Source organism: Ambystoma mexicanum, chromosome 6q (assembly GCF_040938575.1).
Source record: "Ambystoma mexicanum isolate Mex_15411 chromosome 6q, UKY_AmexF1_1, whole genome shotgun sequence".
NCBI classification, from domain to species: domain Eukaryota; kingdom Metazoa; phylum Chordata; class Amphibia; order Caudata; family Ambystomatidae; genus Ambystoma; species Ambystoma mexicanum.
In genome coordinates, this window is record NC_090937.1 from 1,100,722,189 (window position 1) to 1,100,794,277 (window position 72,089).

Here is a 72,089-nt window from a genome sequence, read left to right on the forward strand (position 1 = left end):
GAAAAGTGCTTTTACTCGTATTGGGCATTTTAAGTATCTGATCACTGCTTTAAGTGGGTTGAAAAAGTTAGGGGTGGCCTAAAGCATTACCTACGAAATGTTACGTCATGGCCCAATTATAATCAGGCAGTATTGTGTTAAGCTTCGTGATATCAGCAGCTATGTGCAGGGTTTGCAACACTTATCTATGCACATTCAGTGTCCTTTATGTTCTGATGAAAAAGTGTGTTCATTATTAGTGAGGCTTTTCAAGTAAGTGAGGAGACATCAACATACTTCCTCTAGATTGAGTGATTTGCCCAGGATCACATAACATGGTGACGTGGGGCAGACGGAATTCGAGCCCATCTTCACTGGTTTATCAATATGCCATTATTTGGCAGTAAACGATTCCAGGCAGACCACGTTGACCCACTCCTCCCTCTCATCCTTCCAGTCCTGAATGAACAAGCCCTATTATGCACTGACTCCACTGTCCTGGTCGACCATTCAACCATATTATGCTCAAAGCCCTTGACCTCATTGCCCCTTCCAAACTGAGAAAATCTAAACCACAAGCTCACCTCAATTCCTGGTTTACACCTCATCTAAGAATTCTTCGTAAAGAAAAACAAATCACTGAATCACGCTGGAAGAGTAAACCTACCGAAGTTAATAAATCTAGCATCACTCTAGCCACATTAAACTATAAGGAAGCTATATTCCAGGCGAAAAAAGACACGTACAACAAACAAATTCAGCAAGCTAAATCCAATACTAAAGAACTCTTTAGAATCTTGAAAGAACTAGAACCCCCTGTCACTGCACCCGACACTTCCATCAAAGATAGCACCTGGTGCACTAATATCCGAAACGCTCTCCTTGGTAAGATAGCCACTCTCCTAGGCAAAATTACTGATAAACAGACTAGTCTTCAATCCAACGTGCAGCCCAACTCTCTCCCAACTTTAAACAACTCTATCCTGGATTCATTGACTGTTTAGCTTCTCACATCTATCCATCATTGAAGTGGAAAATATTATCAATAGCCTTAAACCTTCTAACTGCCAAGGGGTCTGCCCTGCGCCTATAATCAAGGAAGTGTCCTAGGGGCTAGCTCCTTTCATCGCTACTCTCATTAACTCCTCCTTCAGCTCAGGAACGCTACCGGACAATCTGAAGGATGCTTGGGTTATCCTGCTTCTAAAAAAAACAACCCTAGATGCCAATATACCCACAAATTATAGGCCCATCACTACGGTGCCGTTTCTACTAAAAATACTTGACCGAGCCGCATACCTACAGATCCAAGACTATCTTGAATCCAATAAACTCCTGGGTCTAAGGCAATCTGGGTTCTGCCCCGAGCACGGAACTGAAACTGCCCTTATCGACCTCAAAGCGCATCTCGAAGATCTAAGAGACAAGGGTAAACTTGCTCTACTACTTCTTCTTGATCTCTCTGCGGCTTTTGATCTCGTCAATCATCAAATTCTGTGTCGGCACCTTAAACTAGCCGCCATTTCTCTGATAAAGCCACAGCCTGGATTAGTTCATTCTTAGACAACAGATCGATGCGTGTCTTCTCTCCACTTGCAGCAGCATCGCCGGCACCAGTCACCTGTGAGGTACCACAAGGTTCCTGTGTCTCCCCCACGTTGTACAACGTGTTCACAAAACCTCTATTCGATATTTTGGACTATCTGGGTGTCACATATACTAATTATGCTGACGACACCCAGATACTCATCTCAATCTCTGGAGACTACGTCGCCAACTCTTTCTGTGAACGCCATCTACCTAGTCATCCAAGCCTGGATGGCGCAACATGGACTCTGTCTAAATGACGAGAAGACAGAGCTCCTCATTCTTGGCTCTCCTCAGAAACTATCCAAACTGCCCCCTGAGTTCAACTCCTTCATCATTGATGGTAACACCATCAAGGCCTCTAAGGACAATAAAATGTTAGGGATTTACCTCAACTCTACTTTATCCTTGGCCAGACAAACAAATGCCGTTTCCTTGCAGCGGCATACCCTGCAAGCTTATCACAGCAAGCCGCCCTTTCCTATCACCAGCCAACTGTGTCACTGTTGCCAGGACTCTTGTGCTGTCAAAAATTGACTACTGTAATGCCCTCTAAGTTACATTTGTTAGTGCCCAGATAAACAAGTTACAAATCATCCAAAACAATGCTATTAGAGCCGCTCTCAACATCCCTAGGATCCAACACATCTCAGACACCAGACGCAACCTACGCTGGCTCTCCGTCCCTCAACGAATTACACTGAAAACACTTGCTCTCACTCATAAATGCTTATCAAACCAAGCACCTTTCTACTTGGCCAACAGATTCATCCTCCACAACACTAACAGACCTAGCAGAACTGCTCAGACTAACTACCTCTCTATACCACGCTTCAACCTTCAAATATCTGGAGGAGCCAGTTTCCCAGTAATGGCGGCGAAACTCTGGAACTCGCTTCCTAACGTGCTAAAATCTGAACCGTCCTTCCACAGTTTCAAAAACATGGCTAAAGCCTGGCTCACCGCCCAAGACCATCACCTATTTCCCAACTAACTCCCATGCGCTAGTTACCGGCCCTCTTCTCTTGTACATGGCTAGGTCCTCTTGCTCACCGTAATGGCATCATGTATATATGTATATATGTTTATAAATGTTACTGTAATTTTAAACTGTAATTTTATTGCTATATCTGCCTTAACATGTTGTAACTAAATACGTGTACCTAGCAGCTCACAACTTTAACCATTTCACTATTTTTTACTAGATTCATTTGTTTATAAATTGGGACCAGGCTAGCGCCGACCGGCTGTACAAGAGATGGAATGCAGGCAATCACTTTCTTTTTATTTTTCCGCTTTTAAAATTGAGTCTCAAGAAGCCTCAGGGGCAACGGGCTGGCCTTGGGAAGACCATTTCATACCACATGGGTTCAGTCTCCGTCACTGAGAAGCTGAAAGAGTCCAGCATTAGGTTTGAAATAAACACAACCAACCAATAAATAAATAAGTACATCTTTGCATATACTTTTCTGGCTAGTCCCGTTAAAGCTCTCGGAACCTGTTTTTCTTGCATTCTTGGTGGAGTGTATCGAGGTAGCTAGGATGCCTACCACCTCCGATGTTTGTACCTGCAATTGGATGGGGAAATAAATCAGTGCATTATATACTGATGGCATACAACTAGACACTGGCAGAGTCAGACCCAGGGAGCTCAGAAAGGCATAAGAAAGGGATTTGCCGAGGCCAAATCGTCCTCAAAAGGCATCGTTTTGATACTACGCCCTCCGCCGTGCCCCCATACAAACAAACAGAGAGAGGAGGGAAAATGGGCAGATTCTTAGAGGAAAAGGCAAGCCCTGAATGCGAGCACCATCCCGTTTAAAAGGAGTTGGCAGGCAGGAATGTAAGTGGAAGATGGAGGAAACAATGAATGTGGATAGGTAAACAGCCAAGGAGAACTGCAATTAGTGTAACCAGTCCACAAGAAGAGGAGTACATATGTTCAAATGGTCCGAAGACCCACAGTGGATATGAAATAGGGCTTTGTGGTGGTGGTCGGTCAAAAAACCGAAAACAAAATATCGAATCACAAAAATCTCGAATCCAAAATCTCGAAAAAAAAAAATCTCGAATTATTTATTTATTTATATGTATTTGTGGGTTCAGGTAAGTATAAAAAAAGGGTAAAATAAAAAAAATAAAAAAAAAAAGGGGGGTTGGGGGGAACCCCCCCATTTCGAAATAAAAACGTATTAAAAAAAAAATTCGAGATTTTTGTTTTCGATATTTTGGATTCGAGATTTTTGTTTTCGATATTTTGTAATTCGGTTTTTTACTATAAACCCTTTGTGGTACACCAGGGATTCTCATGATGAATCGTCCCAAAGGAGCAGACATTAGTCGAGAAGCATGGTGGGATAATTTCTTGAGCGGCCAAAGGAAAGCCTTGGTGAAGATATCCCTCCACAGTAGCTAACTTTGACTTGTTGCCATTTTTGCACAAAATAAAATGAACTTGACAGTCCTGGTGTTGGGTTTTCTGTTTTTCCACAGAAAAGAGAAAGTTCCACCATACATGGTCATAAGAAAGGATCCCATTGATATGCCCGAGCCTAGTATGGCTGGGGTTGTGCTTTTCTCTCTTGATGATTTCCATTTCAGAGAGGCGGGAAAGCATATCCTGAGGGATTATAGACAAGCATGTTCCAGGCTAGGTGGACTGGGTAATGTTACGAATTCACTCAGCCATCAGAACCTCCACAAACAGCTGTGTGGCACTCTTTATCCTAATAAATGCTGTCAACCATGGCACAGAAGAAACCAGTACAAATACAATGGAGCACCTGCAATTGAATGGTGACACTTCACTGAATAACAGGTGTTTTCGAGTACTGTTTTTAACACGAATAAAAGATACGCTGTGTCATGGAGTAGTATGTTAATTTGTTTACTAGGGTTAGTTGGTTAGTCTTTTGCTGTCTTTAAGACTTCACTTCTGGGTAAATTAGTGGATTGTTTGGTACACGGAATACTGCTTAACAGAACGGATGGAACTTCGGCAGCGCATCAGCATCCCTCTATTAGGGCCGACTCTTTCTTTTTACATCTAGAGGGCTAGTTGTAGCTTTTTGCTGACATTAACCAGACTTGTCTCTCATTTCTTTGTATTATTGGGCTGTCGCACCATAAGGAGACACTTATGGCAGGACCTCGGTGGGGTTAGCGCAAGTATGAATGTGCCAGACTTGTACATCTATGAGGTGTAAAGGTAGGGGTTTAGAAAGGTGTTTCCAATGTTTTCCTGCAAAACCAAACCAGAGATATGTTCATACTGATATCAAGTACATGGGAGGAGTCTTTCTTTTGCATATGTCGATTGATGTATTCTCAGTTTCAAGATTAAAAAATAGTTTTTGTCAGAGTGTGGTCGATACAGTGGGACAGTATGTGTGATCGATCCAGGTATGTCTCTCTGCGTTCAACAGAACTGCCACCTAGTGGTGAATGTGTGTGTTTGCATCTGATTTCCAAAGACATCCTTAGATTTGTATGTAGACCCACATACACCCATCTGCTCTTTGAAGTGTGTACACTCTATTAGTACCCGTCGAGGGTCACTGAGCTTTTTACAAGCAAGCTCATTGGTCCTCGCCCAGGCCTAACCTCGCAGAGAAGGCTTTGAAGCCTCTGTTTCAAATGGATTGCGTCCTCCCACGTAGTCCTCATCTTTGACACTTGTTGTCCTGCTTCGGGGAAAAATAATTCGGCAGAGTGCACTGTGCGTCAATGGCGTTGAGTCGCTGTCCCTCGAAGGCCTCCGTCGAGGATGATGTCATCAAAGGCATATATAGCACGCACAGCGCCCGTTGGCCGCAGTTTGGTTTTTCCACGACGGCGATAGCTTCGACGAAATTTCGGCTAGCCTCACATCTTGTGAGATCTTTGTTAATCATTTTAGAAAATTCTGTCTTCATCGCCACCGTCGACTCCGAAGTCCAGTTTTAAAAAGTGTCAGGAGTTCGGATCGAAAAAATGTCCCTGACTGATCTGCACTGTATCTGTTTGTGGTGCCTCAGAGCAGACCATGACACTTCTGCCTGCTCAAAGTGCCTGTCTATGACTGGAAAAGCCTTAAGGGAACGGAAGGAGAAGCTGAAGGTAGGCAAATCCCCTAAAAAAATCCTCTACCCGATCCGTGAAACCTTCGACTGATGAGTTGAGAGGCGACTCTCCTCGGAGGAAGGAGGCCAATTGGTCCAGGTTGAGGAGTGGCTCACACCACTCTTCTTCGTCCTCAAACTCGCCGAAGAGAAGGCACTGTAGGTCGGCTCTGTCGTCGGATGCTTCCCCTGAAAGAGTTGCTTGCCCGACCAAAAAATCCAATGCTTAGATTTTGGAAAAACAAAAACCAAAAACTTAGCCTTGCTCCTACCGGGCCATCAAAAGAAGCTGGAAAGGAAAGGTCTTGTCCTAAGTCATGCGCGCCCTCTAGTCCGGGAAAAAGGCCTGATCCACATCATGAGCCTTCTAGGCCTCGATCCGATGTTTCATCGACAGATTGCTCGAGACATGAGCACAAGTCTAGGTCGTTGATGCCATCGACACCTTCGGCAGCGTCTTCGCCCGCCAAACCTTTGACGTCGACATCGACGTCGAAGACTTCAATGCCAGCTTCTCCATCTTTACCAGCTCTGCCGTCGACGCTGGGCGCTCCTCATAAACCATTGGCACCGATAAAGAAAACCTCAATGACCACTATGACGTCGAAGCCAATTATGCCAGAATCTATAATTGCAGACAAAACTATGTTCCACTGCCTAAGAAATACTTTTTTTAAGTCTTGCTTCAATTTTTGAAGAAGGGGAGCGGTCTGATGAAGAGGCCCCATTTGGCCTGCAATATGGTACGCCCAATGTACCAGAGAGTTTCATTTCGGAAGAGTCCAGAATGAAGGACCTTTGTGAAAATGTGCAGACTGCAAGTGGGGTAGATACCTTACCTGAACTTGAGTTTGGGAAACCAGAGGCTGAGGAGCATGCAGATGCATCCTACAGGCAGCTCATGTCAAAGGTGGTGGATTACATGGGTTGGAGTAGGCATCCATTACCATATGAACAGGACGACCTTACTGACATTCTTGAATAAGGTCCACAATCAAATCCCATCTTACCCTTCCATATAGCCTTGCACAAAAGGGTGGCCAGGAACTGGGAGACTCCCGAGACTAATCCGGCAGCTGATAAAAACTTAACTAGAAGTACCGCCCTTCCAGTAGTGAGCCCCACTACCTGTCAAAACACCCCACTCTGGAGAGCCTGGTGGTGCAGGCAGCTACTGCAACATCAAAACAAGCAGCGTACCCTACCATCCCTCCTGATAGGGACTACAAACGCGTAGATGGATTGGCAAGGAGGGTATTCTCTACAGGGAGCACAGCACTAAAATCTGCCAACTCCACATGTGCCCACGCAAAGTTTACGTTCACTCTATGGGACTGCATTTCCATGACGGCAGAGCACATTCACAAAGGGGATCAAAGAGACGGCTTCTTAGCTATTGTTAGAGATGGCAAAGAGGCCAAGTGCAAGTCTCTTCAATAAGGTTTGAATTTTGCAGATAGCATCAGCAGAACCATGGCTACCAGCCCCATTATGCGCAGATTTGCGTGGTTGAGAAAGTCGGGTTTTGCACCTGATGTGCCATCTAGAATTCTCGACTTGCCTTTTGACGGGTCTCATCTTTTTGGCAACAAGGCTGACGACAGCCTTGAGAATTTGCAGACCTCAAAGGCGGCAGCCAAATCTTTAGGCGCCGCTATTAGTTAAGCTCAGCCTTTTTGTCCTAGTGGGCAATCTTGGAGGGGTAGATCTTTTTGCTGCTACTCCTCAGTTGGAAGCGCAAGAGGAATGGCCAGTCAAAGGGGCCAGAGAAAATGCCCTTGTGGTGGACTAGGTAGAGGTGCAAAGCCAGCTCACACAGCAGCCTCCTTACCATCAGCCACTGCATCAGCCGCCTCAAAACCACTCTGAGGTCTTAAGTCACAGTTCACCAGTGGGGGGCAGCCTGTCTCAGCATCTAGAAGAATGGCGGGACATTACTTTGGATGTTTGGGCTCTAGAAACCGTAGCCGGTTATTGCCTTCCTTTCATAAGGAGACCTCAGAACAATCCACCGGGGAACCACTCTTTGCAGATTCCGGATCCGCTCCTTGTGCAGGAAATGTTAACCCTACTAGAGAAAGCCTCTATAGAAACAGTGCCTGTAGCGCAGAGGAACAAGGTATGGTACTCCCCTTATTTTCTAATACCCACGAAGGAAGGAGGACTGAGATCCATCTTGGATTTAAGATACTTGAACAAGTTCCTCAGGATGTACAGGTTCAAGATGGTCTCACTTTCTCAGATCCTTCAGGCCCTCCAACTGCAGGATTGGTTGGCGTCATTGGACCTTCAGGATGCTTATTTCCATGTGCCAATCCATCTCTAGCACAGAAAATACCTGAGGTTTGCAGTTGGCAGTTCTCATTATCAATTTCTGGTTCTGCCATTCGGGCTAGCCTGTGCCCCGAGGGTTTTCACCAAACTGATGGCAGTGGTGGCAGCGAGTCTCAGGAGAGGGGGGGTTCAGATCTACCCCAGCCTGGATGATTGGCTGATCAGGGCTAGTTCTCCCGAACAAGCCCGGGTTCATCTCAACATCACCCCACTCTCTTCACAGACTGGACTTCTCCCTCAATTTCAAGAAGTCCCATATGACACTGTAAAGACTGGAGGGGCGTGTCTGTACTCCTGCTCTCTATACGGCAGAGTAGAGGCACAGAGGACCCCAGCCAAGATTCTCTATTACGGTAGCAATGGATGAGCAATCAAGGCCTAGCTTCTCAGGAGTTGATGCAGGCTAGTTCTTAAGTACAGTGTAGTCCCCAAGCACCCACAAAGGAATGTCCGCACACTATTAGTTTAAACACAGTCTTTATATAATTTAGGTTCGAGGTTATATACACAATCACAATGACTCACTTTGTGCTCAGTTACTCTACAATGGCAAATATATACAGTTCTAAGTGGCACCACAATTATTATCAGATTTCATTAAAGTGCATCAACTGTACTCTGGTCAAATGTCACACAAATCACTTAATAAAGGTAACTAACAATAGACTAAGGAGGAAAACAATTGGTTAGAACAATTGGCAGAATACTGGCCCCTACCATTAGACACAGTTCTGTGTGGAGATCCCCCCCACCTGGGCAACCTGTAAACAAGATATAACACAAGCCCAATCCAGATATTGTTCTTACGAGTCGTATTCCTTCTAAAGTGTTCTACAACCCCAATGTACCTGGAATGGTAGGTTTCGACGACGGGTCCTCGACGGATCCTTCTTGAGCAGATCCCTTTAAGGCAGGAGCCACGGATCATCGAGATCCCTCGAAGAAAGGGTGAACAACGGCATGGAGGCAGCAGCTTCGGTCATGGCGGTGCTCGTTGGCGACCGGTCTAAGACATCCTGTATGGATGAGGCATGCGGGGCACCACAAAGTCAATAGTTCAGGACGCAAAGAGTTTGTGAAGAACTGTGGGCCAGCAAGGGCGTCGAGTCGTCCGGCATCTCTACGGTCGTTGGGTGGTGGGGGGCGCGTCAACATCCTGGCCTTCTCCGGCAGGATAAGGCGGGCGGCGATGCGGACGAGCGCGCCCGGGAATCAAATGTCTTAATCAATGGAGCGTGGTGGCTCCGGTCGTCGATGGCACAGCATCAAACAGTCCCTTATTCTGGGCAACTAACTTCGACGGGCCTCCAGCAGTTATAGCAAACCTGCAAACCCTGGTCGACGACGGTGGACGGCTGTCCGGTGCTTCTCTTAGTTTCTCGTAGGCGGTCCTCGTCTCCGGCTGACAGTCTTTCGTAGGCTGACTTCCAGGGCGCTTTAGCGAAGGTTAGCAGTGCACGATAGTCCCTCGTAGCTCGGGAAGAGGGCACCTAACGAGGTCCTCTCTGGATCAGTTCTTGAAGAAACAGCAGCTTTCAGATCGACGAAATAGAGCAGCAGCAATACTTCTCTACCAGCAGGGCCTCAAGGTTAAGCTTCAGTTTCATTGTCAGTTTCAACTCCAGCTTCTGAACGAATTCTAGCAGTGAGAGGCCCCCAGATATACTAGTTGATCTCCCATTCATTCTGCTGGGTCACACTTAGGCAACCAATCACTCATAAGGACATTCAGGCAGTCAGCCAGCCAATCAGGCACACAGTGCATTCAGGCCATTCTTCTCCATCCAGACACTCACAACACAGAATGTTGATTCGGACAAGTACTACGCCATTCAACACTACACACTGCATTCATTCCAGTTTCGGGCAGGGCTGTCTCGAGTCATTGTGTCAAACACCAGATACTAGACATCCACAACATAGAATGCGTATTTGTCACACACTCCATTCACCCAGGTCCCACCCACAGGCTTATCCACAACATGCGGTCGTTGGGAAGGCTCCAGCCAGTCTGGTCGGCACTTCCCCACACTACCATATATGGAACTTCCACCCAATAGCCAGTTAGGGGGAAGGGACAGAGTTGGGGCTTCCCGGGACTTCGGGAAGCTCAAGATAACAGGCGATTGAAGGTAAGAGGCCACGGGGGACATCTTGCTTCCATCAGGAATCTACCGATTCCAATGGCAGGGCCTGGGCATCCCAAAATGGAGAATGCTCAGGGCACCTGTCAATTCAGCACGGAGCTGCCACCAGCCTGTACCCTGCTCTGTGGGCCACACACAGGTGCCAAAAAACATACACTAGGGGCACAGGGTTGGACCCCCACACATGAACTCCTGCATGGCAAAACGCGACAGAACACACGATAAAAAGCAGTAAAGGACAAGGATTTTTTGAGGTTGCTCGGCCTCATGGTATCCTGCATTTTTCTGGTGCCAGAGGCCCGCCTGAGAATGAGATCCCTTCAATGGGCTGTAAGAATTCAATGGTCTCAGTTCTCAGGAAAGATGTCTGACCTGCTTCAGATTCCAACCAGTCTCTCACAGGATCCTCTCTGGTGGGCCTGCAAGGACAATGTTCTGAAAGAAGAACCTTTTTGGCAACCATGGCCGGAGATAACAGTAGTGACAGACGCCTCAGTCACAGGGTGGGTAGCCCCTGCAAACTATCTGACACTCAGCGGTTGTTGGTCTCCATCAGAGTTCAAACTACATATCAATCTTTTGGAGATGAGGGCAATTAGACTAGCGCTGAAGGCCTTCTGCCCTCTGTACGGGGAAAGAATGTCCTGATAATGATGAACACAGTGGACATGTACTACCTCAACAAGAGAGGAGATGTAGGGTCTCTACCACTGTGCAGAGAGGCAATGCAGTTCCGGTACTGGGCAATTCAAGAAGAAATCTTTCTATCAGTTCACCTAGCCAGAGAAGAGAACATGGCACCGGAGGCTCTGAGCACAGTGTCCCATGAGTGGGAACGAGCTCAGAAAGTTTTCAAGAGATCTTCACCCTTTGGGGAACCCCTCAAGTAGATTTGTTTGTGACCGAGGTCAACCATAAGTGCGAACGGTATTGCTCCAGGGAATTTTCCGCAAGAGGAGCTCTAGGAGACGCGTTCGTAGTGGATTGGAAGTTTCACTCATGTACATGTTTCCTCCAGTCCCCGTCATTCCTCATGCGATCAGGAGGTTGAGAAGGTTTGGGAAACACATGATCCTAATTGCCCCGGATTGAGCCAGGAGGACGTGATACCCGGACCTTCTGGAAATGTCAATCTTTCCTCAGATGCGTCTTCCACAAAGAGAGGACCTTCTCTCGCGAGAGGAGAGTTGGGTTCTCCATCCAGAGGTGAAGTCACTCAACCTTCACGCTTGGTTTCTGAAAGGTTGAGATATAAGTATTGGGACCTCCCGGATGACGTAATTGAGGTTTTGCTTTTGAACAGAAGGCCAGCAACAAAGTCTTTGTACCATTCTGTTTGAATAAATTCTGCAACTGGTGTAGGGAAAATAATATAGATCTTTTTCCATGTAAAACACTGGGTGTTTTATCCTTTCTTCAATGTTTAGCTAATCTGGGGCTCCAGATTGGTACTGTTAAAGGCTACTTGGCGGCGATATCCATCTTTAAGTGCTTGTCAGAGGAATGTTCCCATTTCAAAATTCCACTGGTGACACAATTTCTGAAGGGGCTCACCAATGTGTTCCCCCATCTCCTTTCCAGGTTCCAGCTTGGGACCTTAATCTTGTAGAGGAGGAGCCAAGTACCTCTACCGGGAGTCCCACCCCCATTTTGCCTATACATTGGCAGCCACAAATTGCAACATGCGCAACGTCTCTGATGGTACCTATACCGCAAAGAGTCCTTGAAACAAGGTATTCATTGCGAAAACCCTATATGATGTACCCGTGAAGAAATTACAGTCTTGTGAAGAAATTTCTGGGAGAAGTGTGAAGATGAGTGAAAAAGAATACTAGTGGTGTCACAAAAAGGAGCAATTATGCACCCAGAAGAGATGCCAATGAATAGAGTACCCAGACCTTATAGAATCTAATGGCGAAGTAAAAGATTGAGCAACATTTCATGAGCAAAATGAAAATTCCACATGCGGAGAAGCACTGAAGAAAATGCAAAGCTGTTTTCCAATTGTACAGATGCAGTAACGCAAGTAGACTAAGTAATCATAAGGCTAGCTATACGTAGTTAATAGACTGCAGGCAGTGCCGCCAATAAATGTGTATAGAATCTGGATGTTCCACAACGCATTTTTAGCAAACTAGGACCCCATGAATAGAAGGGCTGAAAGTGTGGCGCAGTAGAATAAAACAGCTGACGACGAAGGAAGATTCGAGAAGGCTTTTCTGACCCAGTGTCAAGAGTTGGGGCCGCCAAGAACCTGGTTATCTATTTGAGGCGATAAAATGAATGTGAGAAGCAAGATGGGCTCCTGTTGAGGTGCAATGGAAAAACACTAGAAGAGTCAGGTTTTATTCATGTAATAGTGCTAAATACAACAAAGGAGCTCAAAATGTGGTTTCCTGTCATATGGTCAGTTGAAAATAGACTTTGGGCAAGCTACACCGAGACCAGAAGATGAGGCCATGCTCACACCCCCTTTTATTCTCAGGCACAGTGATCCTTTGCAAGGCTGAGTTCAACGGACTAATTGAATGGCAGACAGTAGGAGCGATGATGGATTTTGGGCTAATTGGGTGGGGAGGCATGACCAAGCCAACCCATCACCATCTGGGTACCAGCTTGCGTGCTGCTAGCGAGTGGAATATTCTAGAAGGGTACAAGCGTGCCAACCAATTGTAGAGGGCCATGTAGCAAAGAGCCCTATAGTTTGAAAGCCAATGAAACGTTGTGTATTTTCATGGCACGGAAGATGACTTGCACTAGGGCCGGGCATAGCTGTCCACCGGACCTTAGAGATCCAATCACAGTCCAGTCCCCCATAGAAAGTATATGTAGATGTTCCCCTTAAGCCTATCACATCCCCTAGTAGGTTTTCGTATTTTGCCACATAGTATGACATCAATAATGACACATTTTAACGGTATAAATGTAATTCTTTATGAAATGCTTTGAGAACTCTTGAGCTAGAATGCTTGCGCGGCATCCATTGATGCCCGTTGTACTCCCTGTTTTAAACAATCGGAATTCTTCTTTTTTTAAACAGTTTTTATTAACTTTTTTTGCATACAGAACTGGTGAAAAGTGACCAAACAGGGGGCCATGTGCCCCAACTCCCGCACCCCACGTCCCCTTTCTTCTTCCAATCCTTACATAGGAATTACATGTTTGTTCAAGTAACTCTGAAGTCCGGATGTATCAAGCACTTTCTTTCATCCACCAGGGTGAGCAACAAGACGCCAACATAGACATTCAGATAGTGAATTGGTCACCTAGGTATTCCCATGGCATTTAGTTATCAAGTCGTACAGACAGATGTTTACTAGATTACAGAACGGGGAAAGCAACTGTTGCATATTGCAGGAACTATTCTTGTGGGTTGAGGTCTACCAAGGTCTCGGCTCTCTCAGCTAAGTATATCCGGAATGGTGCCCAGTAGTCCTTGAGTTTGCAGCTGTGAGGGAGCATTAGGTTATACTGTGTCTCCCTCATCTCGCACCTTGACATGGTATTGAGACAATTTTGAAAACTGGGGGCTCTAGTCGCTCCCCATGATCGAGCTTTGAGCGATCTTGCTACTATGGAAGCTATTCCCATGTGGCGTTTCTCAGAGTGCCCAACTCAACCATGGCAAGCAGCAAGGTCTCTGGGGATTGCGATACCCGGGTGCCTAGCATTGCAGATGCCGCCTCGACTATTTTAGACCATAGCGTCTGCACCGGAAGGCACAGCCAAGCTACATGATAGAAGTGCGCTGGGAACTGACCACATCTTTTACAGTTCGGGGGCCTGTCCGGGTAAAGCTTATTCAGGCGAAACGGGGAATAATATATTTGATGTAGATATTTGAAGTGTATCAGGCGAAACCTGTTGGTTATGGTTTTGGTTTGTGTGCATATTGTGTCCCACTGGTCATCTGTCAGTGTGTTCCCCAGGTTGTCTTCCCATTTACCCCTGAAGAGGTTTGCACGAGAGGGTCTAAGTGACCGGGCCATTCCATATAAAGTAGATATCAGTTTTGTGGTGGACAGTGGAGTGGTGACGTATGTCATTATAGGAGACGTGAAAGGTGCATCTGGAAAGTCTGGCCAACTAGCCCGTAGCACCTTGCGCAACCCGTTACAGGAACAGCGTGATGGGGGTCCATTCTCCCCTACACTTGAGTTCGTCCCATGAGCTAAATCTGCCTTCGGGTGCCACATCTTCCATTGTAGTGATATGTAGGTTTGTGAAGTGGTGTTTGAAAATGGCCTCATGTGTAAGTGGGATACCTCGAACATGATATATGGTCATAGAGCGGAGTACCACTGTGCAAGGCCGGCCCATTTTGCCAGGCGGTCCCATGCCTTGAGTATCTTCCAATGGTTGCTCTTCTGTCTTAATGTGATGCTCTAGCATGCCCCATAGCAGTCCCATCAGATCATTTGGTCGTCTGGTTGCTTTCTCGTATGTGGTAAGTTGCCTTTAGGGGACCACCACCAGACAGCGTATTGACCCTGAGCTATCAGGTAATACAGGAGGAGGTCAGGAACATCTAGGCCGCCCTGTGAGCATGGATGACACATTGTGTTGAACGAGACCCGGGGCTGCCCCCAGCCCAAATCAACTTATTCATCATGCTCTTAAGTCGAACCCAGAAGCTTGCGGGAGGCCATATCGGCACATTGTTGAAGATGTATAGTAATTTAGGTAGGACTACCATCTTGGAAAGTGAGATCCTGGCCACCTGGGAGATGGGGAGACGTACTCATGTGTCTTTATGTTCCAGACTCTCCAGGGCTGCCACATAGTTCTCGTCATATAATTTGGTGGGGGACGTGGAAACTCAACCCAAATAGCGGATTCCCTGTGGGCACCACGCAAAGGCATTGCCAATGTCCTGTGTGGTCGCGCACTGGGTAAGTGGGAGAACTTCTGACTTGGACCAATTGATCCGCAGGCCCGATAGTGTCCCTAATTCAGTGATCTCGTCTACGACAGGGTTCAAGTTGGTGTGCAGGTGTTTAACGTATATGAACATGTCGTCTGCGTATAAAGAGACAATGGAGGTATGGGAACAAATTCTTACCCCTCTATGGGCGTGAAATTAACGTAGAGCGCATGCCACTGGTTCGATTGCTAGGGCAAACAATATGGGGGAGAAGGGGCAGCTCTGTCTGTCTAGTACCGCGAGTCGGGAGAATCGCCCCTGATTGTATACGGTTGGTATACACTAGGGCTCTTGGAGCCGTGTACAGTAAGCGTATCCATTGTAGAAAGGTGGTTCCCAGGTTAGCCCGGTGGAAGACCTCAAACAAGAATGGCCACTTCACAGTCCAATGCTTTTTCAGCGTCCAGAGCCGCTACTGCTATGGGGACATAAGGGTTCATGTTATGCATCAGAGCAAACAGTCTCCATAAGTTGTTTTGTTTGGAGCAGTCTGGTATGAACCCTGCCTGTTCTGGAAGGACTAGGCTGGGCATAAATGGAAGGAGTGTATCTGCCAAAACCTTAGCTAGGATCTTATTATCGGTGTAATCGGTGGAGAGGGGCCTATACGATGAGCACTTGCTGGGGTCTTTATCGGGCTTGAGCAGTATTGTCACTAGGGCCGTTCTAGTGCATTCCAGGGGGGTGCCTGCCGAGCTTGTCGCCTCAAACATACTGCGCAGATGGGGAATGAGCAAAATGGGAAAGGCCTTATACAGTTCAGCTGTAATACCATCCATTCTGGGGGCTTTACCATTGGGGAGGGAGCGGATTACTTCGTCTGAGGGGGGAATCGGTTAACATCGTTCCGTGCTCTGGGTCAAGTCACTCCAAGGCTATTTATCTAGGTATTGTTTGATGCTATCGTGGCTGGCTGTGCACTGAGTGGTGTATAGTTTCCAGTAAAATTCCTGGAATGTCTCATTTATTCTCTGGTTGTCCCTGGTGAGTTCCCCTTTGGCCGTCTCTATTTCAACTATAAGGTCAAGGTGCGTTCCTGCCTGATTGCCCAAGCTAGGCTCTTACTAGGGCAGTCACCCTCTCTATACCTAGCGATAACTATTGGGTCGCCCAGGAAGCGTTCCTCACTGGCCATCAGTGTGTGAATTTCTTCCCTTTTCCCCCAGCCAGGCCTGCAGTTCCGGAGAGTCCTGCTGGGCCTGGCGGGTCTCCAACAACCCCAGAATATATACCTTAAAGTTTTCCCAAACAACCCTGGAGTCAGAGACGGAGTCTGTGTTTATTTGGAGGAACTCAATAATGTTCTGGTGGATGTCTTCGCGAAATGTGATGTCTTCTAGTGCCCAGGCTCTGCATCTCCTCCGGAGTTGCTTAGGTGGGGTGGTTGGACCTGTGAATTGTGCCAAGACCGGGGAGTAGTCGGACAGGGTTCGGGGTACGATCTGTTCTCTATGGGTTACACGGGCCAGCTCTGGGGACATCTGGATGTGGTCTATTCTGGAGGAATTTCCATGAAGCCGTGAGTAGAAGGTGAATTCCAGGCAATTGGGATGAAGGATAAGTCATATGTCAATAAGGGCATTGTCTGTCGCAATGGACTTCCATTTTTGGGCCTCCTGTGTAAGGGTTATCTGGACGGAGGAGGACCTGTCTTGGAGCAGTAAGAGAGCTATGTTAAAATCCCCAGCCCACACCACCTCGTAGTCTGGAAATGTGCATAGGCGTTCAGCTCATTTTTGGAAGAAGTCCGAGCTGTCATAATTAGGACCATATATGTTAATAAAAAAGACGGGCCACCCTGCTATTTCCCCTTTCACCAACATAAAGCGGCCTTCCGTGTCCGTTATCAGGTTGTGGAGTTTAAACTCCAGTGATCGCTGTATGTATATCGCTACCCCCCGGGAGTGAGAGGTGTAGGGTGAGCCATATCTGTAAATGCCCCAACCTTCCATTTTTGGAAGTGTATGTTCTTTCCCCAAGTGGGTCTCCTGGAGGCAAAGAACATTTACGTGGTGTTTCCTGGCATAGTTCATAATTAGGCGTGTCTTTTTGCCATTGGTGAACCCCTGTATATTCCATGATAACAAGCTTATGGGTGCACTGGAGGGCTTCTCTCCCTCCTGAGGGTCTGTCACTTTATATCTGGACTGAGGTTTATATCAGGGAGACAGAGCTGTGAATTACCGGTTGTGTACTAGGTGCTTACTTGGTTCCAATCGTGTAGAGTATCCTGAGGTCTTGGAAGAATACTTCCCTCTCCCTTCTCCTGCTCCCACCTAGTCCCTGTAATTTAACTTGTGTAAAACATTGAAGTTCCCATAACACCTCCCCCCCACACCAACACCAGAAACTCTAATCTACCGGCTGTAACGTCCCGCTCCCCACCCTAAAAAAAATGAAACATCAACCCAAACAAGTCTACTTTGCCACTGGGCGTGGGAGGTGTCGGCGGCTGCTGCGCCTTCTGTTGTCAAGAGACTTGTTACCATAGTCATTACTTGCTATTACATTTCCTTCCATGGGTGTCTCCGGCAGCTGCCATATTGTGCCCCTGTCTTGCAGGCACACAATGCCAATAGGTTACATGTGTTTGGACCCTGTATTCGTCAGGCTTGGTTCAGGGGGATCTTTGAGGGGAGGCCCTGGGATCCAGAATGTCCGTAGCAAACCGCTCTGCTGCTTCCGGTGATGTGAAGAACAAAACCTTGCCGTCATGCACTACCCTGAGTTTCTCTGGGATCATCATTGAGTATCGTATGTCTTTTTTCCTCAGGATGTTTTTGGCATTTTGAAAGGGCTTTCTCTGGTCCTGCACCTGTTGGCTGAAATCCAGAAACAGGTGTATTGTTGCAGAACCCCACCACTGCAGGGTCTTTTTTTCTCTTGCCGCCCCTAACAGAGTGTCGCGGTCCCTGTCATTAAAGATTCGTGCTATAATGGCCCTTTCTTGGGCTTCTGGAGGGGGTCTTGCTGCCAACGAACGGTGTGCCCGTTCCACCATGAATAGGCCTGTGACGGTGGGTTGTCGAGGACAGGCAGTTTTTCCACTAACAGTTCCATATTGTCTATTGTAGTGGAATCTGCAACTCCCGTTATTCTTATGTTATTTCTCCTGGATCTCCCTTTGGGATAATCATTTTTAGCCACAACTTTTTTGACTGTTGTAGGGTAACCTCAAGTGTGAGTTCTGCGATTTTGTCCTCTCCGTCTCCGATTCGCTGCTCCGCTTCCAGCATTCTGATGCATAGTTTGTCAATTTGAATCACGGAGACGTCGACTTTGCAGGTTAAAGCATCTATTTTAGCTCTGAGGTTGTCCGTACTACTTTTTAATGCCAATAGGGTTTGGTTTAGGGTTTTCGATGTCAAGGTGAGACGGGCCTGGGTTATCCTCCTGCCGGGGTGGTTCATGGTCTGTTCTAGTAGTAAACTATTTAATCTTCGATTGCCTTTTTGGGTTCCCATTCCAGAGAATTTGCTGCAGGTGGCTGTCAGGGTGTGTCGTTGTGTCCCTCGGGTTTCCAATATCGGTAGATGCCCCTCACAAGCTTCCGATGTCATAATGTTCGGTTGTGGGTTCCTCTGGAGATAGGTGGTGTGATGTGGTCGAGACCTCTGGCATGTCTGATGCGGGCTGATTTGGATCTCTAGACGAGGACACGTGAGAGGTCCGGGGCAATCAACTCTAGAATACCTGGTGGCCCGTTGGGATTCCGCTGATTGTTGTGGGGGTTCTATGGGTCCCTGCAGCCGTATCCAGGGCAGTGTTTGTAGTTTGTGTTCTCTGCATGAAAGAGGAAGCCCTCGGGCACTGTCAAGCCAGACGGAGCAGGGACTGCTGGTGGTACTGCACCCGTCACGTCCTGCCTTCGGGAGGCGGTGGGTGGCTTCAGAGGAGTCTCCCCGGGGGGTAACCTGAGGGCGTTGAGGGGGAGAAGAAACTCAAGGCACCGTTTCCACGTTGTCTTGCTACAAGGATGAGATGGGTGGTTTTGAGGTGAGCGCTGCCCAGTTCCTGCCCCGCTTTTGATGAGGAGTCTCAGTGTTTTGATGGGCATGTGGGTGCTGGCACCGGGTGCCGTTTGCTGCTGTCCCAGGGGGGCCCTCATCGTTACTTGTGCTGAATCTGATGGAGCCAGTGGCTAGGGATGTGACGGTATTGCGGTATACAGTTAAAGATACCGTGAACCAATGAATTGAACAATAATAACCGTCACATTGTGTATACCGTTCATACCGTTAAGTGTGCTTTTCAATCTGATTTGGAAAGGCTGCAGTAAGCAAGTGCTGCGCAGTCTTGGCCTTGCACTGTTGGATGTGCCGTCTGCCAAATAGTTTCAGTTTGAGCAATTTTTAATGCCATTCCATAAACCACACTTCCTGACAAAAAATCAATATGTTTAGGAAGAATAAATACAGTGTCAAGGAGGAAAAGGGTTTTCTTTTTTTTTTTATTTACATTTTTTTTTAAAGCGCTCACACCGTTCGCAGGCATCGCGGCGCTGTTAAAGAAATCGTTTTTGTTTATTTAGTTGTGTCATTGTTTTTGTCTTAGTTGCCTATTTATAACACGGTTAAACACCCAGAGGTTTCTAAGCGCGGACCCGGGGATCGAACCTGTGTTGCTGCTAGTGTCGTTTTGCTTCCAAGGCGCACACGTTGCCGCTGAGCTATCCTCCCGGGACTTTGGGTTGGCGGATTTGGGGTTTATATATTTATAATGGATAATGTTTTCTAAACATATGACAATGGGGGATTTCCCTGGTTCTATCATTGAATTTACATATAATAAGTCACACTGCGAAATTTAGTCATCTCTGTGGGTATTCCCTGCTGTCATACCAAAGGGTAACATGTCCGTGATTACTGAACACCTTTTGGTCCGGAAGTAAACTAAAGGCTGTAACATAAAGAGAGAGTGCGTGTGCATGCGCACAAGCATATAGTACCATCAGACTCCATTGATCTGTGGCATGCAGGTTATCAAGATGGCAACATATTCATCTTCACCAGTAGCCAGTGGGGGAGCTAAAAGCCTAAATGACCACTTAAGAAAAGCTATTCAGTTTGCTTTGCCAGTCGCAGCAGGGCCCCCCCCTCCTCTTCTCCACACGTGTGTTTGCGTTTGGTGGAAGCAAGGGGTGGCATTTCAGTGGAAAGTATGTTGAAAAGCCCAATTCTGCCCCGAGTGCCTGGTTTTGTTTGTGATGAATAATCTGACAATTTATAACCTTTTAGAAAATATTTAAGATAACTCCACCTGCTATACCGCGATAACCATGATATACTGTCATTTGGCAAGAAGGTTATTGTACCGTCATAAAACTAATACCGTGACACCCCTACCGGTGGCTCTCGGTCACTACTAGACCCTTGGTGGGGGCCAGCAGGCTAAGTGTATTATTGTTCCTGGGCAATATGAGGCACAGGTGTCAGGACGAGGTGGGGGGGTCTGTACTTCCGCTCTCTATATGGCAGAGGAAAGGCACAGAGGACCCCAGCCGAGATTCTCTGATATGGTAACGCTGGTCGAGCAATCAAGGCCTAGCTTCTCAGGAGGTGATGCGGGCTGGTTCTTAAGTACAGTGTATCCCCAAGCCCCCACAAAGGAATGTCCACACACTGTATTACTGAAAACACAGTCTTTATATAATTAATATTCAAAGGTTATGTACACTTATCACAATAACGCACTTTGTGCTCCGGAAAATCAACAATGGTAAATATCTACAATTCTACAGTGGTACCACTAATATTCGATTTGAGTGCATTCAACAAGGCTGTGAAAATGCCACACGGATCAATAGCAATGAAACCAGTAATAGAGAGAAGAGAGAAAGCAGACGGATGAAACAATAGGCAGACGACTGGTCCTCGCTACTGGACACAGCTCTGAGTGGAGATCCCCCCACCTGGGCAACCTGTAAAATAACGATATATAAAACAAGCCCAGTCCATATATTGTTCAAGAGTCTCGTTCTCTCCCACAATGTTTTACCCCCCCAATGTACCTGGTGGAGTAGAGTTCGTCGGCGAGGCGTCGACCGATCCTTCTGGAGTGACTCCCTTTAAGGCAGGAGCCACGGAACGTCGAGAGGCGTCGCGGACTCGGGGTTCGGGGTCGGGGAATCGGCGGCCCTTCTTGAATGTCGCCCCTTTCAAGCGGGAGACACGGGGCGCCGAACGTCCGACCGTGAACCGGGTAGAACGACGTCGATGAGGCAGCAGACTTTGATCCGAGCGGTGCTCGTCGACGACAGAGCGTTGGCGTCCTGCAAGGAAGAGGCGTGCGGGGCACCTCGGTGACGATAGTTCTGGACCGCAAAGAGATGAAGAAGAACTGTGGCCCAGCAAGGGCGTCGAGTCGTCGGCGTCTCTGCGGTCTTTGGGTGGCGGGAAACCCACCGGTGGATACTCCTCGGCGCGTCGACGGTCAGGCCTTCTCCCACAGGAGACGGCACGGCGATGCAGACGAGAGCGTCCGTTGATCAAGTTAAAGTTCTTAGGCAAACGGGAGCACGGCGGCTCCGGTCGGCGACGGCGGTCGTCGACAGTGGCGGACAACAGTCCGGGTGCTTCGCTTTGGGATTCCTCAGCAGTCCCCGTATCGGGTCGGCAGCCTGTCGTAGGTCTGTCTACCAGGGAGCGTTGGCAAAGGTCAGCGGTGCACGATGGTCCCTCGTAGCTCGGGAAGAGGGCGCCTTACCAGGTCCTCTCTGGGTCAGTCCTTGGAGACACAGCAGCCTTTAGATCGTGAAGGAGAGCCACGGCAATCCTTCTCTTCCAGCAGGGCCTCAAGGTCAAGCGTCAGCTACTCCAGTTACTCGTCGTAGTGGACTTCAGCTTCTGAACAATTCCCAGTGGTGAGAGGTCCCCAGATATACTATTTGGTCTCTCATCCACACTGCTGGCACACACTCAGCAGCCAATCGTACAGAAGGGCATTCATGCAGTCGGTCGGCCAATCAGGCACGCAGGGCATTCAGGCCACTCTTCTCCTGCTCAGACACTCACAACAAGGAATGTGGATTGAGACAAGTACTCAGCCATCCAACTCTACATACTGCATTCAGTCCAGTTTCGGGCAGGGCTGTCTCAGTCTTTGTCTCTCATGGCAGAAACCAGACAGCCACAACACGGAGTGCGTATTGGTCACACTCCCCATTCACCCAGGTCCCACCCACAGGCGGTACCCACAACATACAGTCAGCGGGAAGGCTCCAGTAAGTCTAGCTGGGCCTTCACAACAACACCATATACGGAACTTCCACCCAACAGCCAGTCAGGGGGAAGGGACAGAGTCAGGGCTTCCCAGGACTTTGGGAAAACAAGGTATCAGGCGATAGAAAGCAAGAGGCCACCGGGGCCATCTTGTTTCCTATCAGGAATCAACTGATTCCAATGGCAGGGCTGGGGTACCCCAAAATGGCGGATACCCAGCGCACCTGTCACATTCAGCATGTAGCTGCCACCAGCCCATACCCAGCTCTGTGGGCCACCCACGGGTGCCCAAAAACATACACTAGGGGCACAGGGTTGCACCCCTACCCATGGGTGCCATAAGGGTATCCCATGGGTCTGTTCACCAAACCAAAAGAGAGAGCTGCACCGCCAGGAGTCCCGCATGGACTTCTGCGCGGAAAACACGACAGAACACACGATAAGCACAGAAAAAGGACAAGGATACGGAGGCCCTGTCCCTCCGATGCATTTCCAGCATCACAACAGGTTCCAGTGCCTGGGGCGTCGGCAGGTAGAATCGTGTCGGCGCTGGTGTTGCTTGCTTCGCGGGCGGGTCTCCACCAGGACGGGGAAGCTGCTCCTGCCGCCAAGCTCCTCCGTAGGGGTCCCAGACGTTCAGCAGCTGTGCTCCCTGCTCAGCCAGGGTGTTGTAGCCGGATACCCCGCACTGGGTTTCGTGTACTATTCCCAACCGCAGCAGAGCTCGGGCTGTGGCCTCTGCCCGGGTAGGACTGGAGTTTGTGTGGGCCAGTGACGTGGCTTCTGGGTTTGGTCTACTCCAGCAGCCGCCACGTTTACTGTTCGCTGGGGCACTATGTTGAGGGCGCTGCTCAATCCCTCTTGGGCGGTCTCCAGGCGAGGGGTAGGAGGATTGTGATCCCCGTGTCACAGTTCCTCTCGGTCATGGGGGAGGTGCTCAGAGTGCTTCAGGGGTTCACGGTCCCCCTCGGGGCATCCGGCAGTACTCGGCCCCACCCTGACCGACCAGCAGGAGAGGGTACAATGACTTGTTTGGGATCAGGCGATTCCATTAGCAGGGCCAAATATGTCAGGTTTTGGCGCCAGGGCCGCCGATCTGGGGGGGAAGGGCCTCTTCAAGCAATGTTAGCTCCTCAGCGGGGCTGGGCTGGGACTGTGTGTAGATCTAGGGTCTTGTGGGGTTCCAAAGGTCTGTGTTGGTTCCCACTTCATCACCAGTTGTTCTTCTGCTTCAGTGACCGTGAATAGGGTTGGCAACTGCCGCAGATTAAAGGATATTGAGCCGGATATTAGAGCCTCTAACTGTGCGCTATCAGGCAGCGGCCATTTCTTGAGCCGCGCAACAGCGCCCCCAAGACCATTGCAATTAAAACAGTTGTGTTTTGCCAACTTACTGAGTCGGTCTGATTATTGGTGTCAGTGTAAGATCTGCATCCCCATCCATCTCAGATACTGTTATCTTGTCTTAAAGGGACTATCGGGTCAATCTGGTTCTAAAATTCCCAAACCTTTAAAACCATTCTATTGGTAGCTCTAACTTCAGCCTATAGAGTGAGCGAGTGGCAGGCGCTTTGGTCCAAGCCACCCTTTACTGCTTTCCACAAGGGTAGGGTTGTTTTAAGGGTGAAACCTTCTTTTTTGCCCAAAATCATTTCTGATTTTCATATAGGTCTGAAAATTGTTCTACCTTCTTTCTATCCACACCTCATCCTGGCAAGGAGGAGGAACGACTACATAGGTTAGACCCTCTGAGAGCGATAAGCAGTGGTCGAAGTGTACGAAAAGTAGTAGTGGAAATATGCTCCCTACTGGCTTGCCCTGCTCCCCACAAAACCTGTCACCACGCCCCCTACCAAGCACTATACAAACCCCCAAACACATGCCTGCTGTTTAATAGAATGTTCAGTGCAGTGCACTGAAGTAAAAGTTTCAACTGCTTCCTACATTTTTATTTGAAAACGAAACCATTCAGGAACCGTTTCTTTTTAAAAAAAAATGTAAGTATAGAAACAGTAAAACCTAATAAACAGTACAGGGGCAACGCTCCAAACTGCTCCCGCCCACTTCGACCACCAGCGTTAAGCTTTTATATATCAAGAATGTCTAGAACCCATCCAAGGAGCAGGAGCCCCACCGACGAGGCCCCGACCCTGCAGGAGCAGCGGGCCTGCCTAGGAACGCATCCCAGAACAGCTGATGCATTCCGGTAAGCGCTGCACTTCACTGCGCTATTTTCTGTAACTTGCCTACTGGCCCATGCATAATTTCTACTCGCTTGATGCCAGATGCCACATAAAGAAATCAGGGCGATCCGCAGCCCTGCACCTGAAAAGCACGCTTTGTGCTCTTTATCTCCATTAAGGTACACGAGGTACCGACTCCCCTCAAGATGGCCGACGCATCCATGCCTGCAACCCTTGTTGCTCGACCAGGCTCCCATCAGTAGCCCCTGCCCCTGCTGATTGGCTGCTGAGCCTACGACCTCTCCCATTGGGCGCCGGCAGGCGAAGCCGGCCCTCTCCCACCAAGGCCCTTGGGAACAAAGCCATCGCCTGTTAGCTGCCTGTGAGCAGTCCTAGAACCCATCCAAGGAGCAGGAGCTCCACCGACGAGGCCCCGACCCTGCAAGAGCAGCAGGCCTGCCTAGGAACAAATCCCAGAACAGCTGATGCATTCCGGTAAGCACTGCACTTCACTGCGCTATTTTCTGTAACTTGCCTACCGGCCCACGCATAATTTCTACTCGCTTGATGCCAGATGCCACATAAAGAAATCAGGGCGATCCGCAGCCCTGCACCTGAAAAGCACGCTTTGTGCTCTTTATCTCCATTAAGGTACACGAGGTACCAACTCCCCTCAAGATGGCCGACGCATCCATGCCTGCAACCCTTGTTGCTCGACCAGGCTCCCATCAGTAGCCCCTGCCCCTGCTGATTGGCTGCTGAGCCTACAACCTCTCCCATTGGGCGCCGGCAGGCAAAGCTGGCCCTCTCCCACCAAGGCCCTTGGGAACAAGGCCATCATCTGTTAGCAGCCTGTTTGCTGCCGATTCTGCCGTATGCCAGACCCCCTGGTCTTCCAACATAAGTTTAACAAGGTAACCTACTGTGCACGTAGCTCTACTGCACTGTAGAGACCACAACGAATGAGGCTTTATACAAACATACCTGAACCTTGCTGCAACTGACTTCCGCCTCAAAATACCATCTTCCTGCTGTACCTGGTCAACCTAGCGCATCCTCACACTCTTAAATAATACTGTGTACATCCTGATCTCTACCACCCCTCGCCCTACTGAGCATTGACACTGTTTGCCCGCATTTGTACCTTATGCTTATTGTGTTATCCCATTCTTCTGGTGATACCCTCTGGCCTCATGTGACTGTGATGTCTCAAACCCAGGTGCTACCACAAGTACTTTAGCCCAATTGCAATGCCATATCTTAAGTAATGGTCAAACTTGTGGTCGACACTCAAAGTATCATTCATTTTGTTAGACTGCTCTTAATACCGCATTTTACAGTGCCACACTAGCAATTGCACTTAGACTGCTACCTCCTGCTAGACTCGTGGGTATACTACTTACTACAACAGTAACTCAGCCAGCCGTCGATAACTATACTTAGCCTGCCCTCAAAGGGGGCCGCCTCAGACCACCTTCAATTGTGTTGTGCCTCCTGGTAGCTTTAGACCACCTTAAATTGTTTCATGTATTATAGTCAGACTACTTCTAATAGTGCTGTGCCCCCTGGTCACCTACAGACCTCCTTAAATTGTGTTATGCCCTATGGTCGCCCCAGACCACTTTAAATTGTGTTGTGCCTCCTGGCAGCTTTAGACCACTTTTAAACTGTGTTGTGCCTTATGGTCGCTTCAGACCACTTTTAAACTGTGTTGTGCCTTATGGTCGCTTCAGACCACTTTAAACTGTGTTGTGCCTTATGGTCGCTTCAGACCACTTTAAACTGTGTTGTGCCTTATGTCTTATGTCAATACTAGATGCTATGCTGCAATATGTATGCATTTTTAGCCATGATTAGGACTTTCCAAGTCAGGAGCCCTGCTGCAGCACACCTACCCATTAGAAATAACAGGTTTGCCCAATCTAGGTGCCTCTGTGATAGTACATCTGCATCCCAGTCCCTACCGGATTTCCCAAATACAGGTGTTATCCTGCCATTCTCACAACATGCGCGATACTAAGACCTGCTTCTCACACATGCACTGGTCCCTAGCCTGAACTCTCTTAACCATCGCCATAACAATGGCCCTTACCAACTCTACACCGTGCAACCTGCAAGAGAGAAACTTGCGACTTAGAGCTAGGCTGCCACGACTCTATGACATCAAAAATAAAAGAACCAGCCCACCAGTACCCACACACACCTCTACAGCCAATAATCCTAACCTCCTAGACTTAGCGACGATAAATCGTCCTGAACCACTTAAGGACCTACAATACAAACAGAGGAGTCCCATCCACCCTAATCCCAGATCTGCCAAAGATAACACTACTACGCCGACATTATCAGGAGCCCTTATCAATGCTAGGTCCCTTATAGCACACAACACTGAAATTGCTGACATACTGGCTTTGGACAATTTAGATTTCCTTACTGTCACGGAAACCTGGCTCCATGATGCAGCCGGTCCTGCCCTCATGACTGCCATACCGGATAATTACAATATCCTAAGAGTCGACCGGCCTAATAGCAGAAGAGGCGGTCTGGCCATCATAACCAAAACGCAGCTAGCTGCCAGACTCACCCCACACCTAGCAATCACATCGTGCGAACCTCTCTCAGCTAAAATACCCATCTCAAATAACAGCATACTAACGGTACTTCTAGTGTACAGACCACCAGGCCCACTAGGCAACTTCGAGGAAGACCTATCTAGCCTCCTCACTAACAGCATCAAAGACTCCACTCAGCTCCTTCTACTAGGTGACTTTAACCTTGGCTTTAATGACGCTGAAGACAAACAAGCCCAACCTATCCAATCCATTCTAGACAATCACGGCATTACCCAAAATGTCCTAGCTCCTACACACACAAAAGGACGCACATTAGACTGGATAGCCAACCACAACTGCAACATTACCATCTCTAGTATCCTACCTCAAATATGGACGGACCATCATCTTATATGCTTCACAGCCAACATCGAGCCCCCCAAACCTAACAAGAATAAAATAGCACCCCCCCTGCCTCCAAGAAGTAAAAAAGAAATCACAGCTGAAAAACTCCTTCCACTTCTCCTACCTACTCTCACAGCTAGCTCCAATGAATCCAACCCTAGTGAGCTAGTTGAGTCATTTAACAACTCCATGACCAAAGCTCTAGACTTGATCGCCCCTATCAAACTCCATAAAAGTAAACGTGAAACTCACCTTAACTCCTGGTTCACCCCCCATCTCAAAGAAATGCGCATCCAAAAACGCAAACTCCAAGCTATTTGGAGGCAGACTCCTTCTATTGACAATAACACCACACTTGCGAACTTCGCCAAAAAATACAAAAAGGAAATAATTCAAACTAAAAAAGATTCTTTCAATGATAGAATCAGTAAAGCAAACTCAAATTCTAAAGAGCTCTTCACCATTCTCCGTGAATTGGAAAATCCCATTGCCCCTACAGACAATGTCCCCAAGGACAAATCTTGGTGCACCAGCATGCAAAATGCCCTAGCAAATAAAATCGCCACCCTTCAATCTAAAATTGCTAAGAAAAAAGCCTCCCTGACCCCTAGTGGAACTCACACCACCCCACTGAAGGAGATATCCAGCACATCCACCCAAAATAACTGCAAACCCTTCAAGTTTACCAATATTTCCATATTGGAAACTGAAAAGGTCATTCTATCCCTCAAACCATCGAACTGCCAAGGTGACAGCTGCCCTGCGCAAATCATCAAGGATGCAGCCAGAGATCTAGCACCCTTCATCTCGAAACTCATCAATGCCTCCTTTAACACGAGTACTGTACCCATTAACCTCAAAGAATCCTGGGTTCTGCCCCTACTCAAAAAAACAGACACTCGACCCAGCAATCCCCACTAACTACAGGCCTATTACTACGGTCCCATTTCTCCTTAAAATTATCGATAGAGTAGCCTACCTCCAAATCCAAAATTATTTGGAGACACACCAACTATTAGGTTCACGGCAATCGTGCTTCAGACCACTGCACGGTACTGAAACGGCCCTCATTGACCTCAAACCACAAATCGACGAGTTGAAGGATAATGGCACCACAGCTATGCTCCTCCTCCTTGACCTATCAGCGGCCTTCGACCTAGTGGATCATACAGTATTATGTAACCACCTAGCGTCCGCCGCTCATTTCTCAAGCGAAGCTATAGCATGGATACAATCCTTCCTAGCTAACCGTACGATGAGAGTATTCTCCCCTGTAGCGGCAGCGGACCCAATCCAGATCACTTGTGATGTCCCACAAGGCTCATGTGTCTCCCCCACAATGTATAACATCTTTACTAAGCCTCTCTTCGACAAACTTGACAAACTAGGAGTAACCTATACCAACTACACGGACGATACGCAGATTCTCATACCTCTATCAGGCAACTTTATCGAAGACACCGCTCTAGTAAACAAAATTTACCTCCTCATTCAGGCTTGGATGGCCTCCCATGGCCTCTGCCTAAATGACGACAAAACTGAGATATTGATCTTGGGTTCCGCTCCAATCTAAAAAAATTGAGTCCCAACTATCGCAATTTCAATATAGATGGTAACACTATCAAGGTGGCTACTGAGGTAAAAACCCTAGGCTTTTACCTTGATTCCACTTTATCTCTTAAAAAACAAGTTAACACCCTGGCATCATCTACAGCGTACACCTGTAAATAAATCAGGACTTGTAGACCTTACCTTTCTAAAACGAACTGCATCATGCTAGCTAACGCATTAGTAATGTCCAAATTGGACTATTGCAATGCCCTCTATGCAGGTGCCAACAAATCCATTATAAAGAAACTGCAAATCCTCCAAAATAACTCTCTTAGAGCAGCCCTTGACATACCACGCAGGGCACATATTTCTAACATTAGGAAAGACCACCACTGGCTTAAAATCAGCGATAGAGTCCTGCTGAAGACATTATCGCTCACCCACAAAGGGCTCAACAACACAGCACCCCCTTACATCTCGGCCAGACTGACCAGAAAATCATCCAGTCACCACACTAGGGCTTCCAACCTCGACCTGCTCGAAACTCCTAGATTCAGACGTTCTAAAGCGGGCGGAGCAAGCTTCCCTGTCAGAGCTGCCCAGGCCTGGAATGCATTGCCCATTGCACTGAAAGCTAACATACCCTATTCTAACTTCAGATGCAAGGTAAAAAACTGGCTCTGGTCCAACGACAACTAATTCTCATGGCTTCCAACGCCCACGATACCCTTGAAACCTAATCTAAGATGATTCTGCTCTCACACCTTTACCTTGTAGTACTTTCTCTCAATACTGTAGCATGTTAGCCTTTCATTCCAACTGCTTGCTTTGACATGTATGTACCGCATTGCTATGTTTTTTATATACCCTGTATGCAACCTAAGCTTAAATAACCTTGTACCTGCTGCACCCGGCTACCCCTGGGTTTTGTGCGCATTATCAAATAATAAACATAAACATAAGCTTCCTATTGATGACCAACTTTTCATTGGATGTACAGGACATAAGCTTGGTCAGGCTGTTACCAAACAGACCTTATCCAGATGGATAATTCTGGCTATCTCAGAATGTTACAGGCTGGCAGGGAAAGACCTACCTGAAGGTTTCTTTTTTTTAAAACCTTTATTTTTTTTTTACAACATAACAACTCAATTAAACTCAATGCACAGGTTACATCCCCCCACCCTCATGGCTCCCTCGATCCCCCGGCACTTCCTCCCATTCGCGTAGTTGTCTTTTCCATCCGGGAGCATTTCAGTTCTTTTTCCTCCTGCCGTAAATGTGAAGATTTGGAATCTTTAAGGTGTGGGATTTGGGGCCAGGCTGCCTGATGAGCTTGAGTCAGCAGTTGATATCAGATATGCAATATATGGGGCCCTGATGTCTGGTGGTCTCGTGTGGAGTGGCAGGGTCTTTATAAAGTTTGTCTCCATGTCCTGACTGTAGGTCACGTCTTTGAGCCAGTCTTGAAGGTTCAGAGGTGGCCCTCTACCCCAGTGCATTGCAATTCTTCTTCTTGCTAGGACTAGTAGTAGACCTGTCAGTTTACGGACGAGGGGCGGGAGGTGTTTAGTTAGACCCAAGAATGCTAGAACCGGGTCCACCTCCAGTCGGGTTCCAGTGATTGCAGGGATTTTCTCCAGCACAAGTTCCCAGAAACGCGCTATGCTGGGGTACGTCCATGCCAGATGGAGGAAGTCAGCTTCTGGGGCTTTACATCTGTCGCATATTGCTGGGGTCGCTGACCGTTGTCTGTGACGTTTCGCTGGTGTACAGTATATTTGGTGGATAAAATTGAAATGAATTTGTTTATACCGTGTATTCAATGAGACTTTTTGTGTTTGTTTTACGACCAGTCCACATCTGTTATTGTGGTTTGTAGGGTTCTTTCCCACCTCTTTTTTTGGTGCTTGGGGGGGTAGGCGCCGTATCGTTCAGTAGTGACTTGTAGATTTCCGAGACCAGCCTTCCATTACCTTGTGATTGGATTACTCTGTGGAGAAGTTGCCATGTCGGGGTTGTTGAGGGAACGTGGGCAGAGTGTTTTGTAGTGTGTGGCGGAGTCTGAAGTATGTAAGTCCAGGGCGTTGCTGCCTCCCCTCTCTCTGACTTGTTGTGGGGTAATAAAGGTACCTTCGACAAAGAGATCTTCAAGTATTCTTATTTGCAGTTTGTCTGTCCAGTTCAGGTATGTTCTCTCTGTAGTTCGGGTAGCCCTGCTATGAATCTCGCTGGAATTAATGGAGAGAACCTCGTTTGGACGTTGCACTTTATTGCGATCGTTTTCCAGATAGAGTGCGTGACCTGGACTATGTTAAGTGTATTGTGGGGTACCTGGAAATTACCCATAATTAATGTTCTGACGAGAAAGGGCGTCGCCAGTGCCCGTTCGATTTGGACGTGAGGTCTAACAAAGTCTGTAGCGTACCAGTGCCCCAGAAATTGGGCTTGGGCGGCCCAGTAGTATCGTTCTGGATCGGGTAATGCCAGGCCGCCTCTTCTCACAGGTTGTATGAGTGTGGAGTATGCCACTCTTGCCACCTTGCCCGCCCACACCAAGTCAAGTATTACACTCCGGATTCGTTTTAGGAATTGCTGTGATAATAGAATAGGGATATTTATGAAGAGGTACAGAAGCTTGGGGAGGATCACCATTTTCACTAGTGAAACACCGCCCCACAGGGTGAGTGGGAGATGCTTCCATCTATTCACCTTACTGTGCAGTGCTTCCATCATTATTCCGAAGTTGTCCTGCATGACATCCACATGGGAACTGGACAGTGAGATACCGAGGTATTTGTCTTTCGATAATTGCCAGTTGAATCCGAAGTCGTCGACAAATGTCATTGTGGCCTCAGTTAGGGGGAATATGATAGACTTGGAGTGGTTGATCTTCAGCCCTGAGAAACTGCCATACGTGATTATCGTATGCATTATCGGACTTAGGTTATCTACCGGATTGCGTACGAAGAGAGCAATATTATCCGCGTAGAGAGAGACTGCAAATTTATGGGGGCCGATTGGTAAGCCTCTTTGTAGGTGAAGGGCTCGGAGGTCTGACGCCAGGGGTTCCATTACTAGCGCAAAAAGAACTGCTGACAATGGCCAGCATTGTCTAGTTCCTCTTTGCAGTTGTATTGCTAGTGATTTGGTGGTTCCCATTGTGATGATGTAAGACGGGTCTTTGTACAGCAATGCTACAAGTTTGAGGAAGTAGGCGCCTAATCCCATGCAACGCATTACCTCAAATAGGAATGGCCATTCGATCGAATCAAATGCTTTTTCCGCATCTAACAATGCGACTATTGCCTGTGTCTCAGGGTCAAGTGCTGCTATCGCTCCAAAAATCCTCCTAATCCCAAAGGAGGTGTTGCGTATGAATCCCACTTGATCAGCTATAACTAGGCCCGGCATGAGTGGGAGGAGTCTGGCGGTTAGAATTTTGGCAAGTATTTTATTGTCTAGGTTTATCAACGAAATCTGCCTGTATGAGCTGCAATCTTCATGTGGTTTTCCTGTTTTGTGGAGTAGGATCGTAGTTGCTTGTCGTAGGGTCTGGGGTAGCGTTCCGGATTCTGTCGCTTCCTCATAGACTTGTAGGAGCACTGGGGCCAGGAGGTGGGCGTGTGCCTTATAAAATTCACCAGTTAGGCCATCTGGTTCGGGGGGCCTTCGTGTTGGGGAGATTTTTTATGGTTGTAAGGATTTCCTCCAGGCAGATAGGGACGTTCAGTGGTTCTCTCAGCGCTTTGTCTGTCCAGTATAGTTCAATATTGTTTAAGTATTGGGTACGATCCGCCTGGTTTGCGGTGTATTTGGTACGGTATAACTCTTGGTAGTATGTGCGGAATGTTTTGACAATTTCTTCTTCTGTGTGGACTAGTTCTCCTCGTTGGTTTCTTATCCTTTCCACTAGGGTGGGTTTCCGCTCAGCTGCAATTAAGCATGCCAGTAGGTTTCTGGCCTTCGCCGTATTGCCGGATTTTGTAACCTCGGAAGAGGAACTTTATTTCTCTTTCCGCTGTTGACGTGAACTTGTCAAGTTCCTCTTTTAGAGTGGCCAGGGACCCATTGTCTTTTGATTGGGTGTATTTTAGTTCCAATTCTTTCAATTTGGCTTCGCTGGAGACTAGTTCCCTGCGGATAGGTTTCAATATGCCTTGTTCTTTCCCTAGACATACCCCTCTGACATAGCATTTCATGGTCTCCCAAAGAATACCAGGAGACGTAACTGATGCCTGGTTGATTTCCAGGAAAGTGGTCAACTTGACACGCAATTCATCTGCGAAGACTTGGTCTTGTAGGGATCCTGGCTTAAATCTCCATTACGGTCTGCTTTTCCTGCAAGCAACCGGGTTGTATGTAAGCGTCACGGGGGAGTGATCTGATAGGGTTCCCGGGAGAATCTGGCAAGGGAATTGGAAATGTGTCTGAAACTAGAAAGTGATCCAAGCGAGAATCTGTATTGTGTACCCATGAGTGAAAAGTGAATTCTCTGATGTCCCAGTGTGTGTGCCGTCAGATATTGATCAAATTGTAAGCGGCACAGATTTCTTGAATTTGCTGACTGGCTTTGGAAGGTGGAGCCCTAGCACCCTGTGATTTACCTTTGTGTGGGTCTGGTGGTGTGTTAAGGTCGCCTCCCCAGATGATTGTGGCCGACCCCACGGACTTGAGGTGAGTCATCACCCAGTCAAAGTTGTTAGTGCCATCAGTGTTGGGCCCATAGGAATTGACTAGGGCGACCTCCCTCCCCTCTAGTATTCCACATAAGAGAAGTGCTCTACCTTCTGAGTCTTTTTCTGCTGAGATGAGTTTGAACTTTATTCTTTTACTTATTAGGGTAGCGACTACCCTCGCAAATGAGGAATATGATGAAAAGTACCTATGGCAGCCCCAGTCTCGGGCCCAGAGCTGGGAAGGAGATATGTTTCTTGGATCATGGCTACATCGATCTGGTAGAACATATAAACAGGTAATTGTACCCTTACTAACAGTATTTCAAACAAACTAAAATAATGAGCGGGACAGATGCAGGGTTTTAGGTCTGTCCACAGGTTCAAAGTATGGTCTCCTAAATTAGAGATCTAAGAAAGAAATTAATCTAGAGGTAATAACCACTCACCGTATCTGTATATTAAATGTCAAAAAACAAAAATGTATTTTCTTGAACATGTGATATTGACTAATATATGGTGAACAAAATCGATCTGGTGTCTTTGGAGGTACTGTATTATTTTCCGTGTTTTTGCAGGTTGGTTTCCCCCTTTAATATTCCACATGGCTAGATTAACCATAGTTCTGTGGTTGTTTCATCTTTCTGGATTTGTTTCTGATTTTGGGTAATGGTGGGTGCTTTAGTTTTGCTGTCTTTTTGTTTGGTGGTGCTTGATAGACGGTTTCAATAGCAGACTTCGGAGTGGCCGGAGTCATACCACCGGAGGTGGCGGCCGGGGGTATTCGGGTTTGGTTCCTGTGCCTTTCCATAACTCTAGAGAATTCCCTTCCCGCACACGGGCAACCCCCAACTTGCCCGCAGATATCCCTCCCCTGCGTGGGCAACTCCCAACTGGCCCATGATGAACCCTCCCTTAAGAACAAATAGGTAAACATTCCTGTGCTTGGGGCGCCAGCAGCCTTCCAATGGGGAAGGGCTCCTTTAATTCGCAGGATATTGTATCTGTGGTGTTCATCTTGTGGCAGTGGGTGTGACCAGATTCAGACTTCCTACTCTGCTCAGGAGTTGGTCTATGGTGGGTCTCTCCTCATCCGATCTCTGCGTTGTGGTCTCGGATTATTGGAAGCAGGTTTACAGCTGGCTCGGTCTAGATAGTCCTTGGCTTCCTCGGGAGTGGTGAAAAATTGAACTCTGCCGTCATGCTGGATGCGTAGTTTCGTGGGAAAAGTTTAACGGCTCATATGACCGCCTTTGAGCCTGGACGGCCAGGGAGAAATCTGGATAGAATTGGATGTTGTCTCCCTCGAATTGGAGGTCCCTTTTTTCCCTGGCTGCCCTGAGTATTGAGTCACGGTCTTTGTAATTTAGAAGTTTCACTATGATTGGGCGTGGGTTTGCTCCTGGGATTGTTCTTGCGTTGGGGACACTATGTGCTCTTTCAACCACGAACAAGTGGGAGAGGGTCCCAGTCCCAAATAAATCTCTGCAGATCTTTTCGACATGTTCTTCCATTTTTATCCCGAGTTGGTGTTCGCTGACCCCGATGATCCTAATATTGATTCTTCGCGAGCGTCCTTCTAAATCTTCATTTTTCACACTCACGACTTTCATTTGAGTTTCGAGCGATGAGACTCTCGAGGTCAGAGAAGTTGCACCATCCTCTAGATCAGACACCCGCTGCTCGACTGCATCCAGCCGGTCTTCATGTTTGTCTAGGCGATGTTGGAGTCTTGTCAACTTTGGAGAATAGTGCGTCCAGTTTGCTTCCCAGGCCGCCTATTCCAGATTTCAGGTCTAGTAAGATTTCCCTGATATCAATGCTCTGGGGTTGTTCCTCCTCTTGGGTGTCGTCTTGTGTAGGTGACCCTGGCCTGCTGCTGGGTTTGGTTGACTTGGCGGAGGAGCTAGATTCAAAGTTTAGTTTTCTCTGGGATTTGTCTGTTTTTCCATGGTCGACTTCGAGATGTTCCCAGTTGGGTCCTGGTTGCTGGGTTTTTGAGATGAGAGTGATGAGAGCGATGGGAGCGTGGCAATGTGGGCGCATCTGGCGTTCTGTGCCCGTGAGGAGAGCGACTCAGGGGACCTGGCGGGGGGGGCACCGCTAGTTTTTTGTTAGTCAATGCTTGAGTGAAGCAGGAGGTTTGGGCAGCGCCCACACTTAGTTCAGTGCGGAGATGGACTTATGGGTCAGTTGGCATGTGGACAATATAATTCTAGGGTTCCACTGACAAAGGGTACTGCGGGGGGGTCGCTGCCCTCTCAGTTGGTGTTGACAGCGAACAATGTGTAAAATATGCGTGGATTGATTCCCCTGAGGTGCAGATTCAGCTGAGGGGTAGCCTCCCGGGCTGGTACAGGCCTGCTGTGATCGTGTCCATTCATGAAGGTAATTGCCAGGGAGATACTCTTTGTCTGCTCACTGTGGTTGCTGCTGCGATTTGGGTCAGGGGGCAGCTGCTGTGTCACCGCGGGGAATCCTGTCTGGTGTTGTACAGCGCTGCACCCCTGTTTCCCCAGCCCCCTGCACCCCTCCGCAATCCCGGGGGACAGAGGGAAGGCACGCAGCGTATGGTCTTTGTGGCTTTGTGGTGGAGGGCTCGGTGCGGCACCCGACCACTTGTAGTTCGGTGCACCGCGCCTTGTGTGCGTCTCCTCTGCGCCCCAGGAAGGGTCTACCTTTTGCAGCATTTGCTGGGGGGAGGACGGCGGTGTCCGCCAAGGCGTAATATGGTCCCAGCCCCACAGGGATTATCACGCGGGCCGGCCGGGGTGCGCAAACAGCCAGCATATGTCCAGTGCACACCGGCCGAGGGAGTGGGCGTGCTCCACCGCCCACGCGCCTGGGCTGCCTCGCTCCTACACCTCCGCCCCGGAGGGCCCATCTGTAGTCAGCATCGCTGCCCCGACGTCCCATGTCTGGTCAGCCGTTGATGTATGTAGCAGCATCTGGAGCGTTCGCGCCCTCCTCCTCTCGGGTGCCCAAGCCGACCTCCTCTCCTTGAGTCGACACAGGCCAGGCGTTGCAGTGGGTTCTTCCTCAGTGGCAAGCAGGCCTCCCGCAGCCTGGCAGCTCACTCCTCGCGGGTCCCTGCTCCTGCAGTCACCCGCAGCGATGCCAGCGAGGACCTCCCTCGCAGGGGTTCCCGTGACACGCGGGCAGGCAGACCCTAGTCAGCGGCCCTCCCGGGATAGCTAGTTCGGTGGAGATCGCACCAACAGCAGCAATACTGGGTTCGGTCTGATTGGCAGCATGTCTCGCAGTTTCTCACTAATAGGAATAGTTTTTATGTCCACCACAGACATGCAGATTACTCAGGATTCATAAGGAGCTGCACGGAGCTCTCATAGGGAGCCGCCATCTTGGTCAGTCCTTTAGCGCCCTCCAACCTACCTGAAGGATTAAGGGCCCATTCCGCCAGGGGCATGGCTACCTCAACAGCACTGCAACGAGGTGTACCAATTAAAAACATTTGTGAAGCGGCAACATGGTCTTCCATCCGCACATTCACAAAGCATTATTGCCTGGAATCTTCCCTTGGTCAGGATGGTACTTTTGGCAACGCAGTCCTGCACTCCATCCATGAAAATATATGAATTCAAATTCTACTTCCTCCTCCAAACCAAATACAGCTGTGGGAGTCTGTCAAAGGTGAGGAATATGTGGGAGGACACAATCCATTCGAAGAAAAAGTTACTTACCTCTGGTAATGTTCTCTTCTGTCTCCCACGTATTCCTCATCGCCCTCCCATCCTACCCCTCAGTAGAAATTCTCATGCTATTACAGCTTCCGTTCCAGCAAAGCTGAGTACGGTCACTCCTGTGTTTTGCGGGTATATCTGCTGTTAAAAGGGGAAAAACAGAATTTAGGCCAACTGGCACTGTGCATGCTATATATGCCTTCGATGATGATATCCTCAACAGAGGCCTTCGCAGGACATCGACTCAACGCCATCAACGCACAGCACCCTCTGCCGAAAAATTATTTCCGAAGCAGCTGAAGCTGGACAACAAGTGTCAAAGATGAGGAATATGTGGGAGGAACATCCAGTCGAAAGAATTTTACCAGGGGTAAGTAACTTGTTCTTCCCTGCTGCGGCATCCCGGAGTGGCCGCCATGGAAAGGCAGAAGGGACTACATGTAGTCCCTTCGCCCCTTTCATGGCGGGCATTTTTTTGGTTAACTTTTTTTTTCCATTGGTTTTAATGGCCGCCTTTGAAAGGGAGAAGCGACCCATCTCCCTGGTGTCCATTTTCTTTTTGCTCTTGGTTCTTGATTCGAGAAACGGTTGCAGCGCTGTTTCTCAACTTGAGAAAAATTGCTGTTAGTACCCTGGTACAACGTGCTGGGGTACTAATGGCAGTATGGCCCTCAGAGGGGTGGCATTAGTGGTTGGGTAATGCCCCTGGGGCTCCGATAAATCACTTTCTTCGCTCGGGCTTCTAACTATGGCCCCGAGGGCATTACCCATCCGGCAATGCCCTCCATCCGACGGTCATATTGCCTTAGTAATGCGCAACACAGTCAACTCACTGTATTGAAACAGCATACACATTTAATTAAACACTTGTGTACGAGCACGATAGAAATAAAATATCAATCAATCAATCAATAAAGGTACATCTGTGTGAAAACACACATTCTGGGGTATGACGTCTTTTCATCGTGGTATGTTTTTTCGCTGGGTTTTTTACTGCAATTTTTTACCGAAAAAACTCATCGGTGTGGGGTTAGAAAAATATATATATTGGGTGTGGGTGTTCAGGGATATATAAAAAAATAAAGGGGATGGGGAATCGGGGGGAAACCTCCCATAACCCCCCCCCCCAAAAATTTGCTGAGTTTTTTCATTAAAAAATCCCACAGTAAAAAGCCAGTGAAAAAACATACCCCGATGAAATTACATGGAACCCATTCTGGACAGCTAACAGCGCACCAAGTTCACAAGAATGCAAGGTGGGCGCTATACAAATATCTATAACGCAATATAACACAGTGCACGAAAACATAGAAATCTTTAGCTGACCGGTGATTGGGGAGTAGTCCTCAGATTTGAAAAGGGTTGTCTGTAAGTAATTCTAACTATACAAATGGATAATATGTATTTTCCCGTTCTCGCCCTGAGCAGTCGAAGCATCTCTTTAGTTTCCTAACGAATCAGCCACCGACCTTTCAATATGTTTGATTTTGTGATTTAGATCAAAGGTTTTCTACGAAGGGCCACTTTTTTTTTAAGTATAAAACGAAAGGAAGCGAGTATTACTTACAGCTGTAATCACAGTGAGTTTGGTTTTCATTTTTTTTGTAGTTCCCAGAAACCAGAGTTACAGTTTCTGCTTCCCTTTGCAGAAATGTGCTATGCTGAAGGATCAGTTTACTGTTTGTTCTGCTGAAAGAGAACGCACTTTAGGTAGTGGATTAGAGTGATGTTGCTGTGTTTTCTTGCCCCATGCAGTGTCCTTTCCTGCGAGTTGCTTTATTTTTCTTGGAGAAGCCGAGTCAATGAATGGAAACTTGCAGCGTGTTATTCTGTCTAGAATCCCAGACAAGAAATGCTGCAGATTTTCCTTCATGCCAGCTCACTTACGGTACTGCATTCAAAATACACATCTTGAAAACAAACCCCACTGAAGTAGCAATTGGATAATAAAATGTCCAGCCTAAATGGCAGGGCAGGGCCGAGTGAGCAGGAACCGCATCTTCGCCCAAAGTGGGATTCCTGTAATTATTGCTTACCAATGCCCTGTAGACCTTAATTAACTATTAAGAGGGGATCCAAGTTGAGGCCTGGAGCTTTTGGCTCTGGCTTTTTGGAAAATGCTGAGACCCAAGTGTTACCCAGCTCTCAGAGATAATTTAAAGGCAACCCCAGACAATGAGGACAATGAACTAAGTAAATGCCCTATCAAGTTCACCAAAGAGTGCTCAATTAACCTGACACTCATAGCCAGATGTATAAAGGCACTTTATATAGCCCACAGTTTTGTTTGCTTATTTGTACTTGGAACTACAGGGTAGGGTGTTACATCAAGGTCAAGTTCTGCATGATTCTTTGCATCCTGTCTGATTTTTATTTGATTGGATTTTAACATTTACATCGAGAAGGATGACGTGAGAATATAGAAAACTACAACACCTCTATTTTCAGCAAAAAGTGCTGCTTACAAGCGTATATATAGTCTAAACCTTTCCTCAATTAAGAAGATGGATCTTGATTGCCTTTCGGTTATGTATATTTACGACAGCTAAGGAGGACGACGACAGACCATATACACTAAGATCAATAAGATGGTCAAGTGATCTTGGAGGGGTCGAACGGAAGGCTGAGGGACCACTGCAAGGATCCTCCCCTAGCTTTAAAAAAGAAAAGTAAACAGAGAAGGGATTAGCCCATCATCTGAAACATGGTAATTTGCTCTCTCTGCCACCATTACACTCTCCTGGACCTCCCTTGTGATGGCGAAGGGAAAGCCTGGTAACCTACTGAATGTTTGACGGTGAGAAGTTAGTCCATTGGTCAGAGCACCAGTTCCCTCTCCATAAGGGAAAAAAGAAAAAAGCAAATCAACCAGTACGAATGGGGCTAACCAGGACGGAACAAGGGCTCAGGCTATTGGAGCAGGAAGGACATAATTAATAGCAGTCACTCCAAAGCAAACCAATCCAAATGGAAAATCCAGGAGCAGAATCCTCTAAAGTCCAGGGATGTAGAAACAACAATCCGGTACACCAAATCCAAAAGGAGAACCAAAAGGCTCAATGCCTTTACCCCACCCATTAGTTTCCCCAACCACGCAAATGTGAGGAGGAAAAAGCCTCTGAAAAAGGTACCAGTCTTAGATATTATGCAGATTTCTCGAGAGGAAAATTTGGCAGGGTCTCCCCTTGCTTGTAACCTGAAATGTATGTTGCTTAACACTAGATCACTAATAAAAAATGCTATAGAGGTAGCTACCCACATTGCGGAGCGCAATCTTGACATTTGCACCCTCACTGAGACATGGGGGCACGATGCAGCAGGCCCCTCACTATCATTGGCTGTACCAGAAGGCTATTTCATGGTTAGACAGGATAAAGCAGACAATAGAGGGTGAAGAGTGGCCCTGATCATTAAGTCCAATCTTAAAGTCTGGGAAAGTAAGACAGAGGATTTTCCTGGAGTGAAATCTTTGCTGGTGAAAGTGGGTATAAGTGCAGAAACTATACTTAACATCCTTCTTTTGTATAGGGCTCTGTCTCCAGTATCTATTTTTTCGATCACAGCTTTGTAATGATCTTTTAACCCTCCTTAAGCCTAAAACAAAATTTGTCTTTCTCTGAGATGGTTAGGCATCGACTTGGACAACACGGCAGGGTCCCTAGACATTGCATTGAATGCTTTGGGTTTCTCACAGTTCAAAAAAGAACCAACACATACAAAAGGACATACCCTTGATTGGGGGTCACGACACACAATTTAACTGTATCCAATATGGTAGTCAGCCCTTGTCCATTGTCGGACCATTTTTGTGTGTATTTCTAGAGTTGTATAAATCTTTTTTCAAAAAGGTGGGTTGAGCCCAAAGTTCTTGTCCCGGTAAGATGTTCTAACAAACTGACTCCAGAGAACCTTAGCTCCTGGGCCTAGACATTTAAAATATAGGAGGGTTGGACAAGATGGCAGAAAAGTTTATGGCTAGCTCCCCTCAAGATGGTATTCCAAAGGAAACACGCAAGCAACACCTGGTTTAACGATACCTTAGGTGATCTCAAGGCAAAAAAAATCTAACTTTTTAATGCTTGGCACAGAGCAGAGATAGTGGCAGCTTAAATGATTACAAAGAAGCAGCCAAGATGTACAACTAGCCACCATTCAAGGCAAAAAAGACTCTCTAAACCTTAAAATTGCTAGTGCAGCTTCTAACAGTAAAGAGCGCTTTAAAACATTGAAAGAGCAAGAACATCCTAATGGCGCGATCCAAGACTCTATCCTTAAGGATGTAATGTGCTGTACAAGCATTCAGGATGCTATGGGCAGTAAATTAGATAAGATGAAAAGGTCCATTGAAGAGAAAAAACTCCTCATGAATATAAGGATTCCTGATGCCTTTCCCTCTTTTACAAGTTGTAAGGGGGATCCAGGCTCTGCTGTGATTAAGAAGGTATACTCTCCTGTACTTATATCGGCAATCACAAAATGTGTGAATTCCTCCTTTGAGCAGAATTGGGTAGCCAATAATATCAAAAATGTTTGGCTCACTCCTTTACTGACAAAGCCAAATCTTTGCCCTGTGACTCCCGCTAACTATAGACCGATTAACAACACTCTGTGTTTGTTAGATACTGGATATAGTGGCTTACATTCAAATATCACACCACCTCAACAACGCCCAGATTCTCCATAAATTCCAGTCAGGTTTTCGGCAGGTTCATGGGATGGAGACTGCTTTGGTATCTTTAAAATCGTAGTTGCTCCAATCAATGGATGAAGGCCAAGTAGCCCTATTGATGATTTTAGACCTCTCTGCGGCATTTGACCTGGTGGATCTTGTCCACCAGGTTACAACACTATGTCCATTTTTCAGCACAAGCCACACAATGGGTTGATTCCTTTTTGAGTGGAAGACAGATGAGGGTAGCAAGTGAGACCGCAGACGCTAAACCTATTGCCTTGCTTTTCAGTGTCCCTCAAGGAGCATGTGTTTGCTTGTTTTTACAATGTTTTCATGATACCGTTCTTTCATATATTGGAACAAGAAGGGATCTTCTTTGTTAATTATGCGGATGACACTCAATGTGTCATCCCCCTCACGGGTCTATATAACGAAGATTATCTAAACATCAATAGGGTATACCAAGCCATTCAAAGATGCATGGTTCTGAATGGAATGGCCCTGAACTGTGCAAAAACAGAGCTCATGCTGGTCGGTACCACCACGAGATTGGCCAAACCTGATCTATCGTATAAATAGTTTAGTGTAGATAACTGTTTAATAGAGGTCAAGTCAAAAGTTAAGACCCTAGGTATCTATCTGGACAAAAACCTGACCATGAAGGCTCAGGTAAATAGCTTGGTCTCTTCCTAGTCATGAATGTGGAGGGCGGATGACTACGGAGGGCGGATGACTACGGAGGGCGGATGACTGCGGAGGGCGGATGACTGCGGAGGGCGGATGACTGTGGAGGGCGGTGAGCGTACAAAGCGAACGAATATGAAGAGCCAATAAATGTGGTGGACAAACAAATGTGGAGAACACATGAATGTAGAATGCGGCTGAATGAATATGGAGAACACATGAATGTAGAAAACGGTTGAGTGTAATGAATTTAGAAGTATTCCCAATAGCCTCGCTGAAAAATTGATTTTATAGTGCGCCCAGTAGCCTCACTGTAGAAAATTGAATTTAGATACGAGTCCAATATCTTCTGTGAAAGCTGCATTTAGAAGTGCTGATGAAATGAATTTAGAAGTGTTCCCAATAGACTCTGTATGGAAAATTGTACTTAGAAGTTCGCCCAGTTCCCTCTCTGGGAAAGTTGCATTTAGAAATTTGCACACTGAAAGAGCATATGACCCATCACACCACACCCCACGCTTACTCTCTCCTTACATCACCACTCAACTAGAACACAGAGATACTATGACACCATTCGGTATAACTGTTCTCATACGAACATCCACCGCTTACTCCACATCATTCTATGTAAACACTGCTGGTCCCACACCCCCAGCCAGGCGTTTTCCTCAGGCCTAACGCAGCCACATCCGTTCCGGATAAATCCTGCCAGAACGAACACATTCTCCTGATCTCTCAACCACCACACCTACCGATAAGAAGCAGCTATTACACGTGTACCGCACAAGCTGCACACATATCCGGTGCTCACACGCACCTTTTGACTCTCCCTACTCTCTCTACTGATCTGAACTTCGGTTCCCAAGGGCGTTCAACCTACCAGCGCCTTCAGACCATACCAATGGTATATAAGGCGCTATATAAGTGCAAAATAACAATAACAATAACAATAACAATATTTCATTAAGTTGCTAAGACATCTCCGCCCATTTATATCGGAAAAGAATGAAGAGACCTTAGCTAGAACTATTATTGGCTCCAAATTGGATTACGATTGCTGCCTCCTTGTAGGTATTGCACAAACGGACCTTCACCGGCTCCAGATTATTCAGAATGGAGTGGTCGGAGCAGTGAAAGGAATTGGACGCAGGGACCAGATCTCAGATGCAAGATGGAGCCTACATTGGCTGCCAATACATATAAGAGTGCGCTTTAGGTTGATTCTTATCACCTATAAATGCCTCAAAGGGCAAATGCCATTTTACTTAATTGAGGTAATTAAAAGGAAACACCACACCAGATCTCTATGATCTAACAACACAAATGTGCTAATTACTCCTCGATACAGCTAGCTAAAACTCGCAATGGTGCGTTCCATATAGCTCCTCCGGCAGCATGGAACACCCTGTCGTCTGATATCAGAACTATGATTCTATAGAAACCTTCAAGAAAACACTGAAGACCCTACTATTTTATTAGTTTCCCTGGCACTTCTATGTCATATCGGTGGTTATTTGTGTTAGCCATCAGGTTTTCTAGGTTCATGTTCGTCAGTTATGTTTGTTTTCTGTTTGTGCCCTTAAGCCTTAGGGTACCGGGTGCGCATTACAAATTTATAAACCTAAACATAAGCATAAACATAAAACGTAATCCAGAAGGATGTCCAAAGTCGAAAGCCAAGTATTCCAAACCTAGGCAGCAGGAAGCGACAAACTAGATAGGAGAACTCGAAGCGATGCGGAAGAAATAGCGACCAAATCACTGGAAAATCCCAAACAAGAATGTGACTTGCAGACAAAAGCCAAACCGTTGTGAAGCGCTTCCCAGAGGGACAGTAGAAGCTTCAACGTAGGCCTGGCATCATATGCCGGCCGCATTGATCATGTGAGTGGGCCATGTGTGTCACAGTAGGATGATGCAACAAACAATGTGCAGGGCATCTTGTATCTCCTAAAGGCCAAGGACGCCAGTAGACCTGTGGGATTGTGCTCCACTGCATGACGCTTTCGTAAATGTGACAGATGAGAGAGGAGGGGAAAATCCAAGGGAAACATTTTGAAAGCTGCAGAGCCTACATCAAGGCATTGCTATTCCCTGGTATGGGTAGGTGAATGGCGGTGGTTTAAGATATCCTGTACTGTGAAATAGCTGCACAGCTGAGTTATGGACAATCCGCAGCCACTGAATTTGCTAAGGGAGAAGGTCAGCATAGTTGGACTGCCCACTGAAATTCCCTATGGATGAAAGGAAGGGTCTGATTCAACTGATGTAGTTTCAATAAAGAGGATTTCAAAGTTGCCCCAATTTGTGCATTTAGGCTAAGGATAGCTTCCCAAAGTCCCCTTGTTTTTGGAGGGCGGGGGGTTTAACCTTTTTTAGAGTATTTTACCTGGTGACCCAACAGGACTGGTGGGGGAAGAGAAGAGGCTGTGTTGCTCAACAGATAATGCAGTCTCAACAGGAGCACCACTATTTTAGTCTTCCATGAGTCCATTGACATACATAAGAGTCTGTTTATCATCAGCACATGGGTGCTATTTGAACCCCAATGGGTCAAGTAATTTCAGGAGCAGAGGCAAATAAAAGAAGACACAGTGGGGAACCCTTCAGAACCTCACTGTCAACCATCAATAAAGACAACTGATTATGACTTAATTTAGATCCTCTGTTCATGTTCTTCATAAACATATCAGAACAGGATCAAGGGGGTCCTTTGTACAAAGGCTAACTAGAATAACCATTTAAGTAAGAAATCATGGTTCATGGTAATCAACTGTGGTAGCCAAGTCAAAAAGTATGAATAGAGAAAGGACCCTTTGCTCTGCCTGTGTGAGGATATCATCCCAAACTATGAAAAGGGCAGCTTCTGTGCCATGCTTTGGGTGAAACCCAGATTGTGTTTAATGGCCAATAAAGTTGCAATTTCCTTAGAGGTCATTGAAAAAATGCTGTCCATTGCCATACGGCAATACTTCAGCAATACTTCACATATTCCCTGCTGGCGAAACAACTCGCGTATGAGGAATTTTGCTGCTGATTTGGCATTGGGGTGAGCACAAGGACCTGCCTCAAGCCAGCGGGAGAAGGGCACACCAGAACAATCATATAGCGATAATTTCATTTATTCATCATATCAATATAATCAATATGAAGATGGCGAAATGGCCCAGAAGGATGAAGCAGCATAGCTTTCACTGTTTTTTGTGTGTGCTCCACAGTATATTGCTGACACACTGCAAGTTGGAGACACATTCTGACACACACTCCTGTAAATTGGGAATGCACGAGTTCACCTGTAAATCTGCCGTTACATACTCCTTGCATGTGTGTGTGGGATAATGTAATTGCTTAAGGTATTTATAAGCAGTTCTAATGGCGTAACAGGCTTTTCTGTAATGTTCGGTCTCCAAATTAAACCTGTGAGTGATAAAGAACACCCCCTTTTTGTCCATAATTCTTGCTCTTGTTGATGTGCACGTCCCTGTAGTTGTATTATTTGTGTCGGGGTAAAGCATTGTGGGGGTTCAGTTATTTGCATTTGTTCTGTTATATTACTAGATATTGCTACTATCTCTAATAGGTTTGGTGAATATGCTGCTTCTTTGGCTGCGGTGTCTGCTACATTACTACCATGTGCTATCATGTCTGTTGCATTGGTATGGGCAGTGCATTTTACCACCGCCACTACTGAAGGGATCGATAATGCTTCAATTCATTTAAATAATGTATGGGAATGCTGTGCTGGTAAATCGTTGGACCTTTTAAAACTCCTCCTTCTCCATCGAGATATTCCTAAATGTACTGTGGAGGTATTGTATGCAGAGTCAGAATAAATAGTTGCAGGGTGTTCTTTATACAGCTCTAATGCTGAGATTAGTAGTATTAGCTCTGCTGCTTGTGCTGAATAATGTGAGGGTAATCTTACTTTTGCTACCACTTCATACTCCCCATCCTCACAGTGTATTTTTGCTGCTCCCGTGTATCTCAATCCCGTACTCTGATCGATCAGTGATGACCCGTCAATGAACACTATCTCTCCCTACTCTAATGCATCTGCCTCAAAATGGGGTATGCCCTTATAGATGTCAGTGTATGTGGAGCAATCATGTACATAATCACCTTTCTCCATGGGTTCTGCAATGAAAGTAGCAGGATTAACAACAATTTTAATTGAGGGATTTTAAAGAAACACCTCATAGCCTGACGCACGCAGTGTGATTTTCCAGAATTGCAAAAAGGGAATGCTGCTACATAAAGAGTCACTGAACATCCCATGGTAATTGTTGATGATTTTTTCTATTGTGAAGGCTGCTGCTGTTCACATGGGAAATGTCCTTGAATTAATGGCTCCAAAAGCCACTATAGTAGTTCATGGGATTGTGCCCTATTTGACTCTTCTGAGTGAGGACAGCTGCCATCACATACCCATTAGAATGGGAAAATAAGAAAAAATCCTTTTTTTATAATTTGGCGGGCTGCACTGATCACATTTCTAATTTCATGCAATGATTCGGTCAACTCTACTGACTAAATAAGGAGACTTTTCTCTTTTTGTTCTTTTAGCCCCTGTAACCGGGCCTAGTTTAGGTAGTATAATCCAATATCCGGGATAGGCAATAGTTGCACAGTCCCAGAAATGGTTGCATTTCATTTACATTGGTTGGCTGTGGTGTGTTTTGTATTGCCTCAGCTCATTCTGGTGTTACCCTCCTTCCTTCTGATGATGATATTTCTCCCAAATAAATTACTTCTTTCTGGCAATGTTGCAATTTGTCCATTTCCACATTGTACCCCCTTTCTGCTAATAGTGTCCAAAGCATCACTGACTCTTGTCTGCATTTGTCTTCATTGATGCTGCACAGCAAAGGGTCGTCAACATATTGTATTACACCACTTTGTATTTATAAATTTCCCAAGTCCATTTGTAACACTCTATTGAAAACACTGGGTTATTCACAGTACCCTTGTGGTAAACGAGTGTGATGAAATCTGCGCCAGCAGTACGTAAACGCAGTAAGATATTGGGAGTCCTGGTGCAACAGTATGAAAAAGAAGGCATTTTTGAGATCAATCACTGTGAAAGGAATGGTGTCTTTAGGGATATTACACAAAATGGTGGCTGGGTTAGGACCCACTGTAAACTCTGCTTCTACTATGGTGTTTAAAAGGTGGAGGTTCTGTGCAAATCTCCAACACCCCCCTTCGCTTTCTTCAGTGTAAATGGCCATATTACATGGGAATTCTGATGTTTTATAATGCCCTGTTGCCATAATGCGACAATGGTGTGATATATTACCTCATCTGCCTCCCTTGACATAGGCAACTGTCTCACCAGGGGCAATATTGTCCCTTGTTTTTAGTTTAATTCTGAATGCTCCTTCTCCCTTCAGGAGACATACATTGTGGTGGTTGCTAGTTTATAGCTCTTTAGGCACTTTCTCCAAATCTTCCTGAAAATATGGTGACAATGTTTTGGCCAATAGTACATTCTGGGGGACCTCTCTATGCTCATCTGTCAACTGTTACGGCATGAATAAATCATCTCCCCATTGTCATTATCTTGAAAAAGCTGTTTGTCAGTCAAATCATTCAAGCGCAGTGTTGGATCATTGCACAAAACAGAGCAGCACTCAATGCCCTCCTGATCGGTCTGTGTAATATTCCTCTGTCTTCCTTTGTTATAGCTGCTTCTAAATGTACTATGATAATTGTTCCCAGTAGAATAGCTCTAGAAACTGCTAGCCTAAATAAGCATTCTTTGGGCAAACCCAATATTTTATCTTCAATTCTGTGCACCCCTCCTAATAGCACCTGTACTCCATGGAGAAATACAACTGAGCAAAGTGGCACCTCGCCTATTCAGCCTCCAGCGCCTGTCGCTTTTCTGACTGGGGAACCTCCCCCTCTAGGTCGACTTGCTCCTTCTCCATACGTGGCTCGGTCTCCCATGAGACTACATCAAAAAGGTTGTAGATCCACTAGCTTCCTCTGCTGCAGCTCCCAGACAGTGTTTGGAGCCAGCTGCTGGTCTGTAAGCCTGCGTTACGCTCGCCTTGTCTCTGTGGAGGCATTGGGTCACGGTTGCAGCCCTCCCTGAACTTGAATCACCCCCTTCAGGCCTCTCCCTCAGTAGAAAAGCTGTGAGCGGTGGTATGTGGTGATACTGCTCCTGTGAATTATGGAAGATAAGCTCTCCGTCCTGCTACTTCTGGCAGGGGTGCGTCGAATGGGATCTAGTTCCTTCACTGATCCCTGATAAGGATTAGTCCAGTTCATCTGCGACTATGCTTCTCCTTATCATTGGTAAGTCTTTCTTGAGCTCTTGTGGCGCTGTTCGTTCTGTTTAATGTCTTTATATGTTGCTCCTATTTATGCCCGCAATAATGTCTCTCTTCTGTTTTCTTCCCTTAGATGGAAATGCGGCCTCAATGCAGCTGTGAGACGCGAGACGCGGCTGGATGGAAGATGGATACTACCGCAGTGTTCGACAGCAGGTAAGTGATGGTTTAAGGAAAAGCGCAAAGTATGGCGAAGTGCAACCTTAAACTGACTGTTTTTTCGATGTCTCACCTTGTCTTCTGTTTTTCCTTGCAGGCGCTGCTGTCGACGATGGAGTGTGTCGTGTTGCGGTGCCAAGATGAAGATTTCGGCATTCCGGAAAGCGTAAAGATGAATACTTGGTTCGCCGAAGAGATGTATAGGTAAGAACAGCTTCCCCCAGTTGGTAAGTATGCTGGCAGGAAGCAGGATGTCCAGGAAGCAGGATCTTCAAAGGTAAGTCTGACCTCAGGCGATGGTGAGCGATACAGTGCTTGCAAGTGCAGAATAACACAAAGCGACTGTCTTGAGGATTGGGGCATCTTATATAGCTGAGATCGTGGGCACGCCCATTGGGGCCGGTTTACCAGCCACACCTTGTCACTCCTAGAGACTGAGCACGTGCAAAGGCAATCCATTAGCAGCCACACCCAAGAATACACTTCGGGCTGCATAATGGATGGAATGGTCAAGGTTAATGCATCTGAAGTGCTATGTCCATAATAAAAGCTTTTTGGTGTTAAATGGATGCTCTTGTTTACTTCGTTCATGAGTCAGGCGCAAGGACAGTGTCCACCGAGGTCTCCTGTGCATGCGACCCCTGCATGCCTGTGCCCCTGACTCCATGACCATGACAGAATGCTATTTTGTCAGCCAATGGGCCTGCTTATGTTGGCCAAGTCGGAGAATGGGATAATACGTCCTCTCCCACCGGTGGCCATCCTGGAAGCTCTGTAGGAATATTCTTAATCCAGAGACATAATTTGTTTCTGTCACTTCATGTACAATGGAGTTATTAAATGATGCCAATTGTGCATGAAATATTTAGATCTAGATCAGTATCCAGTTTTGGGATCAAATACATGGTTCTAAAATTACAAGCAACAATGTATTTACAGTGGCCATTTTGTATGTATTTTTGTGTTACATTTTATGCTACATTTCATCTGTGTATGACTTGGCTCTGTGTCAACAGAAACCATCTGAAATGAAAACCATTCTGTTAAATTAAGCATCATTTTATTGGATTTATTTTCATTAGCCCAGGCTTAATGTATTCCAAGGTCAGGAGCTTGATTCTATATATGTATGTATGTATGCATCTGCTATTTAAGAATGCACCTAATGATCTATCAGTCACTGGAAGTGTTGTATTTTAGATTATCTTAAAAATATAAGACCATAGTTTTGGAGTTTGCCATGGCAGTCTACTCGTATTTAAATATTATTTTTTGAAGTTTAGTCCATTGTCTTTGGTAAACACAGATGATGCCTTTTAAATCTTTTAGATACTGATCAAACTAAAGGGTACTGGGGTCTGGGCATTCCTGCTTCACAAAAGAGTTGACTTTTCACAGTATCCAGTGATGTAATCACTGGAAATAACATCAAGGGTGACACAATATATTTTTTAAAGGCACTACCCAACACTTTCCCCAAATATTATACGACTGGAGTTTGTTTATATAACTGCACCAGTTCTAAAATATGATGGGGATGGGTGTTTAGTGCTTTTGAAAAAAATATCGAGTCACCCTCGTGGTTAATTCCCACGATTATATCACATGCAACCTCTTTGCACAAACAGATACAAATGCCGGTGTTAACACCATTAGCACCCTGCGGCTCCCTCTGTGATGCTGATTTTTGTTTAATAGGGAAGTGTTTTTGTGCTGTACAAATGCAAAATATGTGCTGAGAAAATAGAAAAGGGACATTTTCTCTTTTCTAGTTTCGGAATGTGAGGTGGCTGTGTAGGACGTCTCGGAACTTGTGAAGGGGGCATCAAAAGGCAAAGTGTGGTGGATGTGAAAACCTGAGAGAGTTACGCGAGAGGACATTTTGTAGGGGCAGGTGGTGCCTGTGGGGTGGGGTAAAGGTGGGACCAGGGCAGACTCACCATCGTTTGGCTAGTCAGGCCACTGTGGAACATGGTCAGTTACCTGAGCTTCACACCAGACTCACCATCTGATTGGCCTGTGCCTCCCCCAGGATGCTAATGTGATTTTGTGTCTCAGAATCTTTCTTGCAGTCAAGAGCAGTTACTTCTTCCACGATTTGCAATTGTTGGTGCTGAAAGAATCTATTATTCTTTCCACCAGGCATGCTATATGAGTCAATGTCATGACCTTCATTCCTGATTTTCCCTGCTGATTTTCCATTTGTACACAAGTCCCCCCTTTTTCAGCCGCATGGTACCAGAAGGGTTTTAATGGGCCCCTAGTAACAGTCTTGTGAATAGATTTCAGGAATGTGCGCATGTCAGAGGAGACATTTCACATGCTTATAGGATTACTGCCAGTGGGATGGATCTCTGACTGTCCTAAATAAATCTCAGTAGCTAAATAAAATACTGAGCTGAAGAATATTACCAGTTAGATATTATTTTAATTGCACAGACACTGCATCACAAATTGCTGTTTTGACTTTACACGTCGCGTGTTTTGGCTACCTCAACTAACCAGCACTTTCAATGCAGGTAGAAAGTTATGGTTTTGATAATCTTTAACTTTTTACATCTATTTTCAAAGTTACATTTGTACTGACGATGAGGCCACATAAAGCCCAATGTAACATCTTCCGACCATGAATATGCTTAGGAGACAAAATCACACGGAAAACAACATATTGGCAGAATGTGAACATAGTGTATTGAAAAACTAACAATTGCTGATATGCTCGCTATAAATTACTAAAGTTGTGTCAAATGGTAATACAAATATATATATTTTACTAACTATGATGGTTGTCAGATATGCTTTCTAAGTTCGTTCTGAGCTACAGGGCTCTGCTATATGAGCAGAATCAATTCTGGGCCTGGTAAGTTTAAATGATTTGGTTAGGATCAAACATGTTGGTCAAGTGGTGAAACCGGGATTTGATCACAGTCTGCAATTTAGGCATTTTGACTACTTATCTATACTGCTCTTGCTTGTACAGATGTGGGTTATTGTGTGATTTCTCAGTGCTAAAATAATACTCTTCTAGAGATTTTACAAATCACATAAGAAATCATCCCAACAAATTTTGAAACATTATAGAAATATGTTGAGCAGAAAGAGCATGATTTTAGCTTTACTTTCCACATGCTAACTGAGTCTAGAATTACCAGGATGCAAAGCAATAGTTGCCTAAACAAATCAGCTCTGGTTTTTACAACTGTACTATAGAAATAAAGACACTAAGTGAAATGAAATTAACGATAAGGTAACCTGTTTGTGGTCATTATTCAGTTCATTATGGTCTTTATGTATTCCTCCCATTTTTAATCACTGAACATTTGAACTTCTTAAGAGACATCCTATTAACAGTACTCAGTGCCTGTTACCCACTCACTGCTGGGTTTTCAGTCCTCCAACACTAACCGCTCCCCATTTAAAATCTGCTGTGGATAACAAACATATGTTACAAGATGAAATGCAATGTGAAAAAATGAAAAGAAATACAGTTTGTGAGCTAGTCTCCGCAAACTGTCTGGGAACAGTTGATACTGTGTCCTTAAAGCAACTGGATCCTGGGCATCTGCCAGCCGCTGATGGCCACAAAAAATATCCCTGTCTACAAAAGCTTCTGCTTATCCCCACATTCAGATGCACACAGCATCAATGCTCATGTCTCGGCTTGTGCCAAGCTGAAGTGACTCAGCAGATCATAGAAAATCTTTGTGGCTGTGCAAACCATGGCAAGGCGGTGGTGGCTGCCGCTGTTAGCAATGATGCACACTGACCCTGAAGCCACCCCGCACCTCACAGAGTGTTAGCTTAACAGGAAGGGGAAGGCTCGAAGGTGATTGAGTGCAAGGCAGAGACGTTTTATGGGAGGGCAAAAGGGGCACTTGCCCAGGGCGCCCACCTTGGAGGGGGCCCCACAAAGCTGCCTGATCTAAAGAAGTAAGATTCCTTTGTTCACCAGACTTAAATAGCACACATCAGGATATTGTATTGAATGGTGCTGAGGCTCTAAACCTAATGCCTGTCTGTTTTGGCAAGTAGATTCTGCCTCGATCAATTAATCATGTAATGCTTTCTGTGGTCACTATGGTATATACAGTTTGTGTGTTCCTTGCGGCACAACTCCTGTAGCATTCTTTCTTTCGTGTGGAAATTATGTTGATCATGTGCAATAGCCAAATTTGAAATGCATATTGGTAAATCTAGTGCCACAATGGTTCAGAGGTTAGCTCAGTGTGTTAAGCACTCATTGGAGAGATATGTATTCCTATGCAAGAATAGAATAGCATATTCATGTAAGGCTGGCTAAGCCTTTCCTATGTCTGAGGTTTATAAACCTGCCTTGTATGTACTTGGTCTTGCAGCACAACAGATGCTATTATCAGCAATGTACCTGCACCAGATAGGGGTTGCTAGAAAAACGAACATGTCATCCTTATGGTGAAGGTCTCGAAATTGGTTTGTTCAGATGGGGTGTTGTAAAACCTAAGCAATCACCTCCAACGATGAGCATAAACTGTTAGTTCAAGAGATGAATAAGTATCCAAATTTGGAACCAAAGCATTCCTGCTTGTATCCTGGCTTTGCCAGTAGACAATGCAGTGATCCTGGTCAAATCATCTAATATCTCGTACATTCGTACATTACTGTACTGTCTTCTGTGAAGTTTGCCTCCTCGCATGCTGGTGGCATCTTTTAGCCCATGACTTGATCTTTCTTCTTATGTAGGATATTTGAGTGGAAGAGGTGGTAGACAGAAGGGAGTGGATCAGATGTGCACGGCTCGGGCAAGCATATTTTAAAGTCTGCTCGTTTGGCACAACGCTTTGCATTTTTGTAAAAGTCAAAGGTTTTTCTGCACCTTTATAAATGACAATTTCACAAACCAGTGTTTTGGAACTACGTCAAGCTTTAAAATACAAAAGACCAACCCAGATTAAATCTGTTAAATCACACTTATTGGTATGCTGGTACTTGTATACTTCTCTTGATGATGGAAGAATGAGGCTAGAGTCATTCCGTGTTGCATCCTTCTATAATATTTTGTTTTTAAAAATGGTCATGTTTGGTAATGTGATTGATGTACTTTCCAAGTCCGTTTTTATAAAATGAGATTATTTTAGTTCATGGTAAGAACTGGTAATAAAAGTGTTCAAATGCAGAAATTGCAGAGTTGCCACAAATCCCAGATTCACCCCTTGAAAACAATGTCCCACTTCTAATCCTGGTAGTTTCTAATCTGCATCCACTATCAATGCAATGGTATGTGTAGCTTTCTCCTTCCTACCAATTGTTCTCCTCTATCCATGCTTGAGCACGTTTGCATTCTGCGATGCAGCAACTGAGTTCTCTGTCTATTCTGGGCTACATACAGTACTGCATTAAAAAAGTCTCTTGAATCTATCCTACAACAGAAGTAACCTCTTCGTAGACTGATAATGCTGGCCTTCAAATGGTACTTGTTTATCATTCGGATTAGAGCAAGAATGAAGAGGTTAAGGGAACTTAAAGGAAGTAAACATCCTTATTTTTAATGCTGTGAGGCAGCATATCAACCTATGAGTTGTGATTGCAGCAGGGGACAGGGGAAGATATTCTTGATCACTTAAATCCTTTGGTTTGGTGAAGGGGGGGGCCCAAAGATATCCATGCCCAGGGCCCCAAAAGTGCTTAAAATGTCCCTGTTGCAAGAAAGTCAAGTATGTGAGTTTAAGTGCATAAATGGCATCAGGTGGGAACTGGAAATAGAGGGGACCGAGCTAGAAGCAGCAAGGCACACCCACGCAAGGCAAGCGTACAAACCTATTCCGATTGCATGGTGATGTAGACGGCCATGTTGTCAGGGTAGAGTTACATGGAGCATCTATTCATTTAAAACGCTACCAGGGACCACGAGGGGTTGGGCTGCTAGAAACTTACTAAAGCAACTCCTTGCAGAGTCCAAGACCACAAGGAAGCCTGGGGTCAGGATGGTCTGTGGACGTGCTTAAGCCATTCCAGTCTCCAAAACTGGGGGCGAATCCCGGGTAGAGAGAAGATAAAAGCGGCCTCAGCGCTCAATAATGAGAGGTCAAGAAAGTGGTAATGAGACACCCATATGAATCATTTCTTATGCTGGGGCGAGGCTTGGACACCACTTTAGTAAATAATCTGAACCGTGCGGCCTTCCACAGAGCCCCTGTAACTTAACTCCTACCAAAATAAAGAAACTATAGCCTTTCGCTACTAATACTAAAGTTGTTCGTCTGTTTTTGGAGGACATAGGGAAGGAGTTGGGGGCAAACGAATCGGCGGGGGTTGTTTTAAGATATCCGAGTTAATTGTTACACGTGCACTAGTGCGCGAGGCAAGTTCAGGCTGTTGAGAGGTGATTGTGTGCGGCCTCTACTACGCAAGTTGCTGGCTGGCGCAGCTGAGGTTCAGTGACCGCATCTGCGAAAGAAAGTTGCGTTGATCGAGCTCTGTGCCCACTCGTCGTGGCCTGTTTTAGTCAAGATGCGCGTCCCCTTGGACGTCCAGGCTCCGCCTCCACCGTTTACAGATCCTCAAGAATAATTGCCGACCTCCTCCGGCATTGAACATCTGGGGGACCCCTTGCACAGCTGCAGTGGGGACGCTAATCGGGCGCAACCGGCCCAGACCCTTTGCTGGACTTTCCGTTGACAGTTTGCACTGAATGGAAATGCACTTTTCATAAATGTGTTTGTTTTATTTATAAATGTTGCACAATTTCTGTGACGTTGCTTGCTAATGGAGCTTCACTATGTGGCCATGTGCACTTTTATTTTGAAATGATGTCCATGACCTATCTTTTCGCCCTGCTGTTTTCAAATTAGGGTCATTCTACTCACTTAATCCTTCAGGCACCACTAAACGTGTTTGCACACATGGCTGGAAGTCACAGTAAGAATGAGGTCCTTGTGTTGGCCGCAAATGCATGTGTCTGCTGTCTGACCTATGGCCCGCACTTCCTCGAGTTATTAATTTGATGTCACTGTGTAACCCCGGGAGAGCCGTCTTCCACAAACATTTGCTCTCGTTGTGCGTGTGCGGCGAGCGACAGGTTCCAAGGGCTCTCGATTCGCAGCGAAAACCAACCCTAACATGTGTCTTTTTATAGCGAATAGTTAACGACAATGTTATTTCCTTTAATTCTTCGTTAATGCATGGAGCAAATCTAGTTAGGCCCATTTTGCAGTAGGTTGAGTTTTTGGAGAGCCCTTTGGGCTGATGCTGAGTAAAGCGAATTATACCGCCACGCTCTGAATAGAATCTCTTCTAGGCGCTTCCATGATGAACAGAATACTCCAGTATTTTTTATGGCACCTAATGCCGGTGTTTATCTTTTTTCTAAGTGCTTACAATGTTGATTGATAAAGAAAGAATGGCAACGTGAGATACACGGATTTTCGCAAGCTGGCATATGTTGTGAGGCGGCTGAGGCCCCTATAAAACCTCTTCTCCTCCCATGATGCTGTGAAGTATTTACAAAATATGGATTGGCCCCTGATTGAAAAGATGAGCAATCGTGACATTGAACAACATCGAGATGTATGTAACTGCAATTTATTGTAGTGCTCTCTGGGAAGGCCATGACTCTTTCTCATGTTAGCTATGCGCATGCTAGCTCATCGACAGACAACAGAGCTTGATGTTAACAACCAGTATTTACAAATATACATTATACCCTTTCCCGATTGCCCCACTGCCACTCTTCACCTGCAATGCAAACATACAAACACGCCCAGTACAGTTCGGCAGTTGCTCATCCAGTCCTCTTTTTTTTTCCTTTGCATTTTGGGACTTGCAGTTTTTCATCTAGGACTACAAGTCAAATAAAAGAAAGAAAAACATAAAACTAGACAGGATGTGCATCTCCCGAAAGACATAGGGCATGTTAAGAACATTAAACCATGTGCTCTAATCTAGTTCTGTGAAGGAATCATTTATTATGTGCAGCTGCAGCAGAATGCTTTCACCTGACCGGTCTATTTTATTTTGCCCTACAGTACACGAGCACCTGAAATAAATACATAAGCAGATACATCAGACACAATGATCATCTCTTTGGGGCTATGCTTTTGTGTTTTTTTTTTTAAACCAAAAAGGTCAACTCTACTACTGGAATTATGAGATTTGGTTATATAGCTCCAGAGAAGAATTCTGAAATAGTATTAATGATACATAAACAATATGTATTTTCCCTGGTAGTATTGTATTTTAAATTTAACAGTTTTTGGACTGTGCATGATCTTGTATTTCTAAAAAAAAAAATGACAGCCAACTAGAACACAAAAAAACCTATGGCTGTGTGGGTTGTAACCGACATTCGAATTGCCCTCCTTTGGACCGTCCGTGATGCTCCCCTCGGACCTACTTCTCATCTAGACCTGGCAGCTAGTGATATCTAACTTTTATGAACCATGTATAATTTACGATTGTGTACATTACGAATTTTCTCAGTATATGTCACACATAACTGGAAAAAAAAACCTTGTGAATTGAATTGGTCTTCCATTTCCTTCTGCAATTCCTCACAGACACTTAATCCCTGATTTTGTGAGAAGCTCATAACTGTTCACAAAGATGTAACCAATATGGGGTCACTAACGTCCTGAGAGGCCAGGCCACCACCCAAAACACCTTTTCTGAAGAGCTGCAGGTCTCCCAAAGGCTGGACACATTGATGATGAGAAGAGGACAATGAGGATCTAAAATGAAAAAACAGAAGGGGTACCAGAGTCAAGAGACCCAGCTAAGCCTTAGGATCTTCTGGCGTTCACACTCTGATCCTGGATAGAGTCGAGAAGATTCAGGACAGCGGTCCATATTCTCAACGCGTTCTGCAACAACTCAAACTACACAAGCTTCAAAAGGAAGTTAAAACAATGGCTCTGGGACAATGCCACAATGCCACAGTGCCACACAGAACATACACTATTGGCCCTAGACCAGGGGTGGAAGCAATACCACCTATGGATCCGCCACTCATACTGTTTCTTTCACAGATGCTCATACGTTGTAGAAATGTTGTGACCGTCACCCATGTCTCATCACTGTTAGCCAATGATACTATTGATGTCCCTGCTATGCTCTTACCTCACATGAAGGTTGACCTAATAGGGAGAAAATATAATTTGATGAGGCTTATCTTTTTTTTCTGCTATGTATAGCATGAGCAGACCCTCTCCTTGTTCATCGCTTAACACTACCAGGCGTTTGGAGCAGCATGGCTTCCGATGAGGTGCACTATCCTAACAAAAATAATACAAGGAAGGGGAAGACCAAGAAAAAGCAGTGCTACGTTCTGCAGGTGGATGAATACATGATGATGAAGTGGAAGTTCTGTCTGGTGATAAGAAGATGGAAGTGCAAATTGAATTGTAAACATCTGTTACAAAGTTGGAACTGTGCAAATTCTTTTAAAATACAATATCCTACAAAATACAAAATGAAAGTCCACGAATACAACACGAACCCAGCAGCCATTTAATGATAGGTAAACTCTGTCTGCGGGGAGGGGGACGAACATGCAATGTAGCTCAATGAATCTGATACACATCCTAATCTGCAGAAGTCTGGGATAATCATACAATGATGGTGCAGGAGAGGGGACTAAAGAAGAGGTTGTTCTTTGACATGTTAGAGGAACTGGTACGAATACATGAGATCATGGTTAATTGAATTGAAATAAAACACAATAGCAGGCTCTCACAGATTTACCCAGTGATAATACCATTATCTTAAATTGCTCCATAAAAGTAACACCATAATGATGAACAATAGGGAACTATGCAGGCAGTTAGAAAACTCTCCTCCTCCCACTACTGATCCCCCCCCCCCTGATACTCTCTGCCTCAACTACTACCCTCCTCCTCCCACTACTACTCTCCTCCTCCAACTACTCTCCTCTTCCCACTACTACTCTCCCCTTCCCAGTACTGCTCCCCTCCTTCCACTACTAATCCCCTCTTCAACTCTCCTTCCAATAACTATTCAATCACCCTGCTGCGGTAAGGATCTCAGGCTATCTCCTTTCACGTTTCTTGGCGTGAGTATAGTGCTGGTAAAGGACCCAAAAAAGCCAATCAATCAAAATGCTACACAAATAGGTACAATGTTTACAAAAGATGGTCAGGGAATCCAATTGATGAAGATATATCAGCAAAGACTTCCAAGTTTATGGGCCTGCGACAGAAAAACGTATGTCACCCGAGGTGGTAGTTCGGGAACAAGGAACCACCAGCAAGCATTTATCCTTAGAACACAGAGATCGAGAAGGTTTATATTTTTTGATTTTAGCTACAGGATCAGCAGGAGCGTGATCATGAATACATTTAAAAACCAAACATAACAGTTTAAACTGTATTCGCTCCTGAATTGGGAGCCAATGAAAGCTCCTCCTGAAGCCTGATGTTGGATTTTTCCTGGACAGTGAAGACCAATCGTACTGCAGAATTTTGTGATCCCTGAAGCCATTGAAGTTGGTATTTAGGTAAGCCAATCAACAGGGCATTGCAGTAATCCAATTTAGTATTTATAAGAGAACCCACCTCCATTGGGCGGCCCCTCTAAGAAATGAGTGGTATCAGGGGTTTTAAAAGCTTCATCTGATAACAAGATTTTATTATCTGATTTACCTGGAACTTGCTGTTCATACATGATTTCCAAATGACACCAAGATTCTTTATCGTCCGGGTGTAATCAGCAGTTTGTCCAAACAGGGTAGGACAAGGTATCAAGTCTAAATCTTTGCTTAGTTTATTCTTGGGGCCAAAGACAATAATCTCGTTTTTGGATGCATTTAATTTGTAGCATATTTTCCTGCATCCTAGTTTGTATTTTCTCAGCACATTTCACCATACACTCAATTGCCACCGCCGGCTGTGTAAGTCTTATGTACATTTACGTGTCATCCGCATAGGAATGATAAAACAAATTAAACTTGGCAAAGATATTCAGTTCTCCAGCATGGGGTCTGGCATGGATTCACATGCTCATGAATATTCCCCGTCGTCAGGCTGGGAATCCTCGGTAAAGAAAAAACCAGTATCAGTTTCGTTTCTGATCTGTCTTTCGTAGTAATAACCAATCACTGGTCTCTGCGTCATACTGACCACAGCCAATGACTGCCCTCTACCTAAGCACCGCCTCTGGCAGCCATCTTCAGATTTTTACCGCACGTTCATGTGTTGGGATCCTCGTGCTATTGCTCTCGAGCGTTAGTGCTATTTTTCACGCTTTTTTCACAAAAACTTCGATTCTTTCGGTCAAAAGAGCCTCAAGCTCCACCGATCCTACATCCGATCAACGGGGACCCGTGTCGGATTCGTCTGCGCCCCTCAAGGGTGAAGATTCGTCGAGCTACACTTCGGAGGACTCCAGAAGCTTCTCAGGCCCGGTCTCGGAGATGGCCCAGGAGAAGGGTAGCTCGACGCCCGGAAAGCTGTTCAGGGTCTGCCCTGGATGCCAGCTGCAGAACGTCTTTAAGGAGGACGAACACTCTTTCTGCCTTTACTGCCTTCATGAGGACAAGACGCACGTGGAGAAGGACTGTGCGTTTTGCGGCAACATGTCGGAAAGGACCATGAAGGACCGCCATCAACGTCTCGCCAACTGGCTGGAGGGTAAGAGCCCGTCTGGCGAGAAGAAGAAGAAATCCGAGCGGTCTTCTAAGACCTTTGAGGGCGCCCCGGCGACGGGGGCCCAACATAAGGCCAAGCACCGCGAGTCCGCTGGCACCGGGAGCGCCGAACGGTCGGGCTCTACGGGCGCCAGGCAGGGCGCACCCTCCCCGGCACCATCAACCACGAGCCAACGCTCTGGGTCGGGTAAGAGGAAGGCCGAGCACCCGGCGAAGCTCCTGGAGAGGCCCCGGTCGAGCTCTAAGGCAGAGGAGGAGCGTGGCAGTGCCCCCTCCCTCAAGGATAAGGCGGTGAGCGCACCTAAGGTGGTGAAGGCCTTGATCCATCCGACCAAGCCCTCTATCGAAACGGTCGCGGCGGCCCTGGCCCAGCCTGTGGAGGCTGCACCAGTGGTGGCGACCTCAGGGCCCAGAATCTCCCTGCCTCCTCGGAGGGAGTCTTCTTTTGTGCCCATCGATAGGACCCCCGTGAAACCCTCCGTGGGGAAGAAGAAGGGGGGGCAGGGCGTCGTCGTAGATTCGGCCTCAACCTCAGAAGAGGAGCTGATCGAGGTCTTAAGCCACGGCCTAGGCGTGGAAGAAGGCCAGCCCGTCGGAATGGACCCCGACGCAGGTGACGACGACGACATCGTCGAGGATACCGACGGAGCCCCTGCTCGCCCGTCGGATTCCCCTCTGCCAGCGCCGCAAGACAACTCGGCGGCCATTTTGTTGGCCATACAGTCCTTATGCTCCGAGATAAGGACGAGGCTACCGTTACCGACGGAGGAACCTCTCCCGTCGGGGGATCCAGAACCGGGACCTTCTGGTGTTCCCCCTACCAAGAAAAGAAGGATCCATCCACCACCTCCTTTTCAACCGTCGCGCCCCGTCCAGCCCTCCTCCCCGTCCACCCGAGGGGATGATACGGGGACTGACACGGCAGCGACGGGTACGGACGACGAGGCATACGACGAGGATATTCCGTCGTCGCCTCCCACCAGGGCTTCTCCGCCCGACGAGATCGGATCTTTCCACTCCATGATCTCCAGGGCTTCCGAGCTTTTCCAACTCTGCCCTGAGGAGAAGAAAAAGGAAGGCTTCCTTTATCAGCGGCGCGAGGCCAAGAGGAAGACGGTCCTCGCAGTGCCTCTGTTGGACGACATTTGGGATGAGGGCCTTTCCCTCCTCAAGAACCCTTCCACGACGCCAGCTAGAAGAGACCGGTACGAGAAAAAGTACCGGGTCCCGGACACGGCCCCCCTATGCCTCCGGGCGCAGCCTACCCCGGATTCCGTCGTCTCCGCGGCAGCCAGGAAGAAAGTGGGGGGGGGGTGCGGCCTCCACATCGACTTCCCCGCCGGACGGCGAGGGAAAGAAATTGGATGCTATGGGACGTAGAGTCATCTCGTCGGCAGCGACGACGATTAAAGCGGCCAACGCCTTGGCTATCGTGGCTCGCTACGACAGGGAGCTGTGGTACAAGATAGCTCCCCTGCTGGATTTTCTGCCGGACGACAAGAGGGCGGAGGCCCTGGAGATCCTGCAGGAAGGTGAGGTGGCCTCGGACCACGCCATCACCGTGGCGACGGACATCGCCGACACTGGGTTCCGCCAGCTGGGCAACGGCGTTTGCCTTCGACGTCGTGGATGGCTCAAAGCTACGGACTTCCGGCAGGACGTCCAGACCAGAGTCCTGGACATGCCCTTCGACGGGAACAACCTGTTTGGGAAGACAGTGGACGATTCCCTTCAGGCCATCAAGGCGGATACTGAGACGGCCCGGGCCCTTGGAGTTCTGCAGCAACGACGGACGCCCTTTCGGAGCGGCGGAGGCAAGGGCGCCTCCAAAGGTTCCGGCGGCGGTTTCGCTTCCTACCGTCAAGCGGCCCGCTCGTCGTCGCAAGAGGCCTACAGAGGACGAGGCAAGTCTAGCGGACCCCACCGTCGTCGCCAAGGAGGTCAAGGCGGCAAGGCCGCGTCCAAGCAGGATTGAACCGGCCGTGGGGTCGGGCCCCCACCGAAGCACCCCGGTGGGAGGCCGGCTGGCGGGCTTAGTCAGCGTGTGGGAGTCCATCTCCACCGACCGTTGGGTGCTGGACGCCCTGGCCCGGGGCCAGGCGCTCGAGTTTCAAAGAAGGTGCCCGCGCGTCCCCCCCGTGGCCAGGAAAGAACTTCACGTCCCTCAACTTCTCCTGGAGGTAAAGGCGATGCTCAGAAAGGGCGCCATCGAACTCGTCCCAAAGAGGCTTCGGGGCTCCGGAGTCTACTCGAGATACTTCCTCGTGAAGAAGAAGACGGGAGGATGGCGCCCCATCCTAGACCTGCGACGTCTGAACAAGTTCATCAAGGCGCAGAAGTTCCGGATGGTCACCCTCCAGCACGTCCTGGGTCAGCTGGAGGAAGGAGACTTCCTATCGTCGTTGGATTTGGAGGATGCCTACTTCCACATTCCCATCCTAAAGGGGCACCGAAAATTCCTCAGGTTCGTGGTCCAGGGGCGTCATTACCAGTTCAAAGCCCTTCCCTTCGGACTACGGTCGGCACCCAGGGTATTCACCAAGTGCCTCGCACCGGTGGCGGCGCAGCTGCGCCGCGAGGGGATTCACGTCTACCCCTACCTGGACGACTGGCTCATCCACGCCAAGACGAGGGAGCTCGCCGTGGTCCACATGGCAAGGACCGTCCAACTCCTCACGGACCTGGGATTCTCCGTGAACTACGCCAAATCCCACCTGGTGCCCGCACAAGTCGCACTGTTTCTGGGAGCGAGGCTCGACACAGTGTCCCTTCTGGCCTCCCCGTCGGAGGAGAGGACCAGGACCATCTTGGGCAAGGTGCAACGGATGTTGGTGGCCGACGCGGCCAAAGTGAGGTCCATCAAGTCCCTCCTCGGGATGATGTCTTCCTGCATCTACCTCATTCCCATGTGCAGGCTCCGGATGCGCCCGTTGCAAGAATTCCTGGATGCGCGCTGGATCCAGACGACGGGCAGCTTCGAGGAAAGGATCAAGCTCGACGAGAGTTTCCGACGAGCGATACGGTGGTGGGGCACCCGCGCGCATCTGACGGAGGGCATGGACTTCCAGACCCCAGCCCACCAGGAGACTGTGACCACGGATGCCTCCCTGGAAGGGTGGGGAGCGCACACCGAAAATCTGCACCCAAGGGGACTCTGGCTCCCGACGGAGAAGTCCCTGCATATCAACGTCCTGGAGCTCCGTGCAGTGTTTTGGGCCCTCAGGTCCTTCCTTCCGTCCCTCAAGGGCAAGGTGGTGAGGATCTTCACCGACAACACCACCACCATGTTTTACATCAGGAAACAGGGCGGAACCAGGTCCCCAGCGCTGTCCAAGGAGGCGCAGGACCTGTGGCATTGGGCCGTCGCCCAAGGGATTTTTCTGGTGCCGTTTCATCTGGCAGGGATAAAAAACACCATCGCCGACTCACTCAGCAGGGAGCTGCGCTCGTGCCACGAGTGGGAACTACGGCAGGATCTGGTGGATCGCCTCTTCCGACGGTGGGGCACACCCCAGATCGACCTGTTTGCGACGGCGACGAACACCAAGTGCCGGAGGTTCGCCAGCAGGTTTCCCCAGACGAGGAGCATGGGCGATGCTTTCTCGTTCCCCTGGGAGGGCCTGTTCCTCTACGCGTTCCCTCCCTTGCCTCTGCTAATCCGGCTCGTCAACCAGCTCAAGAGGTCACGGTGCAGGATGATCCTCGTCGCACCTGCGTGGCCGAGGCAGATATGGTTCCCGGACTTGCTGGACTTGTCAGCGTCCCCGCCGATCAAGCTGCCGGCGGACGCGGATCTACTCTCCAGGGAAGGAGGCGCCATCCTCCACCACGACCCGAAGTCGCTGAACTTGCAGGCCTGGCTCCTGCAGCGCTAGAGTTTGGAGGATACGACATACCGGCCGATTGCAGAGAGGTTCTTGCAAAGGCCAGGGCGTCCTCGACTCTTAAATGCTACGGACACAAATGGAAGAGGTTCTCTGTCTGGTGCCACGCACAGAAGATTAACCCTCTACGGATTACGGCTCCCCAAGTACTGCCGTACCTGCTGACGCTGGCCAAAGCTGGTCTGGCACACGCGTCCATCAAGATTCATCTTGCTGCGATCTCCCGATACACCAGAACCACGGGGCGGACGTCCTTGTGGTCTCATCGTCTGGTGAAAGAGTTCATGAAGGGACTGTTCAGATCGTTCCCGCCGGTGAAGGCTCCGGCCCCGGCGTGGGAGCTCAACGTGGTGCTGACCAAGCTCATGGGACCTCCGTTCGAGCCTCTGCACTCGGCCCCGTTGAAGTTTCTATCGTGGAAAACAGCTTTTCTTGTGGCCATCACCTCCGCACGACGAGTGGGAGAGATCCAGGCCCTTTCCTGCAAGGCCCCGTACTTGACTTTCCACGACACGAGGGTAGTGCTCAGGACGCACCCCTCCTTCATGCCCAAGGTACCGTCGGACTTCCATCTCAACGAACCCTTGGTGTTGCCTGTGTTCTTCCCGTCGCCTTCGTCGCCGGCTGAGAGGACTTTGCACTCGCTGGATGTGGCTAGAGCGCTGAAGTTCTACGTGGACCGCACGAAGTGTTTTCGGAAGACGTCACAACTCTTTGTGAACTTTGGACCTGTCAATCAGGGGAAGGCTCTCTCGAAGGCTTCCATTTCCAGATGGCTCTCCGGCTGTATCATGTACTGTCATCAGTTGGCAAACCGACCGCTGCCTGGCCGTCCGAGAGCCCATTCCACCAGAGCGATCGCAGCTACCACGGCGTTCCTTTCTGGTGTGCCCCTGCTGGACATATGCAGGGCTGCTACGTGGAGGTCGACGCACACCTTCACGAAATTCTACTGCGTCGACCGGGATTCCAGGGAGGAGTCCAGGGTCGGCCAAGCAGTGCTGCGCAACCTGTTCGCCTGAGGTGAGCCTGGTGAGGAGGTAAGATGCTTAATGTTGAGTTTGATGTAATGCTTAATGTTGAGCCTTTGCCACCTCCCGTGGTTGTGCATGTGTGTACTGCTATGTATTCTTTATTCATGAGCATGTGAATCCATGCCAGACCCCATGCTGGAGAAGGAACAAGTTACTTACCTGTAACTGTTGTTCTCCAGCATGGGTCTGGCATGGATTCACATGCGAACCCTCCCGCCTACCCCTCTGCGGCTCTTCACTTGGTCATACTGCCACTTTTACGTGCTTCCAAATCTGAAGATGGCTGCCAGAGGCGGTGCTTAGGTAGAGGGCAGTCATTGGCTGTGGTCAGTATGACGCAGAGACCAGTGATTGGTTATTACTACGAAAGACAGATCAGAAACGAAACTGATACTGGTTTTTTCTTTACCGAGGATTCCCAGCCTGACGACGGGGAATATTCATGAGCATGTGAATCCATGCCAGACCCATGCTGGAGAACAACAGTTACAGGTAAGTAACTTGTTCCTAATGCACGTATGTACAATTTAAACAATGTTGGAGGCAGGTACGAGCCCTGTGGAACTCCACAGCTGATAGGCAAAGATTCAGACAGATATGAACCTGCCTTAACTTGTTGCACACGGTCGAACAAAAAAGATCTAAACCATTGACTGGCTAAGTCTGACGTCTGCGCTATGCACAAGAGTCTGGTTAGAAGAATATCAAAATCCACCCTATCAAAGTCCGCTGACAAATCGCGCATGATTAGCATGCTAAGTGGGGGAGGAACGCCCAATGATGTGACATGGTATGCCCCCTTTCCAAATACCCCTGTCCCATCCTATTTTACAGGATATTCCAACTTCCCAGACCCCCCCTTTCCTACACAAACACTGATCTGAGGAAGAGGAGGTCTGATGCTGAAAGGAGTACCACCCATGCAATACATTGGACGTGTCCCTCTAATAAGATCACGCAGGGTCAAGCACTTGACCTACATACACCTGGTACCTATTAGCTCTCCCCACATGGTTAAAAGGTGGAACACTGAGACAGACACTGAGCAAGGCGATGCACGAGAAGGAGCAGTTCTTTCAGGGCGACGGCAAACTAGGCAGAGCAGAGCGACAGGCTGAGGGATGGAACAGAGGTACGGATAAACCTTGACACCCCGACGAGAGAGAGTTAGCTCTGAAGGGCCTTGAAGAAAGCCCAGCTAGAGAAAAGTGACAAACCTCTTTAATGTTTGTAGGACACCAGCCGCCCTACTGGGTGAATAGCAGAGTTGGGGAGGTGTAGCAGCAATTGTGATATCAGCCTTGACTTCAGGATCGAGGTTGCAAAAGACGAAAATTAATTAACACAGCCGGTGAATTGATGAAAGCAATGAAAGTCTGGTCTGTGTTGCATGAAACTTGATGGCAACAGTATCAGAGGAAAGCATTGTAAAGAACTGTAAATTAAAGATACAATTTAACAGAGTGGTCTGGCGAAAGAAGATTGCCCAATTGAAAGTCGCTGTGAAATGTCTGATGCCGTAGAAGCAGCAGGATGAGAAAGAAACTGAAATGCAATATTTGAACTGTTGGATTTGATCCTGGCAGAGGGAAACCTGGATGTGAGAGATGTCTTTGAACTTTGAAATAAGTACTGTGCTCGAAACTACATTTACCAAAAGGCCTTGCTGTAGGAGAGAAAGTGATGTTTTAGGAAAGAAGGTTGAAGTGGTTGTGCCGAGGTAAGAGCAAAAGCCTCACAGTTTTGAAAGTCTTCAATAGCGGAAGGGAAAGTGAAAGGAGGCTTGAGCCCGACAGAGGTAATCCTATGAAGGTGTGTTTGAAGCTTGGGGAAGGGAAATCCCAGAAATTGTTATTGTAAGGTACCTGTACTGAATTGTGGTAACCAGAAGCAAACAAACTTTTGTTGAACTGTATTACAAGCTAAAAGGTAACCTAGGCTGGAGTGAGAGAAAGCCGAGAGCTCCAGCGGATAAACTAATGACTTTCTTTCGTGGAAGGCCAAGTGGGCCCTGGTTCACGAAACAAACTGCATCCTTGTGTCCGATGCCAGAGTGTGCCGCAAGGTCCACATGTGCCACCTTACTCCGTGCTACAAAACGTGGGGAAGGAAGTTTACTCAGCCATACTGACATTTCTTCTGAATATGGAGTTTCCTTTTTCCATTACCCATTCCCTCTACACATTTATTGTATTAGAAAGAGGACAGGCCTTAGGTTTATTAGTATAGGCCATTTTATTTTGACTAAGGACTGACTAGGACTGTATTTTCTTTTTGTTTGCTGGTCGAAAATACTCCCATCTTTGTTATAGGGCAAGATGGGAGTTTTCCAACCCCTTTTAAACCATCAGTGAAGGTTTTGAAACGTGCAGCTGTTGTGTCAGTGTCTACTTGTGATACCATGCCTCCCTCACAACACTGATAATCAATAAAAATGGGATAATAGTGATGCATTTAATTTTGGCAAAATACACCAAAGTCCTATCAGGGTCTTCATAAGATAGTTTGTACCGAGATTAAACAATTTCCTGTTGGATGGTAAATTAGAATTCAGGCAAAACACTGAGAAAGCCTAAGCTCAAAGGAACTGCAAAAGAGAGAGCAAATCTGTCACCAAATTCCAGGGGAAACTGTCAAATAAATGGTGGCGTGGCATGTTTGGGGTGAGCAGGTGGTGTCATCTCATCTTCTTGGCATTGCAGCAGTCTGGGGCCGCATACCACTCTTACCAGAAGGCTCTGGGGAATGCGTGCGCACAGCCTCGCAGCTGCACACTTAAGCCGCCATCTGCCCGTGCCAGGTGCAGATTATTGTGGATCAGGGCACGGGAGGACGCTGTTACGGTGGAGTAGAAGGGAATCCTTTCTGCCTTTCCAGGAGCGGTACAGGTAACAGCAGGGGACGCGGGCCATGTAGCGGTGACTGCCTAACTGGCACATTCAGCAGTGAGGCATCCAGCATCGTCAGGGTAGGCTCACGGGGCACGCCGACCTGAGATAAATACCCAGCAACCATCATTTCATATATAATCTTTCACCCAAATGCACCCGTGGCCATTGATATTAATCATGTGTGGGGTAGCTTGTTAGTTTTGAATGTGTTCAGACTTTTCAGGGTGATGTAAATCAATGAGGGTAGAAACAGCAGACAACAGTTAGAATGGACTTGGAGAGAAATTCAGTGTGAAAGCTCATTCACACGTTCGTTCGTTCGTTCGTTCGTTCGTTCGTTCGTGCGTTCGTTCGTTCGTTCGTTCGTTCGTTCGTTCGTTTCATGCTTTGCCAACAGTCCAAGTGTACTGTGAGTTAATGTGGAGGAAAGCACAGCTGTTTGCTCATTACGTATTCATGTTCATGTGCTGTCTGCTTAAATCCATTGTCCTAATTGTAGCATGATGAATTCATGTTTTGGGAGTTACTTCCTGCTGTTGGTGGAAATGAATGCCAAGTGAGGATTATAGGTTAGTCCTCCTAGCAGAGAAATTAAGTTATAGGTCTTGAGTGGAGTGATATGTGAGGCACATTCATGGTCCATATTTACAGGTACAGGAGGTAGGGTGTGAGGGTAGCTTATTAGAGTAGCAGATGAGGTCAGGTTGTAGGGGTATTTGCTGCAGGGTATCAAGGTGGTTTTCTCTTCCCCTCAAGCACCTGTTACTCACCGAACCGGAAGGTGTACTTGATCCCGACCTGGATCGAGATGTAAGATGAGCTGTAGAAGTCTTCAGAAAACCCAGGTCCCCTGATTTCAAAGAATCAGGCTTCCTCTTAGAGAGGGGCTCTTTTTCACGACGTACCACTCTGCTATTATGTAAAACAAGACAGAATAGTCTATAATGCAAAAGAGCGGAATTGAGCGCACCACCAAGCAATTCTGCAAAAGATACATTGAGTATAATGCCAACCTGGTGTGATAGGTAAATATACAACTATTAGATACAATAGAATCGCTGGTACCTGAGGTGGAGGAAATGAAGGCCTTGAGAGGAAGTCCCGTACCAGTTCAGTAAAGTGTTCAGAGTTCAAATGAGTTCAAATGAGGAATGACAACGAAAGGATAAAATAACAAATGGGAAGGTTAGTATAGGCAGGACAACCCGAACGGCACGAAGGACGCACTAGGACCGGGTTGGTGCAAATCTGGAAAGCGTTTGTGATGCACTTTAGTGGAAAATACACATCATCTTCACAGAAAGTAACACAGTCAAACAGGTAGGTGAGGTAGAAGTAAACCCTTAATTTAGGCAGGGCTGTAAAATAGGACTTAACTGATGGGGCACGAGGAAAAGCAAGCAGCAAGTGACACTTACGATAAAGGGAGAAGTTCCTTAAGTGTCGTTGAAGTAGCTCACAACGGGTCTGAGCGTAACGCCGGTAATCCGCTGGAAGCAGGGGCGCTTGCTGTAAGAAGAAGACTGAAGACTGGAATTCCGTTCTCAGCGGGGAAATGGCGTGTCGCAAACACGGCATAATGACAGGCTGAGCGGGGAGCTCAGCAGGAGCTCGGCAGTGTATTGGAGACTGCGAGCGGATTCAAAACCAAGGCAACCAATACCGAAGGACAAATCCAGGAAGCAAAACAGGGGACAGAAGCCAAGGTCTGGTAAGGGTAGATCAAAGTCAAAGCAGGATACACGGAGAGTAATCCGGATGGAAACCAGCCGTAGGGAGGCTACGAAAAGGAACGCCGTAACGATCAATTAGCAGCAACGAAGCTCCCACGGCTAATCGCTTTAAGGAACAAGGGGGCGAGGCTTCCATGTAAGCGAGGCACGTCTGATCAGCTGACTAGCAGATCTACGTGACCCAAACAGTTTCTAAGGCAATTTGTAACGCTGCCAGAGCGAATTCCCTGATTGCGAGATACTCCATGGGAATGTTCTTTTCGGTAATGTCCTTTGCTGCTGCTGTAGTGTAACAGCATCTGCCGCCAAAAACGCCGGCAACCCCCGGGCGGCATGGAATTCCCGTAAGAGATCGGGGCAATGCAGGTTAGATAGAGGCTCCCAAGTACGGTCCTCGGGCCCAAATCCCTTCCAGTCCACCAAATAGAGGGCAGAACCCCTCGAGATCCTACAATCAAGGATGCGGGAAACCTCATACTCCTCCTCCCCATCGACCATGACGGGAGCAGGGCGAGCAGGCAACCGAGTGGACGGAACGACTGGCTTGAGAAGTGAAACATGAAACACTGGATGGATTCGCCAGCGCTCAGGAAGATCCAATTTAACCGCGACCGGATTGATCACAGAGGAAACGCGGAAAGGACCAACAAAGCGCGGTAACAATGAACGTTTACCCGCAATACGCAGGTTTCGGGAGGACAACCAAACCTTCATTCCAATTTGGTAGACCAGAGCTGGCAGCCGGCGTGCGTCCGCCGACTTCTTGGCGTGCTCCTGAGCCCTGAGCAGATGGCATCGTACATCCCGATGAACTTGGTCTAAATCTCTCACACATGCCAGCGCAGCAGGCGAGGCCTCAGGTAAGGGCAGAGTCAATGGTAAAGACCTCGGATGTAGACTATATAAGGCAAAAAAGGGAGACACTCCCGTAGAACTGTGCACGGAATTATTATATGCAAATTCTGCTTGTGGCAGGGCGGTATACCAGGTCTGTTGGAACTGAAGACAAAGACATCGTAAATACTGTTCAATAGTGGAGTTGAGTCTCTCGGTTTGGCCGTCTGTTTGAGGATGATAGGACGAAGAATATCTGTCGTCAATTCCCAAAGAGGTAGTGAGAGCCTTCCAGAATTTAGAAGTGAACTGGGTACCTCGCTCTGAAACAATGATGGAAGAGAGACCAAAATACCGAAAGACGTGAGCCATGAATAGTCTGGCCAAACGAGAAGCGGAAGGCAACCCTGAACATGGCACAAATATGGCATATTTAGTGAAGTAGTCCACGACTACCCATACGGTATCATGACCCTGGACAACTGGTAATTCCACAATGAAGTCCATTGATACCATATGCCAGGGTTTATGAGGCACTGGTAAAGGACGCAATAAGCCAACTGGTCTGGATCTAGCAGATTTGCACTGGGCACAAATAGCACACGTAGTGATGTAATCCTGCACATCGTGAGACATGTTAGACCACCAAGCCCATCGCCGTAGGGATTCCAGCGTTTTCTTTTGACCTGGATGTGCGGCAACCACAGAATCATGAGACCATTGAAGTGCCAATAGACGAGCCCGACCAGGAGGTGTGAAAATACATTCTTGAATGATGGGTAACCCCTGAGACAGGTCCATGTTAAGTTCCTGAACCTCCTTCGGATGTTCGATTACCCATTGCGCAATGACATCCCGTAAGGAAG